General features: G+C 40.4%; 3 protein-coding genes across 8 annotated transcripts in view; 1 reads left to right on the top strand and 2 right to left on the bottom strand.

Moving 5' to 3' along the window:
* Positions 1-731: 731 nt before the first annotated feature.
* Positions 732-23,038, bottom strand: NAPEPLD (N-acyl phosphatidylethanolamine phospholipase D). 4 transcript variants are annotated; one of them, XM_063396941.1, is made up of 6 exons: positions 22,969-23,038; positions 22,565-22,886; positions 10,988-11,300; positions 4,118-4,764; positions 3,083-3,197; positions 732-1,828 (listed from the first exon to the last, which is right to left on the bottom strand). In XM_063396941.1, exons 1-6 carry the CDS (start codon positions 23,036-23,038, stop codon positions 1,700-1,702), a joined length of 1,596 nt encoding a protein of 531 aa, XP_063253011.1. In that variant the 3' UTR covers positions 732-1,699. The 4 variants fall into 4 exon arrangements, with proteins under 4 accessions (XP_063253011.1, XP_063253007.1, XP_063253010.1 ...); XM_063396937.1 differs by lacking the exon at positions 22,969-23,038 and having other exon boundaries at positions 22,565-22,910; XM_063396940.1 differs by lacking the exon at positions 22,969-23,038 and having other exon boundaries at positions 22,322-22,625.
* Positions 23,039-40,332: 17,294 nt separating this feature from the next.
* On the top strand, positions 40,333-48,544 carry PMPCB (peptidase, mitochondrial processing subunit beta). 2 transcript variants are annotated; one of them, XM_063396925.1, is made up of 13 exons: positions 40,333-40,451; positions 41,839-41,979; positions 42,252-42,338; positions 42,803-42,932; positions 43,295-43,493; positions 44,170-44,249; positions 44,816-44,928; positions 45,550-45,693; positions 46,174-46,334; positions 47,604-47,689; positions 47,765-47,853; positions 48,081-48,156; positions 48,252-48,544. In XM_063396925.1, the coding sequence occupies exons 1-13, from the start codon at positions 40,362-40,364 to the stop codon at positions 48,314-48,316; spliced, it is 1,461 nt and encodes a 486-aa protein (XP_063252995.1). In that variant the 5' UTR covers positions 40,333-40,361; the 3' UTR covers positions 48,317-48,544. The 2 variants fall into 2 exon arrangements, with proteins under 2 accessions (XP_063252995.1, XP_063252994.1); XM_063396924.1 differs by having other exon boundaries at positions 46,171-46,334.
* DNAJC2 (DnaJ heat shock protein family (Hsp40) member C2) overlaps positions 48,495-60,948 on the bottom strand; it is a 16,549-nt gene continuing 4,095 nt past the window's right edge. For both annotated transcript variants that reach the window (XM_063396922.1, XM_063396923.1), the window contains exons 5-17: positions 59,224-59,365; positions 57,990-58,070; positions 57,190-57,255; positions 55,303-55,394; positions 55,084-55,205; positions 54,113-54,262; positions 53,752-53,840; positions 53,596-53,665; positions 51,827-52,011; positions 50,545-50,645; positions 49,537-49,644; positions 49,125-49,279; positions 48,495-48,616 (exon numbers count right to left, since the gene is read on the bottom strand). In XM_063396922.1, coding sequence (XP_063252992.1) covers positions 48,542-48,616; positions 49,125-49,279; positions 49,537-49,644; positions 50,545-50,645; positions 51,827-52,011; positions 53,596-53,665; positions 53,752-53,840; positions 54,113-54,262; positions 55,084-55,205; positions 55,303-55,394; positions 57,190-57,255; positions 57,990-58,070; positions 59,224-59,365 — 1,436 coding nt within the window. In that variant the 3' untranslated portion in view covers positions 48,495-48,541. The remainder of the gene's footprint in view (positions 48,617-49,124; positions 49,280-49,536; positions 49,645-50,544; positions 50,646-51,826; positions 52,012-53,595; positions 53,666-53,751; positions 53,841-54,112; positions 54,263-55,083; positions 55,206-55,302; positions 55,395-57,189; positions 57,256-57,989; positions 58,071-59,223; positions 59,366-60,948) is intronic.

Raw genomic sequence — 60,948 nt, 5'->3', positions numbered from 1 at the left:
ATACAAAGATGTCTCATTTTTTATCACCTACTCCACACACTTGGTGGAATCTTATCAGCGTCAAGCAAAACATAAAAGTCACCATTCTAGGTACAAATGTGAATTAACAGGTCCAAAATAAGACATGCCATTACTGACATTTAGTTTCTGACCCCTGTAACTCAGTATTTCTCTGCTCTGAGGCTGCTTACCTAGGTATTCTGTATATTAGTTTCACTCTTTATGAAGTACATAATTTTGTAGAATAACCTATTGATGATTATAAAAACAGGAAAAGAGAACAACCCACAACAAAACCAACCTTAATCTTAAATTCGTCCTTCAAAGTACTCAAAACTCCTTGCAGCTTGGTGTCCTCCACAAAATTACAAACAGGTAATATACATTTTATCACCCAAATTGTGATTGAAGCTGTTGTTAAATACAAGACACTTCATCTGAAACACCCGCAACATTGAATAACAGGATAGTTTTAAACCAGTTTTGATAACTGTCTACAATTAAAAGATTACCTCAGTTATTCCTACCATGACATCTCAATGACTGGTTTTAATTAGTTGCCAGAAATTTGTCTTTAAATCTTTTTTACGTATATTTATCTTTGTGGAATATGAAAAGAAAATGTACAGCAAGAGCAAAAACACCCCCAAACCAACCCACGTATCCCACAGACCAAAAGAAATCATAAACAAAACGATTTGCCATGAAATGATGAAGGAGAATACCAACCCTTTTTATTGGCAACAATAGGCTTTAATTCTGTAAATTAGCAAGACAATTTGATACAGATATATTTGGCCAAGTTTTATAACACTGAACAATGTTGTAATCTCTCATTCAACTTTAAAATTATAGGGAAGCTATTAGAAAAAATACCACAGCCCTTGCTTAAGACTTTCTACTGAAAAAAAGAAAAAAAAAAAAAGACAAAGAGGAAAATAAAAGGTACTTAGAAAAAGGCTGAGTTAATGCAAGGACAAGCGACAATAAGAGGTTTTTCCACTTCATGTGCTGCAGTTGACACATTCAGTCCTAACTTAAAAACACAGACAAAACAATAGTAAAACAATAGTAATGTGCAGATACTCTGGCCAGCAGTTAGTTTAACACATCCATGATGCAATATTAAATTATGTCTCTCTTTAAAAGGCACATTTCTTTGATGTAAAATTCAGCTTTTGTGGTTCATTAATACATGACAATGAAGAGTGAAACAATTTTACCATGCTTGTGCTTTAACAACACAGCTGTATTGGAAGACTTCACCCCACAAAACATACAGTGAAGCTATCAAGGTACAGGGCATAACCTGAAGACTAAAAAGTGGGAGATGACAGTCTAACAATGAAAAATTCAAGTCAGCCATTAATCCCAAGGATATGTTCTGTGCTGAAGTTTATTATTGCTCTTGCAGGTAAGAAGAGGAGTTTAAAAAATTATTTTTTTATCAGTGGGGTACATCAGAGCAAGTTTGCAGACAACACTTAATATATAAGCCACTTTTAGATCACCTCTCTAAATTTATAAACAATGTAACTAGTAAAATTTGTCATGAAATTGGTATGCAAGCTTTAGTTCTGAAACTGGCAAGCCTGGCATTTAGAAATCCAGTTCAATCTGCAGAAGTCTATTGTGTACGTAGGCTATGTTAGTATTGTAACATTAATTGCTAGTTCAAATCAAACCGCAAGTGACACTGTCAGTTTTCAAACCGGTCATTTGTATTCAAATTCCGTGATTCTCCATGGCGTAAGAGAAAGAAGTCATCCTTTTTCAAGCCATATCTTTCGAGAGCTTCATTCAACTTAATCGGAGGATCCAAGTAATACTGAAAAAAAATTAGAATAATGTGAGGGAAAAGATACCACTGCCACATTTTTTGAGGGGGAAAAAAATAACTGCTTTAAAAAACGAGGGGAGGAGAAGGATATTTGTCAAATTAAAGTGTGTGGGTTCATTTTAAGTTTTTTAACGGTAAGAACGCTGATTTACAGCTGCAGAGTAACCAGCAAGGCGTAACTTGTCGGCCCGAGCTCGGTGGCCTCCAGTGCAGCAGCAGACGCCGCCGGAGGCAGCGCTGGCCGCCAGCAGCCGGCGCTTTCCGCGCTCTGTGAACCCGCGCTGCCGGCGGGCCCGGCTGAACGCTCGGCTCCGGCCCCCGAGTCACCGCGGTGTGCTGCTTACATTTCCGAAAGGCATCGCCCAGCAGTAATCGTCTGTTTGTGCTCCGAAATACACGGTAACATTTATACCGCGAGCACTAGTAACACAATTTATTGGAAACACCGGGGACGGGAAACGTTCTGTCCAAATGTCCTGCGTTCCTCCCTCCGTGCTCTGCCGCGGAGGGAGCACAGACGCGATAGAACATTTGACAGATCAGGCGATCACACTGTCAGGAATGAATTACGAGATAAAGTGGTGCAACTGATGTAAAACCAGTACCAGACAATATCAAAGCAGATGTAGCTGCTTCCTATTCACTGCATTTTCAGTTGCTGTGAAGGTATCTGAGTAACCTTCTTATTAGATCTGTGGGCTTGGGGAGGAAGGGGGGTGTAAGGGAATAAAACATTTAAAAAAATATATCAAAAACTCAGCTCAATTTTTTAATATCCTTTCTAGTTTTAAATTTGAATTAACTATTAAAATTACTGTTTATATATTTACTAGACAGACATAATTAATAAATAATGTATTGACATACAAGCATGCAGTTCTTCCTATCTCCAAGTGATGCACCACTCTGTTTGTTTTTTATTACTGCATAATGTAATGCATAACTGCATAACACTGCATGTGTCCTCATCTGTAATGTTCCTCAGCATCTGGATATCAGAAATGCTCCACATTTGCTTCAATAACTCTGTACTTTCTTAATCATGGAAATATTTAATGTAATTGATTAGGAAAAGCTAAGCATTGTTTTGAACAGCAGTATATAGAGTAACTTTTCACTCATACAAAGTTCATATTTTAAGTTTACACTTAGAGATATGTGGGTTAAACTGCACAAGCAAAGCTTCACTAATGACTGTCTAGTCCTTGGAAATCTGAACTCATGGTTAGTGTTGCAATTTACCTCATTTGCTAAAGCAAAAGTCCCCCAGTGAATTGCTACAGACTTCTTTGCTTGAACATCGATATGGATTCTTACTGCTTCTTCAGGATCCACATGCTGGTATTTCAGAAACCACCTACCAAAAAGAAAAACCACTTTTTTTATGTCACCTAATTCAGTCCAAGATTTCTCCTTTCCTTCCATTGCAAAGAAAAAAAAAAAATACATGCTCACCTAATCGAAAATTCATAAGTATGTACATCTGGGCAACATACAGAACACTCAAGATCAGGAAACTAACATATACCAACATACCCATCAAACAGCGCTTCATTTACTGTACTCTCTTTTTGAAGGATTTTTTCTTATCTCTATTTTCAATAGGTTAAGGACACATTACTGGTGCTAAGTAATTTGAGGCACTAAGGCTGAAACTTCAAATCCGTTGTTGAAAAAATTTCGTGCTAGCAGTACACACCAAGAAGTGCGTGCTTCAGAGATAGCCCAAGGGAACAGGCAAAACAGAAGAGAGAACCTGGCAATTCTTGAAAGATACCAAATTTTTACCATGCTATTTGGACTCCCATCTTTTTTTCCCAGCCCACACATGCTTCCCTTCCAGCATTATATGAGTACTATAATCTAAATGTTTTCTCCAAAAGGAGAAAAGCTTGCTCTCCTGAGCAAACAGATCTTTCACACTCTATAACCAAGTCATCTTTGTCTCCAGGTAAGTTGCAAAACCAGGGTAAACACTGAAGCTAGAGAAAAATGCAGCAAATGACATACACTGGAATGGGCTGGATTAAATGATGCTGTTTCAGGAAAAAAAGCAAAGCGTAATTCCAGATTTTTACTTAACATTTTTAAGGGAAGAAAGACTGATGATTCATGCTCTGACTGCTGTCCTTAAGTCTGAAGAAAAAGCTCCAAAAAAATCACACATACACATACTCTTTAATAAAATACACCTATAGTTCTAACTTCTGGGTGTATTTTTTTTCCATCAGTATATAATTTCATTTACATATTTTGCTCAAACTCTGAATTTCCTACCTTGGCTCATAAGCTCCAATGGGGATGGCTGCAAGATCGAAAGGTCCAAACCTTTTACCTATTTGTTCAAAAGCAAAACAATATCCAGTATCTCCTGCAAAGAAAAACCTGTTCCAAGGTCCCAAGACAGACCAGCTGCCCCAGAGAACCTTGTTATCATCTGTCACAGTCCTTTTGCACCAGTGTTGGGAAGGAGTGAAGACAAAAGTCACCGCATCATGACCAGGGACACAGTTCTCCTCCCACCAATCCAGTTCAATCACATTCTCACAGCCACATCTCTGCATCCACTGCAGGAGCCCCAGGGGCACGAACCAGCGCAGCTCGCTGCCGAAGCGCTCGTTGAGGCTCGCCACGGTGTTGTAGTCCAGGTGGTCGTAGTGCGTGTGGCTGATCAACACCGCGTCGATCCTGGGCAGCTGCGCCACCGTGCACGGGGGCCCTCGGAAGCGCTTGGGACCCAGCAGCTGGATAGGGGAGGCTCTCTGGCTGAAGATTGGGTCAGTGAGGAACACCAGTTCATCCATTTCCACCATAACTGTGGCATGTCCCAGCCACGTGACTCGCATTCCAGCTCCTGTCTTCCCAGCGTCTTCTGGCGTTTGGACAAAGTAAGGTTGTAACACTGGAAGTTCTTTGTCCAGTTCCTGGCAATAAAGAACACAATATGCATGAGAGATTTCAGAATGTACTTGGCCATCAAACAAAAACTGCATACAAGGCACAAATCAATACAGTCAAGACTCGTACTTTTTTTATGCTCTTATGCAGAGAACTGCAGCATACACTAGATGCCTTTTTAATGTCCATTTTCCCAGCTACTTCCTCCTAATTTAATTTTAGGTTTTTGCAATATTTACACTTCTCTGTCAAGAAAGAGAAGAGAGTATCCCATCAGGCCAGGAGACCTGATAAGAGTGTGGGGGCATTGCAATGAAAGCACTGCAAGGCACTAACAGCATCCCAGGAAGGGATTCCTCCACCTGAAAAGGAATATGTATACACACACACAGAGTGCTACTTAACAAATACTCAAGTTTAGTTTATGCAACTAAATGATGCATCCTCTTAAGTCCTAGCACAAGTAAGTCACAGATGAAAGAAAATGCCATGTTACCCAGCAACACTCCACAAAAGCTCTGCTAGTTTTTTCAGACCTCTGTCCTCACTACATGCAGAAGCAGCACACAAAGGTTAACCTCATTTGGCTAATGTTAACTATTACAGTTCTTCCTTCCCATCATGCCAATAATTTAATGAACATTCATAAAAACCAAAATCATTTTTAAGATAAACCTTAAGGTACTTTGATATGCTAGGTTATGAAAAGGCTCCCCCACCTCCTCTCTTATTCCAGCTTGACAAGTTTTGCAGTCCCTACTTGAGTACGACAGGTCAGAGAACTGATCTTGCTTAACATTAATCCAGAGGTAAAAAATACACAGCTCTGATTTTGATTGGCTCAAATTTGACTCTGTGTGTATCCTCAAGTTGGCACAAAGGAGGGCACAGCTGAACATTACCAACTGAAACTCACTGCCCAACCACCACTCAGTCTCTCAGTTTGAACCAGAGTTATGCTCTTCGCTGCAGTTTGGTTCGAGTGCTGATGCAGAAGTTTTATGTGTAATAAGTAAGAGCTTTCCTATGAAAAGATCCAACCAACCAACCAGTCTCCTCAGAATTCCTGGCCATCTCCATCTTGGCCACAATGCGGCTAATGCTCTCCTCCCAAACACTTATGGTGTGAACTCCTCACTTTGCTTTAGAAGAATTTTCATGTGCTAGGGCAGCCTCTAGACTCCTGACACTCCTCTCCCTCATAAACACAAATGTCCCAGCACTTCTGGTTCCAAATCAAGTTCTGTCTGCCATGGTTGCTGCTCTCATTCTCTCAGCCTAGCGGAGATTAGCACCACCAGTGAGTTTATACAGAGCTGATCTTGTGCTCCTTTAAAAGTCCAGCTGATGCTGTGACAGTTCAGGACTCCGGGAGCTGCCTTGCTAAACCAGTCCTGACAGCTTCAGGGAAGTTACTTTCTCCACAATATTTTATTGATTTGGAAGGCATATGCTGGGAAAAACAAAGCACACACATCTCCATCCCCCTGCAATTCTGCTTTAAATAATAAAATATTAATGAAATTGCTTTTTCTGAGAGCTAATGGACAAGACATGTTTACTGAAGAAGTTTCATTACTGTCTCTAGGAATGAGAAATAGATAACTCTCTATACAGCTGAATATAAGGCTAGAACCCCTTAGTTCATACAAGAAAAGTAGGAGTCTTAGACTGAGATAAAAGGCTGCTTCTCCAAGAAAGAATCATCATTTTCTTATCTCTATTTCTCTAAGTACGTGGCAACAACAATGGCCACAGAACTCTGAACCACAGAAGCATTATACTGTGACATTTAATTAAAAAAAAAAAGATACTCAAAAATGGAAATTAGGACAAACCAACAAATTACATATGGTTAAGTCAACAAATCAGATTATATCAAAGAAATGAAACTCAGACATAGAACTTAATAAATTGTCATAATGCAATTTAGGTCAGTTGGTACATTTTTTATTGAAAATGTTTCTTTTAAGTAGCTGGTTTTAGAGTTAGATTACAAATTTTCTCAGAACTAAATGAATTCACTTATTTTTGCTGACATTTGGCACAAATTAGGGGTTTTTAATTATCATTATGCAATATTAATAAACAATATTAAATGGATGAGGAACTGGCCAATTGACAGATGTGATCAATCAGTTTTTAAGTGGGACTCAGACATATTCTACCAAGTTTTACCTGGGATACAGGTAATTTTCTTCCCAGTAGCACCTACGGTGCTATGTTTTGGATTTGTGCTGGAAACAGTGCTGATGGCAGACGGATGTTTTAGCTTTTGCTGAGCAGTGCTTACACAGCAGCTCAGCCAGTTGGCCGGGGCACACAAGAAGCTGGGAGGGGACACAGCTGGGACAGCTGAGCCCAACCCATCAGAGAGATATCCCACACCATATGACATTGCACCCAGCAGTAAAATCTGGGGTAAGAAGGAGGAGGTGGGGGACATTCAGAGTGAATGGTGTTTGTCTTCCCAAGGAACTGCTACATGGGATGCAGCCCTGCTTTCCTGGGGATGGCTGAACACCTGCCTGCCCATGCAAAGATAATAAATTTCTTAGTTGGCTTGTGCATGCAGTTTTTGCTTTACCTATTGAACCGTCTTTATCTCAACTCACAAGTTATCTGAATTTTCCCCTTTCAGTTCCACTGGGGTGCAAGCAGTAGAGGGGGGGAAGTGAGCAGCTGACTGGGACCTGGCTGCCTAAAGCCACAACACAACTGCACTACTAATAAAGGCTTTACAGGGGTGTCACTGGGCTTGATGCTATCGAGTATTTACAACAGTTGATTTAAAGGTAGAACTAATCACTGTAAAAGGCATTTGTAAAAGTCACACAGACAGGAAGACTGATAGAAAAGAGCACAGCCCGAACAACTGCTATCCTGACCTATTTAAATGAAATTCCATGAACAAAAGTTCAAGACAAACCAAGAACACAAAGGCAGTGTAACTTGAAGATCTGGTACAAGGCTTGTGCTCTCTGATCCAAATCAATTATTCTTCAGAGGCTGAGACTGGAAACCAGGCATCTTGTTGAACTATCATGGTAAATCACACCAAAACATTACTTCTCAGTGTATGTGATTTGTGCTTGGGGTTGTTTGTTTGGGTTTGTTTGTTTGTTTGTTTTGGTGGGTTTTTTTTGTTTGTTTGGTTTTTGTTTTGGTTTTTTTTTTTTTTTTTTTGTATTTTACAAAAGCACACCAAAATCACCTTTTAAAGCAATGCACAATACTCAGCCCATAAGATATCAAACTAAAACACAAATTCTATTAGCAGTATACTTCACATGAAATAGTTAAAACTCACACAACAGGATAAAGCAATACAATGAATGAAATATGTATCTCATGGAAATTTTATCCTGCTACAATACATTTTGTCATGTCATACTAACTAGAAACATATTAAAACTAGAAGAATTATAACAGATTTTTGATATACAGCAATTATGTCAAATCAGCTACCAACAGAAGTAAAATGTGCTTAATACTGTCTTGTCTTCATTACTCAAGTACTACAAAAATTCCTCCTGCTCTGTCCCTTCCCCCCTCCCCGTTCTTCTTTCCTTCCTAATGCAAAGCAAGAAAAAACACATGACAGGCTTTGGTAAGACTAGCTGATTAGCTTGGGATTTTTGGTGCTTAGTGCATACTGGAATGCCACAGGATTTTACAGAAATGAGAACAATCTAAACTGCAGAGCCAACAACTAATAATTAAAGATCCTCCAACAGCACTGAACAAAGTTATTAATAAAGCCTCTAATGAAAATACAAGAAGTCCATGCATTCTGGATAATGATGTGGGCTCATTGTGAAGGCATGATTATAATGCATATAGCTTTTCCACAGTGAAGCACAAGCACATACCCTGGATGATATACTCATTTTTACATACACAAAGCACTTGGTACAGATTAACTGAACCTGCCCAGCATGGCAGGGCATCACTAGGCTCGCTCAGTGTGGAAACTGAAGCAGGAGTCTGCTCAAAGGACGTGCCATCTAGCAGTGATAAATAAGGTATGGAGCCCTTGGTCTGAATTTTAAACAAGCTCAGATGCACTTCACAGGCTGATTCAGGGGTGGAACAAAACTGGTTGAAACAAGCATCAAAATGGCTGAGGACGCCAGAAGTGCATTTCATTGATCCCTATCTAGGTTTTTCTGTTTCTGATTTACTTCACAAACTCCTGAATAATTGCCTAAGTACTTAATTAACAGATTTCCTATGCAAAAAATAAAATTAGCCCACAGTTAATCCCAGCTGGGTCAGAGAGATGGCTTTTCAACTGATGCCTTGTAAATTTCTTTGTGATTACCCTTTTTTGTAAGGACAAACTGTAAATTAAAGGGGAGTGCTGCAGTTCTGCACTCCACAGTACACTCAGCATTGCCTTCGAGGGACTTCAGTCACTGCTCAGGTTTCTGCCTGGCACTGGGAAGACAGGTAGCCTGCTCTACACATACCAAGCAGGGCAGTGGTCACAGGCAACCGAAAACATCCAGGCTTGAATTTCCTGAAAATGTGGCCAGCACACCATCTAGAAAGCTGTACACACTGACACAACCATTGTCACCACAAGGAAAACACCAAATTATAAAAAGTACCTTGCTACAAGGGATCCCAAGACCGACACAAGTTTGCTGTGCTTCTTTCTTTTCAGATTATCCCTTTTTTCTGACCCAGAGCGCTTGAGAGGCAGTTTAAAGACTTTTATTCCATTTTCAGTCTCATGTGAAGGATGAGACAGTATAGATGTTACAGTTCACGCCATCAAAATCAAAAGCCAAACTATTTCCCAATTACAATACATTATGTGTGTTTCTTGGCCTATCAGCTTTTGCCAAACAATGCTGCTAATGCCTTGTAAGCCAATCATCTAAAAATACCCCTTGTGTGTCCTACTACAATACATCTCCCATATTCTATTTCTCAAAAATATCTAGTCTATTTCCAAGGTCATAATTTGAAACTTGTTTCTAGTTCCATTTCTGTCTCAACAATGTCTGTCCTATTCCATGGCCTTTCTAAGTCAGCATATTTTATCTCAGAGTTTGCAAACAGATGCATACTACGTGAGCCTTCTGTTAGGCTTTGAGAATTCTCTACAAATCCATTTCCCACATCCCCCCCTCTCTTGAATGAAAAAACCCCTTTTTTGATGGCAAATTATTTATTACTAAATTACAGCCAAGGTTATTTGTTCCTTAAACATCCCCAAACCTCTGACCATCATGTGTTAATGCCTAATGTGGCTTTCCTGTCCATAAAACTGATAGAATTCCTTCCTTCACAGGTAATTCAGGTAAGACAAAATGGAAAGCTCTTTACTAAATACTGGCTGTGAGATTTATAGCTTGTGCATACCTTCCTGCATGCTTAAAAGCATTATTAACACCTGCTTGTTAACAAATACTGTCCTTGGTTGTGCACCTGTCAGCACAGCTTTTCTGAAGTACAGTCAACGCAGCAGAAATGCACTGAGAAGTAATTCTGTCAAAACTTGGTCATCTTCATACCTCCTGTGACCATAAAGATAACCCATGGCTTTCCAGTATCCATTACTCTTCATGGAAAAGAAGCTTCTCCTGTCTCCTTTATATACAGTGCCTGACAAAAGCATTTCACCAAGAACAAATAACAGTGTTACCCAGTAAACTGGCACTGGACTTTAAGTGTTTCAGTACAAGTACTTGCTCAGGTTAGTTTTAACATATGCAATTTTTTCTCCTGGTGTACTGAAACAAAAACCCCCACATTTGTAAGTAATTTCATAAGTAGGTGACAGAAACTATTACATTTTCATGCAAGAGATGCAACATGTGTATTAAATTGCCATCTAGAAAAAAGAGGAAATTTTAAAAACTAGATATGTCATGAATTAAGCTATTTCATGATACACAAATTAAGTTAATAGAATGCTTCATAAGGCAACACCTATTAAAAAGGAATGGCTGTAACTGGTTTATGACTGAGCTAGGGGGCCAATTTTTTAATATAAATATAAACTGAGATGTATAAATTAAAGTGTGTAGAACTAATGAGGAGACAAAAATTAAAGAGGTAGAAAGTATTAACTCACCTTTTGAAAAGAATTAAATGTCAATAAAATCAGAAAAGTAAGACTTAAAAAAGTCTCCAGAAGATGCCTGGTGAGTATTAGCTAGAAACTGTCCTATTTTATTTAGCAGAGCAGAGGTAAAAGCAGTCTTAATCACAAAAGTAAAACATGGAAGTATTCACCTGCTTTGAGCGTGGCACGTTGCTGTTATCTTTTTCCATGAAGGACCATTTCAAAAAGTTTGGGAAGGTTGGTGATTTCCATGTTGGCCACGGGTTGACAAATCTCCCATCTTTGCCTCTCTTTGATTTAGTTACATCCTCTTCTAGTCTGTAGTCCAGTCTGAAGCTTTTTCTGAAGGTCTTGGAAGAATCATTGCCCCCGGAACCTCGACCCGAATTCTGACGTTTCTTCACTGCTTCTTTAGGGTACTGGTTACAGGCAGTTGAAGGCTGCTCTTCATCTGTGTTCTTATCCATACCTTTTCCAGGAGAACTAAATCAAATTTTAGATTAATCAGTATTTTCTTGCTCTAGCATCAACATTCAGAAAAATGAATGTTCTCACAGACATTAGAAACAAGCTTGCCTTTCTTGTTTTATGAACAACTGTATTTTTTTTGTCAACAAAATATACTTTTAAAACAGTTGCTATTACACAAAAGACTTCAAAAACATGCTGAGGCAAGCAGACATGAGGACTCTGTGTAGTTCAGGCAGACTATTTCTCCCTGGAATGCATAGCTTCAGATACTAACACTATTATCTATCAACTGCAAAAGGGAGGGGGAAGGGTTCATTAATTTACATTTTGGAAGAATAGTCATTCCTCTTGAAACTTATGACATTTAGTGCCTGATGTAATATGATCCTGCAAGTCTATGCAAGAGACACTGGAACTATACTGCACCTTAGCATTTGCCTCTATAGTGACTTAGTTTTGTAGTAAAATCCAGCAGCCTTGTGTAGCATCACTAACACTTTACTGATACCAACACACATGCAGGAAACTTAGAACACAAAAGATATTTGGTACTGTTTTGTATTTTGTCTAAAACAAATGAAAAGTTTATTACAATAAAGGTAAATAACAATTTTCAAATACAATTTTGATATATTTAACTAAACTGACTGGTGAAAGGCCACAGGAAATTGAAATATTTTAAATCACAGCTGCAACAGTGATTGTTAATTCCATCGTGAAATATAGAAAAGTGAGGAAATAACTGAGAAAAACTTATTTCTGTGAAATCACCATTCTGGTACATTTGTTAGAAAACTACAAACTTAGTAGTCAGAATCTCTTATTCCAAACTGCACTTAAATGTTTCAGACTTACAAATATAATCAAATTATATCCAGAAAAACCAAAATATCCCTATTTTATTTTAGAAGTTGCCAAAGTAATTCAATTGAATCTAAATGCTTCAATTTCTGTATTTACTTTCAACTGAAATGTTGAAAGTAAAAACACTCTTCTGTTAGCTTAAAAAAAATGGTTACTGTTTTAATGAGTGTACACCTTCTGGCACCTAAAAATTCTACTTGATTAAAACTGGAAGATGACTAGTAATGAACAGGCTGTACTATTTACAGTTTAGGTGCAGGAATAATTTTTAGTTATTAATTGTGAAATTTGTCCTGTGGAAAACTCTCCACCACATGTTCTGGCCCATCTACTGTTCCACTAACTCAAATACTCAGACTTCAGCTGTACACTCCCAAGCACTGGGCTGATGCAGCCAAGCCAGACCATGCAAACAGCATTGTCAGAGAACAGAACTGAAGCTCACAGGTTTCTTAGAAATTGCATAACTCACTCTGCCCCTCTGTAAGCTCAATCACAGGGAAAATTAAAGATATTGTTCAGTGCAACATTTCAGTGAAGTTATGACACGTGTCAGCAAACTGAACCCAAACGCATTTGCTGATGATGCTCCAACTTCAAATGCAGAGTCCATTTCTGCTATTTCAGCAGTAGCTGATGACTAAACACTAAGTATGGTATCAGTTGCAAAGAATACATCAATTGATAAATATTGTGACATTTCCTTAACAAAATAACCATTATTGTGCCACACAGTAGAGATAAAATAGTAACACACCAAAATTCATTTCCCATAAAAAAGAATGAACGGCATTCAGAAAACATGGCTGATAGAATTGTTTTTTTACCTTGGTCACAATCTTATTTTATGTAATTGCTTTGTACTCCTGTTTCCCTGCAGTTTTACTGAAACCACTCCACTTATGTATTTCCTATTTAGCATTAGGATATCATATCTGCATCATAATTTAAATTTAACTGTTGATTTATGTAGGCTTTTTTCCTTGATTCCACTAAACATTTACCAGAATCAGCCTTCAATGAAACACTCAACTCGCGCTATAGCATTTTAAGCAGACATAAATGGTAACACAAGGAATTGGTACCACAAAAAGGCAGACAGAATACTCAGAAAATGGCACTGGATATTGTAACTCTAACTTAAGGATTTGGGGTTGTCTTTTGCATTCCTCAAAGAGCATTTTCAATGCCAAGTCAGTTTATTAATTTAGCAAAGCACACAGACACAGCATAAAACAGCTACTCTTTTAGAAAGCATAATGAAAACAAATCACAAAACTTTAATCAGATAGGTACTTAATTCCAGGAAATTATTTTCTTAACATCTCAGATGTCTAATTTTTTAAATATATATAACTACCATAATTATTGCTACTACAAGACATTCTGTATTAGAGACTGGGGTGCCTAAAGTTTTATTTTTAAGCTTCTGTTTATCTATTCATTCATCTCTAAAATAGGTGATTTTTACTTTTGCTTAAACCTTCATATAAACCTTTGATCTTATTCTGAAAGAATAAACCCCTAGGGGAAGCAGGGAGCAACTATACTGATTAAACAAAGACAATGCCAAAGCATTTAAGGCACTGCAAGTATCTATCTGTCTGCCAACATATTTTCCACATGATGCACATACATTACTTTCATTAGTATTCCATAAGCAACTAAAGGGATAAAAGCCCTCAGTGCTCACAGAATTCTTTAAACCTTCTACATGCATAAGAAAGGGACACATTCACAATCAGATAAAGTATTCCTGATGAACTGTAGATTCCTTTGAAGTATCAATCTTGCCGGATCATTTCTGTTCCATTTAAATTGGTTAAATATATCCTACAATATTCATGACATAGTTTTCTTATATAGAAGAGGAAGATGATAATTTCTTGAAAGCTAGAAATCATTAGCTTAAAATAAAACTCAACCAATTAGTCCAAACTCAACCAATAGTCCATGGAGATTCTTACACTTTTGCAAAAGAAAGCCTCTACAGATAAGGAGATCTGGCAGGTATACTTTAAATAATAGAAAATACCCAACTAGAAATCAGTTGATTTTTTCTGCCAGCTTTCCTAAATTTTTCCCACTCAAAAATAATAGTTTGGCACTTGAAAAACTAATTTGAGCACTTGAATGGCAGTAAAAATGATGAGCTATTATAGAGAGAGAAAAATCAAACTGGAGTAGAGTTCTGTTCACTTAGGAGGAACAGAGGGATCATATCCCTGGTGAAAATTTATTATTATGTAAAGTTCTACATGAAATCTTTTCATACTTTTAAACATAGAGAAAAACTACTATTCTACTTAAAATCCTTAAACAGCTTTCCTGGCAAATGGAAGCCATCCTTGAGGATGAGGCAACTTACCCCCAACAGAGGGCACATGCATTGTCACTGTTTGTAAGAGTGGCCCAGGAGAGACACAAGGCAACCACTCTCTCTCTGTCCTCAGAGATGCTTTGCTTTCAACTGAATTCAGAAGAGGAAATCTGAATTCAGAAGATCAATACTGAATTTAGAAGATCAATACACACAAACTCCTAAAGACGATTAGTCATGCCAAATCCACAAGGCCAGAAGGTGTTCTAGACAGAGGGGAAGAACACCAGTGGCTGATGAATAAGACAAAGTCTAACATGAATCAAAATGCAGAGCTCACATATCAGGTTTTCCAACATCAAATACTAAGGCACCCCTCATAATCCACAAAGGAAGAGCAAAGTTATAGATCTGGCAAGACATGGCATGAAAAATCCATGTCTGACATCCCACTAAACTGGTTTACACCTGTAAACCAGATACAGCCCTTAGGACAACAGGTTTTGGGTAAATGGTTTATTTTAGCATTGCTTATTTAACTGAAAATTTGGATACAAATATTTTGGCTTTGAGCCTTGTGTTTATTTAGGAAAATAACAAAAATTTAGCTAAATATTTTAATACTCTTTCAAAAGAAGGTTTGAAAAAGGATACAATAAAATTACAAGCACTCTGCCGTTAAAGCTTTTCTTTTTAAATAATCTTTTAAACACAGCAGAGCTTCAATCCAAATTACTTGAATGTAGGCATCAAATCTATTGTCTTCACCTTTTCCATACAGTCTCCTCTAACATCTGCTGCTCCATAAATGAAATGGATTTTGTTCCCCCTACTAATCAGAGCCAGGCACAACATGCTACTAAGCATCAAGTTGGCCAAAACAGACTTATCCTTCTTTTCTACACAGAAATGTGGTCCTTATTTAAAAATCCATAGGCCTGAAAGTTTAAGAATTACTATGAAGCTATGATTTCGTGGAACACAACTTCCCCAAAACTTTGCAATTGCCTGGTAAACATTCCAGAGCTTCTCAAATACCCTTAATTTCTCTGCTTTTTTGAATTAAAGGGTTTGGTTCATTTCTAATCAGTCTCTCTGTGTAAACTACATCCAGAACTAGGCTGCACTAATGATCACCTAGAGGAGACAGCACACAATTCCCAACAAACTCACACCACTGCAGCCTTACCAAAACAGGACTCTGAGCTTTTTCCATATACACCTAGACAACTCTGAAGTTTTCTTTCATTATACATATTTTTAATGACTGCAAAAAACATGCATTTTGGCTTGAAATAATTGTTTCAGTTAGAAGGAAAGGTATTTGCAAACGCTAGGGACCATGTAAGTAATTGGCTCCCACAAGCTTTACTATTAAATGACTGCCAGCTAAGTTTTGGCTCTGCTTTTATTTTTCCTTCAGGTCTGAAATTGGCTGCTTTAATTAATGAACAGTTTGAGACTGGAAAATTCTGAATGCATTTAAACTTTTATAGTGCAGTACTTCAAATTGTTCCATCTTACTATTGTAGACTTACCAGAACAAGAACCTGAGCCCTCTGTGAACTGTGTACTGCTACACATCTTGAAGTTTTCTTTCACTATACCTATTTTTTATCTCTGCACAGCAGTTGCACCAGCAATTATTCCAGACACTCTTGTTATTAGGATTTCACACAAAGATCTCAAGCTTGCATTAGCTGATCTGTGAACATTTCTATTATTTGAATCACATTAAAAATCCCTAGTAACAACAAGTGTTGCCAAATTTTTCATTCAACAGATCTGTAAGTATCCTGATTCTACACTGTCCTTGTGTACTATTCGAGAAAAATTATTAAAAGAGTTGATAACAGAAAAAGGACTAGCTGCCTCCATAAACAGCCTCATGGAATTATAAGTCCTTTATGATTCTTATCTAGCTTCGGGGATCCACAGTAAAAAAAACTAAAGTTCTTTTAGACATCATGGAAAAAACATGATTAGTTACAAATAAAAAAAAGGTGAGGCATCTACCCATGGTCATCTATTGTTAGGCTTATTCTTTAGCAGCTGTATTACTTAAGCAGCCACTACCATGAGCAAATCCATTTCTGCCCTCACTACTCACCCAGGCTTGCCAAAACAAATACTTTTCTCCACATGGTGGACCTGTTTAAGAAACTAATCTAGCTTATAGTCACTTCTTATGTTACCATCCCTAGAGAAGCACTTGATTTTCATCTGCATCACTGAGCAACCACGCAAGTGTTTATACCAACAAACTGGTTAGGACAGGGAAGGGTGAGAACAGGAATATATTGTTGTAAACAAAAACTACTTATGCCAGCACTGGCCTAAAAAAATAATGGATTGAATACCCTCCATTTAGAATTCACTGTGTAACTCAGTTACTCATACCACCAAGTTAGGTTCAACAATTCCTCCCACCATTTTATTTTCAATCTATACCCTTTCAAGGTTTCATTTACACTTAGTACTGATGATGCTGCAACTCTCTGCTTAGCTCCTTAGATAGTAATGTTTCATACTATAATATTCATTATAATATGAAACCAAGCACATTCAATAGCTCCCTACCACCCCCAAGGCAGCCCACTCCCATAACTACACATTCCACCTCTATTTTGCTGGTATTCATTAGGGGAACGAAACCAATAGAAAGTTATTCATGCCTATCAGCTACACCTTTACATGCCTCTGGATACAAATGCAAACAGGCTTTAGAGTCAAGCCCATCAGCAGTCCCTGGAGCCAATTATTTCTTAATGCTGGGTTAAATCTGACCAGCTACGAGCACTGTATCAATTGAATAAAGATCCTGGATCTGGGACAATACATAACTACTTTCCCTTTGCCTCCAGGTGCCCCAGTTGGTTGTCCCTGTCCAATATGAGCATTCTGTAGTCCCCAAACATGTCTGTGATCCATAGATGACAGAAGACTTTAGTTACATGCATATTCTGTTTAGGTTGTGATCCCCAATATGACAGCAGTTGTCCAGAGGGGACATGCAGCAGAGCAGAGATGACAGACTCAGGAGCAAATTTCTTTGGCGGTAGAGGCCTTTAAAAGAAATCCTTCTCCTCTCTACCCTCATCTTTTACTGCAGTCTTGAATAAAAGAACACAAAACTTGGCTTGTGGCCATCACATTTGAAAGAGCAGCCTAGACTATCATTATGATTAAGCTCAAGAGGAGTGTAATTCTGTGCTGTTGCTGAAGCAGTCACCAAAGGAAAGCTGGAGTCAAATCTCCCTACACCAGAAAGGAAATTGCTTTCCTTTGCTCTCCCTAAACAAGTAGTTTCATATGACTAGCTAATTTATAGGGAAGAATGTTGAAAGAACGAGAGCTGGAATCAAAGTTTTCTTACCTGCTCTGCAGGACTGAGGCAGACACACACAGAAGCATGGTTTGTGCACTACAGCTGTGTTATGGCACACAAGACAATACCCGGGTCACAAATCAAACGCAGACAGTTTTTAAATCAACAGGAAAATAAGTGCAGATAGCATATGCACACAGCTGTACAGGAAAGTCAGGGACTCCAACAGCAACTACAATCTCCATGGATGGCCCTTCACACTTAAACAGAATTTCAATAAAGCTTTTCCAAAAGAGCAAATATGAAGCTTGTACCAACCCAGCTACAGGATCCAGAGCCCAGTTTTAGCGTTCTGGCAGCAGCTGTGCTTGTGTAACTATTTATGCAAACGAGTATTTCATTATTTCAGTTGGTTACTGATGCGACTCCAGTTAATGACAGAGGCACACCTTGCCAGGATGGGGTTTACTGTTAGAAAAAAAGTGCCAAACTTTGAAGCTGAGCATTTAAAAAACACACTTTAGCCACTCCTGTGTGTTAACAACCTCTACATCTTGGAGTTTGTATTTTAAGTTATGATTCCATTAAAGCTGTTAGCATACATTTTTCTTAACTAAAAAAAAAATGTTTTAAAATATTACAAGCTCACATTCCATCCTAAGGGTAAAGGTTTTCCATCTAACATCTTAATGTCAATTAGATATGACTAAACCCAAATGCTATTACACATAATGAAATTAAGGCTCCACTTGAACATGCTGTGGGAGAAAACTGATTTCCTTTGTAGTATTTGGTTAGAGAGGCAATGTAAGAACTATTTCCATAAAAACACTCAGAAATCACGTTAAAGCTTTGATGCATAGGCTCTACATGGCAAAGTAGGATCCAAAGTTCATTTATCATAGCCTCTGGCACTTTTATGTGTGCAATTGCTATCTCCAGCTCATTTACTAAGCCTTTTAATTTTCTTTTTCCTTGTCTCCCCATGCCAGAATGGAACAAATACCTATGCAAACTTCCTCTAGACTCACACCAAGAATAATCCTTTAAAACCCTATAAAACCTCAGTTGTCCAGGAAGTGCAGCAACACCCAAGAACTCCATTTTATTTTTAAGTTAATAGACAGTCATAAAATTTTGTTTATATTCATATTTAAAGGCTTGTCTATTTTGATTCCCTCTTTTCAGTTCAAAGTCCAAGCACACTGGGTCCAATGTAATTTTTCTGCAACATTAAAATACTTCCCTAAATTCTTTCTATTCTACTTGCTTTTCAATATAAAATCAACTTTTGCTTGTCCTAACAACATTGTCTCTTTCCCTCTATGTATGTACGTGCATCCCACATATATATGGATTTTACAGAACTATTTATAACATTTGAAATCCAAGCAAATAATTTCCAGGTCAGCTAAGAGAAGGAAGTGAAAGGTTTCTTTTTGTTGAAACAGATGCTTTTCTTGAATGAATCTGTTCAAAGGTCAACCTGAACACAAGTTAAACCAAAAGGTTGTGGGAACTGAGCTAGCTGAGATGGACAATACCTTAACCCAGGTAGTTATGCAGAAAGCATAAACCTGAGACCACGGGAGGTGGGATATGGAAATTGGGATGCTAATGGCAACATTGCAAAATGGGTCATGTCTCTGGTTCTGTTCTCCATTGGTTTGGGGCCTTTGGACATATAAACTCATGTCCTGTCCCCCATTTGAGATTGAACCTTTGCCCTCAGGTAACCTTATATAGTGTTAAGTTAGCCACGCCTCGGGGTCTTTGGATGTTGCCCTTCAGACCATGTGGTCCCTGTGTTTGTTATTTTATCACCACTAAAGTTTTATTTTTGGGGTGTCCATTGTTCCTGCTCCTCTATTTTCGCTACGCTCTGCCCGGCTGGACCAGACCTGGAATGACAGCACTGACTGTGATAAAAGGTCACCAGCCTTTCCAAATAAGGAAAGCTTTGAACATCCAAACTTCACACCAGCAAGCCAGAAAAACACATCCAATACATCACCCTTATAGTTCATTAACTGAAACACACTCATTTTAAGAAGAAATTTCAAGGGACAGTACAGAGACAAAGCAAAACATCAATACTCAAGGAAATTGGAAACATCACGATATGTAAATGTCTTTCATTGCACCCCTTTTTCCTGTATATAAAGGCCTTTGGTTCCATCCCCACAACTCTAGATTACAATGTCTTCATGTACTCTAAACAAAATGCAAAGTGGTTTGGTTGTTAGTCAACAACAGAAGTGTTAATTCTAGAAGTTGTGTGGTTTGGGTTTTTCTTCTTATGGAAGAATCAAGGCATACTTCCAGCACAAACATGAGCCAACTACTAATTTTCAAGGCACCATCCTAAATACCTAGGTATTTTGAGGAGACACAGTGTTTCATGTGAATACATCTGAAAAGACACGCCTGGCTATCACCACATTCTCATCAGAAACAGTTGAGTATCACTGAAATCTTCCCTCAAAACCAGTCCAAAGCATGACAAAAATATTTCCAAATATTTCAAGCAATAAAGCCTGTTAGCCTATCATAAACCTTACCAGCAGTAGGACTTCCAGCTCCAACCACAGTAACAGGTGTTACAGAAGAAGTAACTCTTGACAGAAATTCTTTAACACTCAATTTTTCACTCACCCATCAAACTTTGTTTTTTACAGTGGGGCATGAAGGCAGCAGTTTTCAGTATCACTCAGCAATGCCCAGTTCTCTTTCCTGAACAGCTTTGCCAGGTTTATCTGCTTGGGCACAGTTGTAGGCTATTCAAATCCAAACCATCCCCTCCTTGTACAGCTGCTAAACACCAAGATGTTACGTGCAGAAAGTACACAACACATAACTTCTGTCCTAGATTTTCTAAGAATATTTAAACTAAGTGCAATACTTAGTTTATAGAAAAGTTCTTTTTACTCAAATCTTTAGGCACAAGGCAATCAAGTGATTTTCCATGGTCCTGGCTCTGAATGTATTAGAAGTAGGCCTCACACTGCAACCTATAAAGCAACAGACTGAAAAAAATTAAAGGGAGATCAAGAAAGGATTCAGAGATGTGACAGAAAGCAAAACTAATTTCACTGCAGGTGTTACATTTAAAGACACTAATTAATATAGCAGCATTTCTGTTTTTCTCATCATCGACAAAATAATCGCTTTCCTTTTTGCTGAAAAGAACTTAAAAGCTATATCTGAATGAAGAATTAACAGTTTTTGTTCAATCTCGAGCTTATAAAGGCTGAGGAAATAGCATATTTCTCCTGGTTGTTCCTCAAATCTACTTAGTTAATGCAAATGAATAAAATTACAATGGATTGCTTCCTCTTAAAAAGACTTCACATCTCTTTCAAGCAGAAGCTGAATAACTGTTATTTATATTTGAACAGTTTCACTGTCATCCCTTACTTCCTCCTCTCACCAAAACAACTCCCCATCAAGCTGAATCAAGCAGGGCTTTCCAACATCCAGGTATTAAAAATTCCCATTATTTTTTATAATAGGCACTTCAGTGTGACATAATTTGGGGTATTTTGAAAGCAACTGTCTCAATAATTCTTGAATTAATCAGAAAAAAGAATCATATTCTTGTATTCCTCAGAATGTTATCTACAAAATAACCTTCCTACTTTCTTAACTGATACAGCTGCTACTATGAATTAAAAAAAATACTCATTTCAAGGTTTTTTTTTGCCAGAAAACTGAAGTGGTTTTCCTGCCACTATCCTTAATTTTGATGCCACTTTAGTCGGAGCATTTTGAAAAATAAAGAAAAAATACTTAAGTACAAATAGAACTTTCCTTTAAAACTAAAAACTTGCTTCATGATCGCCATTTAGCAAATGGAAGAAATAATCATCACCAGAAAAAACATTTCTGCATAAGTTCATGAATTTTACTGCATGCACTCAACACTTTCCCCAAATCCTTGCTAGAGATAATTGACGATCATTGAGATTATTTGACTGCACTAATTACATTAAATGACCTCCTTAATATCCTCCACTTCGCACTATACAATGCGAACCTCCCCTCACTGCAATAAACATCTGTTCGTGACTCCTCTTCAAAAGAAAACACTTTCCAAGCCGCCGATACTCTGAAGCGGATTTTTTGTATGTGATTATATAACTTGTTTCTTTCCGAGCGCTGCTGCAGCATGTTTTACTGTCAATTGGCAGAAACGAAAGCCTTGCGCTGGGAGCGAAGGCAGGACTTTTTTCTTGCAGGGTTTCTTTCACCGGTGCGAAAGGATCCCCCCGGACGCAGCTGGTTTTGGAGCTGGCGCCCGTCGGGGTCTGTGCGCAGCCAGGGTGGCGGGCAGAGAGCGGGGCAGGGGCACACACCGAGCTCTGTGTGCAGCCGGGCTGTGCTGCTCCTCCCCGGCCGGGAGCCGGGCTCGCCGGCCCCACGCACCTCGCCCGCCCACCCGCGAACTTTTCCGAGCGGGTGCCCGCTCTGCCCCGCTCCCACCGCTCCCACCGCGGCTCAGCCCAGTCCCCCCACACTCACCGGCGGGGCCCCGGTACCGTGTGTGCGTCCGGACAGCCCCGCTGCCGCGCTCGGAGCAGGTGCTCCGCTCCTCCGGCTGCCAGCCGGGCTCTGACGGCGGCACCTCGGGTAGTGCCTCCCCTCCGGACGGGCACGGGGCTGGAGCCGCCGCTCGGCTCGGTCCGGTTCCCCCCTGCTCAGAGGAAGGCAGGGGGGCAGAGACCCCCGGCCCCAGAGCGCTGCTGCCGCTGGAGCGCCGCTCACCTCCCGGGCTGCTGCTGCCGCCCCTGAAGAGTCTCGTCCCCCTTCTCCTCCTCCATGGTGCTGCTCCACCCCTTGCACGGCGGCGGCGGCTCTGCAGGTCTCCGGTAGGAGCTATTAAACGGCTGCGGCGTTCCACCTGACCAGCCCGCCGCCGAGGGCAGCGCGGCGAGCTGCAGGGAGCAGCTCCACAGCGTCCGGCGCCCCACCATGGCGAGCAGGGGTTCCGCGGTGCCTGGCCCCGCACTGTGGCGGGCAGAGGGCTCCACACAGCCCGGCCCCTCACCGTGGCGGGCAGAAGGGATCACACAGCCCGGCCCCTCACCGTGGCGGGCAGAAGGGATCACACAGCCCGGCCCCGCACCGTGGCGGGCAGAGGGCTCCACACAGCCCGGCCCCGCACCGTGGATAGAGCGGCGGCGCTAACAAGATGGCGGCGGGGGGCCGTGTCAGGGATACGGGGAGCCCCGGAGCCATGGCGGGACAGTGTCAGGGCTGCCGGCACCTTCTGCCCCTAGAGGCCGGGCTGCCCCTCGGCTCCGGGGAAAGGGAAGCGTGCATTGTGCTCCTGGCCGGCTGCGACGGGAGGTAAACGCTGCCTGCAGTCCCGTTTGAGAGCACGAGCAGGCTCCGACCACCAGGTGCTGCGATGAAAAGTTTCCTTTTACTGGGTGCTGCCGTGAAAAGTTTCCTGGGCTCGGTTCTCTCAGCAGCCCAGGGTAGTGCCGCCATCCCCGGAGGTACCGGCACTCGCCGGAGGTGCGTTGTCCGGGCGAGGCCACGATCCCGCAGAACAGCCCACCCTGCAGGCACCTGTATCCCTACGGCCTCGGGAAGGTAAAACTCGCGTCCAGGTCCTTTCACGTGCTGGATTACAACCATCCCCTCACGTCTGACAGAAGTTTCCAGACTGTTGGCTGAGAAGTGAGGCATTTTGAGGCACCCAACCCAGAGGAATTGGGTTCTTAGAAATAAATGTCTATTTTAAAAATATTATTTTCTTAAGGACAAAGAACAAAGCTATGTAGGTGTGACATGAAAAACACCCCGTATGATCTAGCAGCAGTATGAAATCTTAGACTATTTTCTTCCCTGGAGCCAGTTGAGATCTCATACTAGTCTTGCTTCTTTGGTGGGTTTTGATTTTTCAATGTCTTATGCACACAAACACATCTGAACTGAGGAAAAGTCCCAGATATCCCAAGGGAATATCTGTATCCCTTGGGATACTACTATATCAAGTAGTTGTGTAAACCCAGAACAGGGATCTCTGACTCTTAATACTCCCCAGACATGATGTTAGGATCCTGCAGGACTTGGATGCTAGAAATTACTAACAGATAGGAAGGTTCCATCCATCTGTGCATGAGGTAAGTTTTTGCTTGGCATCTAGTCTTAAGAAATGGAGGTTTGTTAGTATTATTTCCATCAGAGGCATATACTCGTGACTACTCATGCACTTTTACTACTCAGACTGGCCTTATATATTGTTCTCTATTTATGAAAGTAGAAAAGTTATGAGAGCTTCTTTGTACTGCAGAGAGACACAAATACTGAGGTACTGGAGAGTGGGGTTGTTGAGAAGTCAGTGCATTTCTTTTTCTCTCACAATGAAATTTAACAGTTGAAACAATAATTTTTTATTGAAATTTTTGGGTTATACCATTTCATTAACTACTTAGAAGGATAAGTTCCTTAAACTAGCTTAATTTGCTTAATATGCAAGAACCTGTATCTTAATTAGAGTTGCACTGTTAGTATTTAATGAATTGTATGTATCTGCAGTGATGTCTTTCCCTTGGAGATAGTGCATTAATCATGGGCAGAACAGCTTGACTAACTTGATTATAAAATTTCTCTCGATGAAAGGTTTAACCTTCTTCACAACTGAAGTTTATCAGTATTTTTTTATATTTTTCAAGTGCAGTGTTAATGTCTTTTTCACAAAGTTTCATTTAGTTGGTTGACATAAGCTGTGTCAGAGAAAGATACTCATTGTCTGGGCCAGTAACTGAAGCACAATCTAATGCAAAAAAAAAAAAAAGAAAAATAGAAATTCTTATAGTTAAATTTTTATAGCTTTATAACTAAACTGTCTGAACTTAATTGAAAATCCTCCTAGATGACAGAGTAAAAATGTTGTGCCATCTCTCACTCCATCCTAGAATATCAAATCATAGTCTAAAATCCCTTTATGGCTGAGGTTTGCTGTATAGTAGGCGATGTTTACTGTTATAGTGCAGATGCAGTTTATTGCAGAAAAAAACCCACACTTGCTAGAACAGTTTGTGCTGGATGTCTGAGTGAAATAAGCTACCCTGGCAAAAAAAATTTCATCACTCTAATATTGGCCATACGGAATTTTTACTAGCATAGAAATTTAACACCAAAAGAAATTCTGCTAGGCTAGTAAAAGCCTCCCTGGCACAACTGGCCCATATTGGGACGTAATTAGGAAGCCTAACCTTGCCCTTCTAATTACAGTGTGCAGAAGTAGCCACCCTGACGGTATCCACCCTCTTCAGGAGGGAACTTGAGGGAGAAAATTTCTTTGGCACCTGCTGCCAGCAGAGGCAAGCAGAATTTCCAATCATGTTGGATGATAAGTTACCCAGTGAAAGAGGGTTACACCAGAGTCATGGTGGACAGGCTGGGGCTGTCCCAGGCTCTGTGCATCTGCAGGCACATCGAGACTGCCCCTAGGGGATGCCCACAGGGCGCACAGGCCTGGGTTCTCACCAGCAGTGTCCCAACAGATTGATCTCCAGGTGACTGTGGAGGTGCAGCAATGCAATGTGATAAGCTGATCATGGAAGTGGCAGGTCAGTTCAGCCATTTATTCTATATGCTTTACAGGAGCTGTTTGTAAAGCTGCAGGGTGTTAAAACTCTCTCCCTTCTCATGTATATGAACATAACCCCTTCAAAATCCAATAGACAGTGTTGGACGTTCATAGATGTTTATTTCCTGCTAAAAAGGGACCTGTTTGGAGGTCCTAGGACTTGTTTGAATTCACTGTCTGTCTCATTTTTGATTCTGAAGTTGGTATAATACCACAGATAACAATGTGGAATAAAACCTGTGATGGTCGTGGAAGAACTGGGGCTGCTGTTTACTCTTTTATATTTACTCATATACTTTCAGAGCACATGTGGAAAGACAAAGCCGCATAGAAACCTAAAATCACCTAGAAAGAATGAAAATTTAAACAGGCTTGGTGTCCTCTTAATTTCTATTTACTGCTGTGCAGTTTCACCCTCTCAGTGCACTATCCAAGCCCACTTCTTCTCATGCCTTCTATGACCTGTTTTGGCAAGAGAATGCTGTGGCTCGTCCAGGTAATCATATGGGTCAGCAACCAGTACACCTGCCCACTGCCAGCTGCCTTATGCTCAGATAACACATGCTGCTGTGTTCTGCCTCTTTCCCATATTCATGGAACTCATTTGAGTCTCCTTCCTATATCCAGATACTGGTGTTAAAGAAAATTATAGGAATTCAATTCTTTTGGGCTATATTAGACTTACTTCAGGCATATCCCATTACCCCTGCTGTTCCTATCATGAGTAAGTAAGGATTTATAGTATTTAAACAATAGCAAGGAGCTAGTACTGTTGAGATGCTCAAAGGTCTTGGTCCCTTGACTGACCAGAACAGATGCCTTTGGAGCATCTTTTAAATCCAACCAAACACAACTTTCTAATGTTTACTTTCTATGAAAACCAGGCTGCAGGAAAAAAGACAAACACACAGCCAGGTTTCTTCACCATGTGAACTGGGATGCAGCTGAGTTGTCCACATTTACTAAGAAAGATGAGAATGCTCTAAGATTTCCTAATCCATCCATTCTAATTTTTCTTTCCTTCTTTCATGAATCATTGACATTGGCCCGTAAGTTCAAGAGAAAGGCACAGAGCATGATTTCACAAGAAAAAGGGCTAAAATCAGGTAATGATGATGGTATTGTAACAGACATTATGAATAATTTCAAATAGGTTAGGATTTATAATACAATGAAACATACATTGTGAAAAGGGAAAACAAGAAAAAATAATTGTTTTTTAAATCATATGAAGTTATGTAGGGAAATAATCATAAATAAGGAAGTTGTATAACAATGAAGTAAATCAGAGCTTCCTTGTCATTGCTTGTAGATATTCAGAGTGATCATCCTTTTCCTTGTTGCCATAAAACTTTTTTTAGCTTTATCATACATACATATCATATCATGCAAATACAAGAATAGAAGGGGATTCAGTAAATTCCATTGTCCAAACCACTACATCAGTGAGGGTGTTTCATAACTGGAATATTATTGTAGCTGTCAGCATCCCATACAGGCATGCTCTGTGCTGCGTGGAGCTGCTTTCAGCTGCCAAGCTGCTGTCTGGCACTAGTGACACTGCTGGGTTCCCAGGCTGCCATCAGTACCCTGCTACTGCCCTCCTGAAATGTGTCTGAAACCTCTTCATCCACAGCTCCCAGGAGGGGGGTGAAAGGGAATCCACTTTGCTTTTAACAGCTGGCACTGAATAGAGGAGAGAGTTATAAATAAATGGAAATAAAGAATGAGGGCATGTGACTGAAGCCATGACAGTCACTTTCTGGTATGGCAATGGATAAGCAGCGCTCTGAGTGACAAAATGTCAAGTCTGAATATGTAGACACTATGATGATGTCAAAAGAGTCTCATTTGAATTGGAATTCAGAAGGATCCTCTATTTAAATCCTGTCTGAACTACTGACAGGCTGCATGACCTTTTACAATACACAGAGCTCCATGGGTCAAATTGGTCTTTGCTGCAACTAAATTGACTACAATGGAATTATTCTGTGACTGAACTTGATTTCTGAGACATCAGTCAACACAGCTGGTTCACTGAATAAATGAAAGAAAGCAATCATAAATGTCACTGGAAAACAGATGCATCTGAACTGAATCTTTTAGTTTTGGCAAAATTGGAGCAGAAATGCAAAATTGGTACTTAAAATGCATAAGTAATTGCTGATAGTGAGTTCTCGATAATGTAAACTCTCTGAAGGTAACAACGGTAAGAAAGTGCCACTGTCTTTTCTAAAGGGAATGTAAATATCACGCACGTTATTTAAAACTTGGAAAATGATGGATGCTTCTCTAAGTATTCTGGTATGTTGCAGCAGCCCTCTTGTTAGAGGGTAGAGATGAGCCCAGACACAGACTTCTTGTTTGCCACAGCAGGATGAAAAAGGTCCTGGTTTATTCCTCTTTACAGCTTAGCCAGCCTGACTCCAACTATTCACTGACTGGAGAAAGCTCCTGCTGGAGGTTTCCCTTGCAGCCCCTGACTGCTGGTTATTTCCTGCTGCACTGGGACTGCAGGGATCAGTGTGCAGACTCTGAAGGGAGGCTTTTACCCAGCTAGACTGTGAGTGCAGACACAGACTGACCTCACAGCAGTGATTCTCTCTTCCCAGGATCACTCTTCTTCATCCTTCTGGAGGTTCCTCCTCCATTCTTCCCTCACCAGCTCACCCCGTTCCTTTTATCACACTTATCTTTATTGGATATAGCTGTGGCTCAGCGAGGCTGAATTGAGTAATTAATATAGCTGTTACTTATCAGGGGCCAGCTCACCTGTATTCCCTTCTCCTACACTGGTATAGATTGCTTTTTCTTTTAAAAATTAATAATGACTCAGGTATTTATGCAGAGTCATTTACATTACAATGCTGCATACTTGTAAGCATCTTCCATAGAAAATGCTTTTGGAGTCAGATAACAAAATAATTGTGTCATTTAATAAAAGGTAGTTGTTATAAGAATGTTGGGCAGAATGGGAGCTTCAGACAAAATTTATTGGGAAGACCCTCCTCCCCTGTTGAGTCACAAGGTGCAGAAAGGACTCTAATGCTTTCTAAACTCTTCAAAAAGAAGTCTGGGTGGAGCTGGATCCAGTCCTAGTCCCAGACTTTCAATGGTTTATTTCTAAAGTATATATAAATGTAATTCAGCCTTTATACAACTTTGTCCCACAGGGATAAGGATGGCAAACCTAATATATTTATGTGAATAAAGTAGATAAGAATTTAAATTGATTATGATGATGAAAAAACTAAAATACCTTAATCACAGTATAGGTAGCTATAACTACTAGTATAGTACACTATATATTGAAGAATATTGAAACAATGATATTTAAGCTAGCAAAATAATTGTGGAAATTGAGGTTACTCACTCATACAGTGCCTGTGGGCAAATCTCTTGCTCAGCCTCGAGGAGTAACCTTGAGGGGTGTCCCCACCCAAAGGAGAAGTCTCCACACACACTTTGAGAAGGGATATTTAGATAACCCTGCCATTAAAAACGGGGACTGAGCTTTTATAGTACAAAGTGATTGACTATGAATCACATGTCTCCAGGCTACATTATCAGCACTATCACTTCTTGGCTCCTTTATCAGGAACTCTGCCACATCCTCAGAGGTGCCAATTTCTGCTGGAAAACATTGTTCTTTCTCTGAATGTTAAATTTTGGGATTGATAAGTCAGGCTGGTCTCAGCATTCTTCACTACCAGTGTGACTTGCATGAGCTGTGAACCTCATGAGGTTCAGTGAGGCCACATACAAGGTCCTGCACATGGATTGGGGAAATCCCAAGCAAACAGGCTGGGCAGGGGATGGATCAAGAGCAGCCCAGGGGCAGGAGGACTCGGAGGTGTCCATAATGACAAGCACAACATGACCTGGCTATGAGCACTCCCGGCCCAGAAAGGCAAATGTATCCTGGGCTGCATCCAAAGCAGCGTGGCCAGCAGGCCAAAGGTGAAACTGCACCTGCAGTACTGAATCCAGCTCTGGGGTCCCCAATATAAGAAGGATGTGGACCTGTTAAAGCGAGTCCAGAGAAGGGGAGCAGAGAATTGGAGCACCTCTCCTGTGAAGACAGACTCAGGGAGTTGGAGCTGTTCAGCCTGGGAAAGAGAAGACTTCCGGTATCTAGAGGGGACCTACAGGAAAGGTGGAGAGAGATTTTTTACGAGGGTTTGTAGTGTAAGGACAGCTTCAAACTGAAAGACAGTAGGTTTAAATTAGATGATTTTGAAGAAATTCATTACTTCAAGGGTGGTGAGGCACTGAAACAGTTTGCCGAGGGAAGTCATAGGTGCCCATCCCTGAAAGTGTTGAAGGCCAGACTGGATGGAGTTTTGAGCAGCCTGGACTAGTGGAAGGCATCTCTGCCTATGGAATTGGGGTTGGAACTAGATGATCTTCAAGGCCTCTTCCAACCCAGGCTATTCTGTGGTGCTGTGAAATGAATCAGATCAAGAACACGTTTTCAGTCTAGCTGAAAGGCTTCTTTGTACCTGTGTCACTAAGTGAGCTGGTTTGGGCTGGAAAAGGGTAATTTCCTTCATAGTAGCTGGTATGGGCTGAATGTTGGATTTGTGCTGGAAACAGTGTTGCTAATTCAGGGATATTTTTGATTTTGCTAAGCAACGCTTACACAAAGTCAAGGCCTTTTCTGTTTCTCACCCCACCCCACCAACAAATGGGCTGGGGGTGCACAAGAAATTGGAAAGGGGACACAACCAGGACAGCCAACCCAACTGACAAAAGGGATATTCTTTGGCATCATGCTCAGTATATGAAGCTGGGGAGAGAGAAGGAAGGAGGGGGTTAACAAGTAGAAAAAAAATACTTGGCATAATTTAAGAAAACTTGGAGAGGTGACACCAGTCCACTTTTTCATTTTTTCATGCCAATTTAGTAATGAGGACAATGAAGTTGCTTCTTTAGACATGATTTAAAAAGATATCTGAGAGGGTTTCCCAGTTCATCCTCTTGCTTTAGAGCAGAACCCACTCTTATCTAATCAGCTCCTGACAGATATTTGTTCAATCTGAACTTGAAAATTTGCAGCTATGCTGATTCTTCAGATCTCTCTACAGTCAGCAAGTGTGTAACATTTTTTACAGTTCAAAAGCTTTTTGTAAAATATAACTGAAATCTTCAAGTTGCAATTTAAGGTTATTATTTCTTGCCATATCAATGGACAGGAAGAACACTTTGTATCTCTGCAATACTTTCTACATATTTGAGAACTGCTATATCTTCCTTCAATCCTCTCATTGCTAGACTAAAGAAATGAATTCTTTCAATCTTACCTCGTGTGCCACATCTTCTATCCCTCTGAAAATTTCATGGTTCTACTGTGGTTTCTTTATTGGAGAGAAATTGTAAGGTTTCTTTATTGTTTGTTGAGGTTTTTTTTACAGAATGTTGCTTTTAATAGGTTATTTTCTGGTAAAACCACATTACTTCTTATTCAGCACCAAGGATTGCAGGATAATTTAATTTGCAAGGACTCACAAGAAGTCCCTAGTCCAATCTTCTGTTGAAAACAGGGTCAGCTATGAGTTCAGATCAGACTCGGTTCTGTTGGATTTTGAAAACCTGAAAGAGCAGAGACTTCACAAGCTCAATGGACAACCAGTTCCACAGCTTGACTGACACACAGTGAAAATGTTTTCCATTAAATCTAGCTTGAACCTTTCACATTTCAATTTATGCCTATTACTTGTCACTCTTTCACCATACAGCAATCTGAGGACTCTGGCTCCATTTTCTCGATAATTTCTTCTTGGCTATTGTATAGATGCTTAGGAATACTTATTATTGCTGTTGTTATTGTTGTTGTTATTGTTGTTATTACTATTAGGGTTGTTGTTATTAGGGTTATATACTAACAACAATAACAACTATTGTTGTTGTTATTATTGGTAGTAGAGGAGTAGTATGGTAGAAGTAGTAAAAAAGCAAATAACTACCTTTCCTGAATTCCTGAGTTTTGGATTCTCCCTTTTTTCCACTGGTACGCTTGACAATTTTATTTTTTATTTAACTTATGTTAAATAAATAAATCTCCTTATTTAGAGAGCAAATGAAGCATTTGCTTCCTTAATAGATTACTAGTAGAGAATGGTTACAGATTATAGCAGGCTGACACAATTTAGAACATTTAATTTATCTAAGTTGTCTTAATCTGTTTTTTCCCTTTTCTACCTGGAAGTCTTATTCCATTCTCTAATTTACAAATGAAAGCAAGCCATTCCACACAAGCATTTACAGAAATCAAAGCAAGGAGGTAAACAAAGAGACACTAGGAAACACTTATTTACCAAGAGGGTGGGCAAATGCTGGAACAGGCTTCCTAGAGAGGTGATCAGTCCCCAAGCCTGATGTGTTTAAGGGCATTTGGAGAATGCTCTTAACACACTTTAACTTTCAGTCAGCCCTGAATGGCTCAGGCAGTTGATTACATGGCCATTGTTGGTCCCTTCCAACTGAAATATTCCATTCCATTCCATTCCATTCCATTCCATTCCATTCCATTCCATTCCATTCCATTCCATTCCATTCCATTCCATTCCATTCCATTCCATTCCGGAAATTCCATTCCATTCCATTCCATTCCATTCCATTCCATTCCATTCCATTCCATTCCATTCCATTCCATTCCATTCCATTCCATTCCATTCCATTCCATTCCATTCCATGGTCTCGTTGTGTCAGCCACCACTATATGCAAGTCAAGTAATCTGTTTAAAGGCAAGTATTTTGAATTAAGTTGAAGGTCTCATTGACTGTGCTGAACTTTGATTTGGGACTTTACAGGCTATGGCTGTAAAGATCAGATGGGAAATCTCAACTATGCACATAGTTCCTAGTGCTTTAATGTAGACTGTGAAGATATGTTGTCTTAATTCAAATATACATGATTGGGGGTGGAATCATAGAATGGTTTGGGTTGGAAGGGAGCCTAAAGCTCATCTGTTCCAACCCTCTTGCCATGGGTGGATACATACTAAATCAAGTTGCTCAGAGCCCCATCCAGCCTGCTCTCAAACACATACAGGATGGGGACTCCACAACCTCTCTGAGATAGATTTTATGTAGACACAGAGAGGGTCAATCCATACATTTCTGAGAAATGCATGAGTACCTTATATGGATGAAATAAAAATTGGAATGCCACATATTTATTTATCCACAGGCTACTGAAAACTTTGGAAAATAGTGGAATGGAATAGTTCCAAGAAGATTTGGGTTGTGTAGAATTTCTCAATAAATCCTTTATGATCAAATTATAATTATACTAAAAATTATTCCTAATGCTTAACTTATAATTCTAAAAGAAAAGATTGAGAAGTAGATCATTTCACTGCTAGAAAGCCAAGACTGGAAAATACAGGTTTATCATAGTGGCAGAATAAAAGGTGGAAAAGACAAAAAGGATACCTGTGGAATTTGTGCACTGTGCAGCTGGAAGCAAGTTCTGGATTTATTTTTTATTGGGAAAAATGTTTCAGCAAAAAGTAACTACATTACATAATACAAAAGTAACTCTGCATTAACAGACCAGCAGGATATTGATAGGGACAGTCAGAAATATATGAGATTATGGCTAATGCTTGAATTAGTGCAACTCCTATGCATTACTATCTGCAGGAACTGCAATCAGCTAGAGAGTAACTGCCCATCCCCTAATTCTATTGGATCTACTGAGTAGTAATGACTTAGATTCCTATTCCAGACCTTATTTCGTTTGACTTACTATAGCTCATCTGCTATGAAGACCATGTTGTGTTTGAAAATGCCTCTTAGGTGGATCTCAAGCCTCCCATATAAACCCAGTTTTTACATACTTAGTTAAATGCGATTTCCAAATTTAAAAAAAAAAATCTGTTTCAGAGGCACACAGGTACTCTCATGCCTCACAGTCACATCTGAGGTTCCAAAGGCAAACGTGGAAGCAAATGTATTTAAGGTATACTAGATCTCTATGTGTTTGTGTCAATTTATTTGTCTTCTGGACATTGCAAACTTACAGCTTGTTTACAGATCAACTGATTAACACACGTGCACTGAAACTCTCGCACTGCAAACCTGGTGATTTTCTGAGCATCCAAGCCTTGAGTTGCATGGCTTTTGTGAGAGAAAAGCATCACAGTGCACATCAGCTGCAGAGAAAACCTGTGCATGCACACTGTCTGGGTTTAGTAAATGTTCGGAAGCTTTCTTGGAAATACTGCACTGCACTGGCTGCCAAACATCTGGAAGTCAGAAAAATGTAGAAAAGTGGTAGGGAAGAAAATGACTAGCAAAAGCAGCTGTCTCTCATGAAAAATGGTACTCTGCCACTCTGGGCTATAATAGGATTTGAGAAAGGCTTCAATCTGGAATATAGAATACAGTGGGTTTAAGAAGCTTCAGAAATGGTTTTCCTTCTGTAAAAAAGGCCAGTGAGTCTGAAATCAGTCTGAAAAAATGATATTTAGTGAAATGCAGAGACTAAACTCTGCCAATCAGATCATTAACCTGAAATTTAAAAGTCTGAATATCAGCCTTAACAAGTTTACCTCTTATATGAGCAAAAATATCTGAGCAATGATATTCCACATTTCCAAACTTCTGACAGCTTCTCAGGTTATAAAATCCCCAACTTTCTCTTTCCCAACTATCTGTCAACTCTCGTAGCTTTTCCCCTGATAACTTCTACATTGTGATTGTTCATCACACTACAATCAGTACAAAATCCAGTTGCTTGAACCTTGCATATGCGCATGCATAAAAAAAATAAACTTCTTGTAATATAAAATAAAAAAATTCAAGGAATACTCATGTGATTATTGTATTTATATTTAATTAATGGCAAGCACTCAGTATTTAAAACTAAGTATAAGTGCTGCAAAATTTCCAGCCTCCTGCATTAAAATGCTGTAGGCCCTTACAGAGTATAAATTCAACTTGCTGTGCCCTTGAGAAAATGCATTTATAATCTGCAGAATATACTCTAATATATTAAAATATAGGAATCAGATATTTAGATAAGGGATATTTAGATACATGCGATGAGCTCCTAGCCTGAAGTTCAGGATAAAGTTTGTTTTGCCTGAAGGTAGCCACCTAGAAGTTGAGTGTTTGAGTCTGCTGAACTAGTAATTCATTCCTCTGCAATCAGGGGGGGAGGAGGCACCATGAGGAAACATTTCTAAATAACCACCCTACAGAGGTGTCCAGAGTACAAAGGATAATCCAAAAAATCAAGATGCCTGTTTCCCTCCACTGACTATTGAAAGAGCACAGAGGACTGGTTGTGCACAGCTGAGGTGTGAAGAGTGATACAATTTCTATACATGAGCACAAGGGAGGCCCTAAAGCACAGAGAGATGATTTGGGACACAGATTTGGCCAGTCTGCAATAGTGTGATGAACCCTGAGAGTACAACATGATGGCAGTCAATCAGGCTAGGAAATCAAGTAGGAAGCTGGATAGAGCTGTAAAGCAGAATGCTCATTTATTTTGTTTCCACAGTTAGAGTGCAACAGGGAAGCCTGATAGCCAAACAAAACCTGCCCTGGATCAATGACTATTTTGGGGAAGTGTGTAATCACTGTATTATCATCAGTATAAAACTACATGGTCTGTAGTTTGTGTTGCCTAACTTAAGCATTAGTAAGATTACAGGAGTTAAAGAGTGAGAAAGCAGGTTTTAAGAGAGGAAATAGAAAACTCAGTTATCTGGATATTACAATAGCATGTAAGTGTACACTTACTGTATTAGAAACTGTGATGAGTAGCATAGCAGCATTTTTGGGTAATTATTTTCCTTCCACAGATTGTTGAAAAATGCCCCCAGGATTGCTATCTGAACAATGCTGAACAGAGGAGGAATGAATCAGAGAATCAAAGAAGGGGGCTGTCGTGGCTGCCTGAACAGGTGCCAAATTCTAATCTTCTCAGTAACTGCATGAATTTCAGCTTTCAGTGTGTTAGTTTTGGTTGAATCATACCAGGGACTCAGGTGAGTTCTTAATTATTTTCTGGAAAAAATATTCACTGAAGTGACCCTTTCTTAAAATGAGAAAAAGGTTGAAATAAATGTTGAAGTTTTGGAAACTCATCTACCACGGAATCAGAATAATGCTCTAAAACATGGAACCTGTATGTGGTTATAGTCACGGGGAAGGATGGAAGTGATACTTGTGTACAATGCAAACAAAAGCAATAAAAAAGGACTAATCCTTATTCTGCAGTGACTCTGCTAAAGGGCAAGGAGAAACCTATCTGTTTAGCTAAATCAGATTAATTTACCCACAGGAATTTCCTGTTGAGTTACTGCATCAGGCAGAATCATTTGTTTGGCATGTTGTTCCTGAAAATTTGTTGTTATGAGCTATCCAAACTCCTTCCATTTATCTTTCTGATAAAAGCCCTCAGCTGTCAGGTAGTGGGCTGTCTGGTACTTATGGATTTACTTATTTCACTGCATAAGTACTTAGGGGAAAAAAGAGAGAACTGCATGCAGGCAGAGTTCTGTAATATTCCCTGAAGAAAGCTTTTAATCAACAGCTTCAAAAGAGTGCTCTGTTAATGAGCAACTGAAATGTTATAAATTCAGCCAACAGCCTCTATGTTTAATTTAGACAGTCTTCCTTGGAGCTTGAGAGTACAAAAGACCAGTATCAGTGGCCTACAGGCCTGTAGGCCTTTGCAGTTGCTGCCCAGTGGTTAACCATGGGAAAGAAAAGCTATTGCAATTTAATTAGCTGAGGGGTAACTTCTAGGTAATACTGATTAAAATAGTCAGCTAGATGCCAGTGAACAGCTGGCATGAAAATCAGAGAACACAATGTCTGTAAAGTTTGATTTGTATTCTCAAAACAGCTTTATTCCCCAAAAGCCCTCCAGCCCTCTCCTCTACAAAATAATGTATTGTTTCTTGAGCCCATGTGTTTAGGCTCGTTTGAATTCTGCTTGCTTGGCTGAGATCAAGCCAATTCCTGGCAGCTGGATTTCATCATATTCATTAAAGGCAATACTGTATCATTGCTTTAAAAAGATAGATTGTAAATAAACAATGAACACGATGACTCTACAAAAAGCTAACACAGCATTAAGCAGTAGTTTAGCCAAAGGCAATTTCAATTGTTAATGTTTACTGTGTGATGGTTTCAAGCAATTCTGAAGGATTTTTTCCTGAGCAGTGCTGTCCTATTGCTTAGTTCCTGTGCCTCTTACTCCGGGGCTGGATCAGCCTGTAACGGGGTATGTTCTTCCCAAGTACTTCTGTAATAAGCTGATCATGATAGTGTCTTGCTGATATGAACTTTTTATTTCAGAAGAAATACTTTATATATGCAATTGAAAGAAAAACCTTTCAAAATCATGCTTTCTTTGCTCATATCAAGATTGTCATCCTAGTTCAGAGTTACAGAAATGTTGGTTTCATAGTGTTGTGGTCAGCCCCAGTGCTGAACTGTGATACATGGGATATGCATAAGCAGATTTCTCATTTATATCACTGGTACCACATGGAATTGTTTTATAAAGTAGAATGTTACTCTAGAAGCAACAAGCTAGATTTATGAGTGCTGGCATCAGCACCAGCTGAATCTTTTTTCCTATGGGGTAGTGTAGAATCTCTCCCATGTGTGAGCTGATAGTGCAGCTCCTCCTCAGCCGGTGGTTCCTGGAACGGCCTTTTCTTTGAGATGCCTGGGGCGTTTGGTTGATATTGTACAGTAATGAACATGGAAACCTTATTTCCTCAAAAAAAAAAAAAACCCCAGGAATTGGAATTATATAATTCAGGCTGTGCATTACTACTGGTTTCAATGGAGTTCTAGACAAATTTTAAGCTTAAAATCTGAAAGTGCCATTTTGTCCTTTTCCAGGCACCTCTTTAGGAGGGATGCTGATCTAAAATAGATACTTAGTGTGAAATACAAAGCTCCCATACTTAGGGTGAAATCTGGAATCAGGATTTCAAGGAACCAGATTTTCATCTTGAGACTGTCACCTATGAGTGGATCATAATCCACTCAAAGGCTCTGTGGCATCTTGAAATTAGCAGACAACTATTTATCAGTAATGCTGATGACAAGGACATAATTTATATAGAACTTCTTTCTTTTAGCCTTGGCCTTTTAATTCCATTTTTACTTGAGACTGGACACATAAGAACTACGAAGAAAGGCTTAATTTTCTCTATCTGGAAGTGGCAGATAATGCTATTTACCTAAAATAGAGGGATATTGTGAGCATTCCTTGCCCATTTCTAAATAATCTTACTGTAATAAAAAAAAATGTTAAAACCATTTAAAAAGCAATGTTTTATAAAAGTTTAGTGGTGAATATGTATGTATTCAGCTCCTACTGTAGATCACCAGGTTTTTTTTACTTTATTGCATTTTTAGCTGGTTAATAAGATTTCTTAATTTAGAGTTGCATCTCCCTAATGACTTTTGCTGGATGCTAAAATTTAGATTACATTTGCATATGAGACACTCCTATTTTGTTAAGTAGGAGACATGTTATGGGGATAATCAGTTCATCTTCAGCTGTAATTCTATGTCTAGCAAGGATTCAAATTTCTAGGATGGCTAATGGGTTAGTGAAATCTGGTAAAACATCTTTGAGATAAATCCCAGCATAATGAGATCAGTTAGATCTAGCTGTAAAATGGAACAGAAGCTTAATTTTAATTTTCAGATGCACAGATTGGCGCTTTGCTTTTTTTCTTTTACAACTTGACAGAGCTCTATCTGAAATTTTAAAAAAGGTGGAACTGGATGGATCTTTTGAATATGCATAAACTAAATGGGAGAAATGAAACAAAAAATAAAGAAGTAGCTAGTTTTATGTAAGGTTAGATTTTCTATTCCATGGAAACTAATTTGACTCCAATGTAAATTCTCTGGTGAAAGGATATGCATGCTTTGCAGCTACAAGATCCTTCTTACACAAGGTATGTGGGCACTAAAATAGTACAGACAGCAAAGTAACAATTTCAGTAAGAGATCTGCAGTTCCACATGTGGTCAAGGCATCACTGTCAAATTAGGAAGCATCTAGTTTCTTGGCATTTAGGTTTATATTTTAACCTATGTGTTAATGACAGTATCATTTTCATTTTTAATTGTATGCAATATATCATGCTTTGAGGGTTTACTATTCTTACGCAATTACAGTCCTTGTGACAGAAACTGGACAAGGCCAGCTGCAGGACTAAGCTGCTGTTTGAGCACAGAGCTTATGAACTGGCAGTGCAACCATTTCAGGGCAGTCAGTGCAATTTCATTCCGAGCTGCCAAGGGAATAAGAACTTGCCTGCATATATAAAATACCCCCCAAAAGCTATATGTTTAAAATACAGTGGATTTTTCTGAAACTGGTCCATGTTTTGGAGTCTTAAAAGCTAAATCTCTGAGCCTTCTCACACTTCAGCACCTGAGCCAGCTCAGAAACAATCCAGTGTTCTTTAGGAGTCACAAGTTTTAGTTTTTCTTACCTAAAATCTGCATGTGACTGGTAACATTTCAGGGGAAGGGAGCAACACGACAGCTCTTGAGTCACCTCTGAGTAACAGGAGCTTGGCAGCTGCAAGAGACAGATCATCCTGAGTAGAAGCATCCTCAGTTCCCACCATTTTCAACCTCTTCCTTTTGATCAGGAACATCTGCAGTTCCTACCCTTTTTAACCTCTTCCTCCTGATCATGGGCCAAGAGCCAAGCTTTCTTCCACTTCTAAAAGCGGGCAAGACAGGGAAGATTTGTGGTATCTCTGGTATCTGTACAGAGGCAGAGGGTGTCCAAAGTACTGTGCTACTGTCTGAGGCATTCAGGATTAGGAAAATGGTACCTAGAAACAGTGCTTCCCCCAGCATAAGTAGTGCAGATTTTTTTAAAGTAGTATTTTGTTTCTTTGCATTGTGTCGCTTAACAGACTGTGGGACAAATAACAGAATTTCACCCTGGTTTTCCTTCATTTTTGAGATAATGCTTGATTACTCAAATGAAAATTTCCTAAAAAATGTAAAAAAACTAACCATGAAGTCAAAACCAAGCACTGTTTCTTGCACGTCTGTACCTATTTATCTACAACCATGCATTCCAAACCTGCTCAGGAACCATCCTCGGCACTGAAGTTGCTTCCACTGCCACACTTCCAGAACTTTTCGCAGCCCAAATTTGGCTCTTGTCAAGTAGCATTCGCACAAGCCGTTCCCAGCCCCTGGCAGCTGGGAGGGAGCATTCCCAGCGGTTTGGAGTCCTGTGCCTGGAGCTGAGGTGGTTCAGCAGCGCTGGCACAGGCTCTGCGGAGCGCTGAATTTACTGCTCTGCATGAAGCCCTCCTATCCAGAACAGGTGTTTCAGCTCTGTTGCATACACTTCTGAAGAAGACTCCAGGTTATCCCAGCCTCGGGATTTCCCCAGTCAGAGCGGGTCTGTCCCGCATGGAGCGCAGCGCCCTCAGCCAGCCGTGCCCAAAGGGCCCGGAGCAGCTGAAGGAGCCGCGGCGCAGGGACGTGCCCGGGCAGCTCACGGAGCAGCGGGGAGGCAGCGCTTTGTGTGTACTGAACCTGGCCGTAATGGGATCTCGGCAGGAAAATGGCCTTCCAGCTGCGCTGCTCTGGGGCACTGAGGAGAGCGGGACCCCTAAAACCAAGCCCCAAGCCTCCAGAGCTCCAGGAGCGCTTGCACAACGCTCTCAGATACACGATGGGATCGCTGACCGTGTGCAGGGCGAGCAGTTGGACTCCATGATCCCTGCGGCTCCCTTCACCCCGGGACATTCCCATTTCTCACCTCCCCTGGGCTGTACCAATGCAGTTTGCCCTGCCCCGCTGCGCCCCCCGCCGGGGGCGGATGGAACTGCCCCTCTCCCGAGCTCTCCCGAAGGCCGCTCGGCCCGTCCCGCCCCCAGCCCCGCCCCGGCCCCGCCCCGCCCCCAGCCCCGCCTATCACGGCGTCAAGATGGCGGCGTCTGCGGCACGCTCAGCGGCTCGGCGGCTTCTCTTGCCCTGGTCCGCTCGCCTGGTGCGAGCGCCTGGCGCGGCGCAGCGGGTGAGGCGGCGGAGCGGGGAGCGGAGCGGAGTTGGGGGAGGCGCGGGGAGCGTGGGCATTGCGGGCATTGCGGTGGCTCCGAGCACTGGTGTCCGGGCTGCCGCTGAGGAGATGCGGGGAGTTGGAGGCCGGGGGGCGGTGCATGCTGGGAGTTGTAGTCCCGGTGGCGGCGCGGTGCACGGCGGGAGGTGTAGTAAGTGATCAGTTTCCGCTGGTCGGGAGGTTTGTGTGTGGCAGCTGGGCCGGGGCTCTTCAGTGTGAGGAGGATGCCAGTGAACTGGAGATGTTCAGCAGGGATGATCTGGGCTGGAACATGTGTTCTGTGAGGAGAGGCTGAGGGTCCAGACCTGTTTCAGGTTGGAGAAGCCATGGCTTCAGCTGGATCTGTGCGAAGTATCTGCCAGCACCTAGGAGAAGGTTGTCAGGAAGATAAAACCAGGCCTGTCACAGTGGGGCACGGTGGCAAGATGAGAGACAATGGGTGTAAATTGAAACAAGAGAGGAAAAACTATATGTGGCAGTCAAACAGTGGAGCAGGCTGCTCACAGAGCTGTGCAATTTCTCACCATCTTGGGAGTTTGTCAGTATCCAGGTGCAAAAAGTAGTGAACAAAGTGATCTGACCAAGTTGATCCTGATTGGAGCAGGAAGTGTGACTAGAGACCTCCAGAGGTTCCTTCAGACTTGAATTGTGCTGTGTCTGAAATAACTGAGTTTTAAGAAATCTAACTTGTTCTAGGAGGAGAGTGGGTGAGAGCTGGATTTTGTACTTTCATGTTTAGAGCAGTTATATGGGGAGAGGAATCTTTGTTTATTTGTAACATTTGAATCACAGTTTTTGAGATGGCTGTTTGCTTGAATTTGGGGTACATATTTGCATTTCTTACTGAAAAACTGCAATAAAATTCCCTTCTTTTCTGCCCTGCTCTCATTTAATGTGCTTTAACTGCCACATGCTTTTGCGCTGCTCTGATCAATGGTTGATGGATTTGCAGTCCTGGCACAGGCCCTTGTGCCGTGTCTCACTTGACTTTAGGAAGCAGGTACCCAGGAGAATTCCAGGTGGTGAAGGTCCTTCAGGCTCCTGCTGGCAGAAGTGGAAACAAGCATGGCTGGCTGATGAGAGAAACAGCTCCTGTGTCAGATGGGAGGGCAGCAGATACATCTCCTCACGTGTAGTTTATCTTCAGGGTGTGTTTCAGGTTCAGGTTACTGCGTCCCTTATGTGAAGAAGTGATGAATAGCAGTCCTGAATTCTTTCCCTTATAAATACATGCTTTAAGAAATATTCACAGACTTAATGCTGAAGTTCAGCAATACATTTTTCAGAAAAGTATCCTTAGATATAACTTAACAATCTGAGCATAACCAATGATTTTCCTTTCCAGTGTGTGCATGTTGGAACACAGAGGCTCGCAGTTTCCAAAGCAGCAACAGAAGTGATCTTAAATGTCCCTGAAACTAGGGTGAGTCCTTTGGAAAATGGCTTGCAAGTAGCTTCTGAAGACTCTGGACTCTCAACATGCACAGTAAGTAACTTAGAAAAGGAAGGGGGGTTTGTATCTATTCCTGTGTGTTCGTTTCCTCGTGGAACTAAATTGCATTTGTATTTCAATATTTATTAACAACTGTTCCTAGAACTTAAGCCAAGACATAGAAGTCTTAAAGCTTTTCTAGATTTGTAATAAAATTTTTGTGAAGATCAACATTTTCTTTTTCTTGAGAAACTGCTCTGTGTAAGGAAAAAGCCATAGCAAAGCAGTTAGCTGGTAAAATGAGGTTTTTTTTTTTCTTCACTGAGGTTGGACTTTGGATTGATGCTGGAAGCAGGTATGAAAATGAGAAGAACAATGGAACAGCTCATTTTCTTGAGCATATGGCTTTCAAGGTAAGTGTGAATATTGATGTAGATATTTACAATGGATTTTAAAGTTATTTATCTTTAAAGATCAATGATAAAAACTTGGTCAGAGTTGTATAAATAAGTTTTCCTAATTGAAGTGAGAAAAATAACGTGGACAGCTAAGATTTGGTTTCCATTAGAAAATGAAGCTGAAATTGTAGTTCTGTGTAACTGTTACACAACTATGGATTACACAGATCTAATTTTTCACTCACTTTTACCTTCTTATAATAGTCTTAGAAGACACACAGTCACCCTTTAGCCAGCTTTTTATTTTCACTTGGGAGCATAGTAAGATTTATATCTCACTTTCAAGCTTGGAGAGATTAGTATGCCAATTTTATTTCCAGAACACATTTTCTTTCTCTTGACTTTTCCAGACAAGAAGTAGTAATGATGAGTAGATGAACTTAAGGCTCTAATGTCATTTTCTTATTGTACTCTTTCAGGGAACAAAAAAGAGATCTCAGTTAGACCTTGAACTAGAGATTGAGAACATGGGGGCTCATCTGAATGCGTACACCTCCAGGGAACAAACCGTGTATTATGCAAAGGCTTTCTCAAAAGATTTACCAAGAGGTAATTGCTCTCATTCATCAGAAAAGCTGCAAAGAGCAACGTGCTTATCCAGCTTCCAGTGAGATGACAGAGAATGATGCTTTCACAGTGTTGCAGTCCCTTCCTTGCCAGGTGAAAAGTCCGTTCTTGAACCTCACAAGAATGTGAGAATACAGGTTTGGAAAGGAGCCAGCAGGAAAGCTACTATTTGAAATATTTTTCTTTTCAGAGTCCCAAGATAAGATACCTTTAGAACTTCTCTCTTACTGTCCCCTTGCTGGTCTTATTAGCACTTGCTCTTGGGGGTGGGTTTCTCTTTTGGAACCAGATTTTTCTCGTAGTCTGAAAAGACTTTTTTCATTTCCATCTCTATTTGCAATTAGCTGTGGAAATTCTTGCTGACATAATTCAGAACAGTACCCTGGGAGAGGCAGAGATTGAGCGTGAGCGAGGGGTGATACTTCGGGAGATGCAAGAGGTTGAAACCAACTTGCAAGAAGTTGTCTTTGATTACCTTCATGCCACAGCCTACCAGAATACAGCCCTAGGACGGACAATTTTAGGACCCACTGAAAATATCAAGTAAGTCCAAAAAGACGTCTGTCTTTAATTGTGTGGTAACTTTTATATATTGAGAAAGATGTGTCTAAAATGTAGAGGACAGTGTCAAGTTTCATTTTTACACTGAAGGGAAGCTGAAATTGCACTGAATATAACTGTAAATAGAACCTCTGTATTACCTCAGTTCCCCTGTAGGCAGGCATCAAAGGGTATGTGAACTTCAGATGTTCTCTGCATGACTTCAGGGTTTTTTGCCATATTTTTCTCCTGTTTCTTAAATGTGCATTGACACAAAATTGGAAATACTTCTTTTTCCTATAGATCCTATGTTAGGCATATGATTATAAGGCATATTATTGTAAGCACACAGTGTTTGCACTGATCTTTCAGCATTTGTTTGAACCAGTACAGATCAGGGGACTGCTAAATCTGCTGCATTCAAAGGAAATGAGATCATTAGTGCATCCTGTCTCCACGTGACTGAGTTGGTGTTCTCATTCCTTCTTAGGAAGCTAGAAAAGCTTTTTATCCAGTTCCTATTTGCTTTTTAGAAAGTCACCCTTACTTCAGCTTTCTGCCTCTGCTCTGAACATTGGCAGCACTTTTATTTTGATACTGTATTGTTATATACATTTATCTCTTTTTACTCTGGTAAACTTTACTGACACAGTCGTGCTGCCCCCTTTCCTGTTTTTAGATCCATAAATCGTAATGACTTGGTGGAGTACATAACAACACATTACAAAGGACCCAGAATGGTCTTGGCTGCTGCTGGAGGTCAGTATGGGATACTCACCCTGGATCATAGGAAACTATGATTGAATGCATGGCCTGAGTGTGTGGGAACATGAGGAATTACTCTTTGTTCAGTAGGTCCTGTTTGTTGTTAGCCCTGTGTACTCCTGTGTATTTTGTGCATTCATATCCTTTGAGCTTTGTTCCCTTTTGCTCTCAGTAATATTCCAGAAACCTTAAATTAGGAATGAGAGGTGAACTGGAGGCCAAAGTCATTCTTCCATGTGGGCAGAAAAAAAATGGTCCTAGAAGGTGTGAAGGGGGGAATGGCAAGGAATGCAGAGAGAAAGAAGTAAGATTGAGGCTTGAAAGAGAGCAAAGAGCTTGCTTTGATGTAGTTTTAATAGAAGGCTGGTAAAGAGAACCAAGAAGGGGGGACTCATGAGGAGTTTGCTCTGTATAAAGGGAATGTGTGAAGAATGCAGAAGTGGGGTATTAAAGCAGGGGCACAAAAAATTACTGCTTGATTGAGTCTTTAAACTGTGCAGCAATTTAAATCAACTGTTTACAGAGTACCATCACAAAGCATGTGAAATACCTTTCCTCAGGGGTCTCTCATGATGAGCTACTTGACCTGGCGAAGTGCCATTTTGGTAACCTGCCATCTGCTCCAGAAGGAGGACTGCCACCCCTGCCACCTTGTAGCTTCACAGGTAGTGAGGTAAGCTGCTGGGTGGCTTCTTGAGCTGGCCCTTACATCCCTTGATATGTGCTCTCTGGCGAGGAGACAGAGCTGCTCTGCCACAGACTCAGCACATGAAAAGGTTTCTTGCCCCCAGTGACAGCAATGGAGTAGCTGCTTTCCAAAGCAGTGCTTCCCATTCTTTCTTGGATAAGCCTCACTGCCAGCACTTCTTATGCTTCATCACTTCCTAGAGGAAAACCTTCCTTATCCCTGCTCCTTCTGTCCTATTATCCTCTTCATTATGGTATTGGAGCATTTCCAGTTGTTGAGAATCACTCATTTAAAGGATGTGGCAGAGAACTGTTCTATTCCAGTTGTATTATTCCCATCTCTTTTCAGATTCTATGAAGTCACCAGATCTCCTTGCTGCTGGTAGTCCTAAAATGACTTGTAATACTTCTCTCTGTATGGTGGCAAAGTGATCTGAAATTGCCCCAGGGGACACCAGTTAAGCTGATGTTAAATTAATCTTCATATGCTGTAATTTTAGTGCATGTTTTGTAATCCAGCCTTAATGGAGAAATCTGTTTCTGTTATTTACTTGCCCCACGCCTGAGCGTGTTCAGGCTGCGCTGGAGCTGCTGTGCTGTGTTCCAGATTCGGATAAGGGATGACAAGATGCCCCTGGCACACCTGGCCATCGCCGTGGAGGCAGCCGGCTGGGCAGACCCCGATACGATCCCGCTCATGGTAGCCAACACCCTGATAGGCAACTGGGATCGCTCCTTTGGAGGAGGAGTGGTGAGTGAACCTGCAAGCACCGTGCTGCTCTTAGTGGGCTGGGGGCATCTCCCTGACTTGGGTACTGCCAGGACAGGAAAGGGGATCCAGCTGTGAGTCTGGGAGAGTTTGTTACCCAGGATCTAGGAGAGTCTTAGGAAGCGGTTCTAAACCACCAAAATAGAGGTGACTTGAGGTTTGCCAGCCCTCATGGAAAGCAGGATGCTTTACACCTATGTTATCAGAACCTGAGGTATCGGTAATTAGTTGTCCCTTTCTTGAACCTAAGGGTCTTTATGATTTTGGCTCAAATCTGGGATAGTATTTTGAAATGTGATATTATATGCAAGAAAAGAAAGAGCCATGAAATGAAGAGCTGATAATTAACCTTGTAGCTACTACTGCATATTCTGTCATCATTGAAATAAAAATGGGAAATCATGGACTATTAAGCTTTCAGAAAACTTCATGAAGTAATATCTTTTTCTTTTGCCTCAGCAGAGTTTGTCCAGTAAACTTGCTCAGATTGCCTGCCAGGGTAACCTGTGTCACAGTTTCCAGTCCTTCAACACCTGCTACACTGACACAGGGCTGTGGGGACTCTATATGGTCTGTGAGCCATCCACTATTCAGGACATGGTGCACTGTGTTCAGAGAGAATGGTAAGGTAGCAGCTGTTTCTCTGAAAAGATTGTTGTTAGTGGAGGAATACAATTTACAAAGGAAGTATTTAATGAGAATATTACTCTCTGCTTGGTCTTGCCTGGGAATAACAAATCCATCAAATTCTAAACTTTGGCACCCAACGCCAAGTCCCAGCACCCAGTTTTTGTCACCTGTACTTGGAGTGAATAGCTTAAGATGTAGGTTTTGTTCCTTGTACAAGAAAACACAGCAGGGATATTTTTTTGACTGTCAAATGACAGAAGTCATAAAACTGCCAGACCTTTTAGAGTACTACTGAGTCAGTGTACAGCCTGTGAGCTGCAAGTGCCACCACTGAAAGAGTAAATATTTGTGGATGAGAATAATGAATGTGCAATTACCAGACAGTATTAGTAGTTACCCAGTCTTCAGTTGCTGCAGTTGATGTACCACGTGCTGGTGTTAGACAGCTTTAGGGAATACACAGGGAAATGAAGGTTGAGCTGTTACATGTGGAATTTTGAAACCTATGATTCTAGACAATATTCATTCATCTGGGGCTTAAATCTGTTTTGAAGGATGTTGATACATGTAACTGTAAAGCTTGAATTGCAGATCCTATTAAAAACACATACATGTTACTTAAGAGCACTTGATTTAAAGTGGGTGAAGTTGAAACAAGTCTTGAAAATAAGGAGTTTGTATAATCACATAAATCACCTCTTACATACCATTATTCTATGAGATCCCTGTTAAGCTGTGGAGAAAAATGTTATCACTTTGACTCTGCTGCAGCTTAGCACCAAGGAAGACAGACAATTCCTGGGACAAGAATTTAGTGTTAAGCTGTTTAATGCATCCCCCTCTCCTCACAAAATGTTCAGTAGGCAGTGTGGCAAATTATCATCTCACCAAGAGAGGAGCTTGGAAGTAATGGATTGCCTTTTGGCTAATTACCTCTGATCTACTTGTTTGGCTCCTACTTTCTTAGCAACATCCATTCTCAAGATAACAAGTACAGACTGCACTTGCCTCAAAATAGGTATTTAATAAAATGAAATACAGCTCTTGTAAGAGAAAAACTTGCTCTTGGGTGTATTGGCATGCTTCCAAAACCCCTACTCTAGGCTGCTGCTTTGTATCCGTGGCTTGGTTTCCAACCTGTCTTACCAACTTTGTCTGTAGAAAAGCAGTGCCTGGTAGGTGCAGCACCTCCTCATCACAGGCAGTCTTGTGTGCTACAGACTACCATTATTTAACACCTTTGGATTGAAACTGTTTTTCAGGATAAGACTTTGCACAAGTGTTACAGAAAATGAAGTAGCTCGAGCAAAAAATCTTCTGAAGACAAATATGCTGCTACAACTTGATGGTGAGACTTATGAGAACTTTTTATTCTTTGTGGAGCTGTAAGCTGATAACTGAAGCATTTCCCCCCCTATTTTAGGGTCCACACCAATCTGTGAAGACATTGGAAGACAAATGCTGTGTTACAAGCGCCGAATCCCAATTCCAGAACTGGAGGCAAGAATTGAAGTAAGTGGCACTCATGTTGCAACTTCTAAAAGACCATCAAGAAAATTACTTGATACAGAAAGTAACAATATAGGAGTTGTGTTTCTTGTACAGTTAAGAAAATAATTCCAACTGAGAAAACTTTCAAGTGTTTTGTTGCCTGCTCCCTTGGATTATACAAAATTTAGATCAGAAATAGTTTTAAGATGAGATTGTAACAAAGATGCCTCTTTTATTACCCCTTTTAGGCTATTGATGCCCAGACTATTAGAGAAATCTGCACAAAGTACATCTATGATAAGCATCCTGCAGTTGCTGCCGTGGGTATGTGGTAGAAGTTTCCCTATTCTCCCATAACCCCTCCAGACCAAATGCTGTGAGTTGAGCATGTGTCATGGCCAACTTTCTTTAACCTCCAGGTCCAGTTGAACAACTTCCAGAGTATAGCAAAATCTGCAGTGGCATGCGTTGGCTTCGTGAGTAGTGAATAACAAGAACTTCCAGCATATTTTAGCTTTAATAAAAAATGGAAAACCACAAAAAACACCCAACAAACCAACTACACCCCTGTTTAAAACTTTGGAGTTGCTTTTGAGAAGACTGAAATTCAAGAACCAGCCCCTCCTGTGTGTCTGTATAATGAAGAAAGGAATGGAAACATGTACAGTATTTGCATTTTTTATTATAAAACAAGGATTGTCAGTAAGAGTCATTTCTTGACTTTAGTAGCATTCATCACTTGTTCTTGAGCAGCTTTCTTTGCCTTGACCATTTCCACGAGTTCCTGAAGAGGAGAAGGTGGGGAAAAAAGAAACTTAACTAAACATGTAACTTGTGAACAATGCTGTGGTTCTGAATACTACGCATATTTACTGTGAAACACTCTAGTTCTCAACATAATGAGAAGTCTACATGGTTTAATACTGTAGAGCAATTTCTCTTAGAAACAAATCAATTGATGGAAGGTCAGTGCTCGTGTACCAGGAATTTTGCATACAGGAGGCTAGGGCTAGGACTTCACCCTCTAAAAGAGCTTGCTGTCAAAACTATAAGACAAATTTCCTGACACAGACCTTCTTTCCCAGCTTCCACAGCCATTATTTCCACTGAGGAACATTTAGTCCTTACTGCTCTTTTGGGGTTGAGTTACCAAAAATAAAAAGTTTCCCGTAAGGCTCCATCATTTTGCCTGTGTCAGGTACTGTCTCTGGGAGGCAGTGGAACAGTGAAAGCAAAGGATTCTCTGCAGACCTGGACTAGTGACAGTCCCAGGAGGAGGAGAGGGACCTCACCTTGTATCGCTTCATGCAGTCTTTTTTTGACCGGCCTGGAACAGCTGCTGCTATTTTCTCCCATCTTTCAGGAGTATTTACTGGATAAGTCTTCAATGCTTGTTCTAAAAGTTTTTGTTCTTCTGTAGTCCAAGGGGATGAATCTAGAGGTGATCCTGGTTTTAAATACAAAATGACAGCAAGAATAGATACTTTAAAAGGAGTCTAGAAACATTGTAAAACCTATAATAGTTGATTTGAAATCCATGCAGTTTTGGGATGTAATGTGTGTAGCAGAAACCCTGGCACCAGAGCCTGGATGACTTACTTGCTATGAAAGCTTGTAAGCAAGTCTTGAGTAAGTTCTGGGTTACTTTCTTTTAGAGACCCAGGGGAAACAAGTGCACAAGAAAGGCTCCCTTTTCACCTTTACCTTCAAATCGTTCTGAGGGGGCAGCACTGTCCATCTGAGGCACCACACCATGTTCTTTTTTAAATTTGTCAAATGCTTTCTTGTTTATGTCATCTTTTTGATGAGGGTCTATGAGCAACAGACATTAAAGAGAATAATTACTGCAAGAACATTAAAAACAGATGAAATAATAATAACATTCTGTAGCAGATTAGTTACAATAATCACAAAATCATAAACCCCAGTTCCTACTTACTTTAAAACAATGGTAAAGAGGTTGGTAATTAAAAAAAATCATTCAGGGTCCAATAAACTTTTCTCAGTGTCAGATTCTCCAACCCCTATATCCTGCTTTACAGTGCTCAGAGGAATACTTGTTCCATATAATCTTAGACCTGAATCTGCAACTTCACCAAAATCAAGATGGATTTTTCTCTCAGTTAACAGCTGGGGCACAAAACTCATGCATTGCCCAGGGTATGACCATGTCAGAGAGGCAGGAGCATGGAAAATCCAGGTGCTCCTTGTGCCACTGTGGTTTGTAATGCAGAAACCTCTTGAAAACTCGGTGGGGTTTTTTTTCCTTCTGTAGTGAAATGTATAATTTCCTTGCGGCCTTATTCCAGAGCTGTCTAGGCTTCATTTTTCATTTTTATATTCATTTTTGAAGAGGAGATGAGTCAAATTCATTTAGGTGTCTTACTCTGGTGTTGATTCTATTAATTTTTTATAAAGTGTCTCTAGAGCTTCAGCAGTTCCATTTATTTTAGATGCCTTCCTTTGTAGGGAGCTTTCTGAGAGGCCCATTTATCTCTCCCTGAGCCCTTGCATTTCATGTGTCCCACACATCAGAGCATCAAGCTACAGTCAGAGTTCCTTGTGAGGTGCTGACTTAAAAAAGAGCCATTAGGATGAAAATACTGAATCACATAAATGCTCCTCTAAACCCTCCATCTGAACTACATTTCTTTTGGGGCTGTACAAAAGCAGGCAGCCCATGTTATTACAAAAGTAAGGTAATATAGATACCAAGCTTTTGGAGACTCTTTGCTTTATTGATGACATCTTTTGCTGTTCGTTTTATTCCAGTAGTAGAGTGCAAGTTCATATAGTTGGCAATAACTTCCCACCTACACAAAGAACAGAAAGGATAAACCAGCATATTACATACTACCTTATCTTCATACAAGCTATGGTCAAGCTCCTGTACACATTTTTATAAACTCCTGAGTAAATTCAAACATATTTAAGTATGTGTAAAATCCCAGAGTACCTGTTCTGCAAAGCTTTCAGTCACTAACTGAAGAATTCAGTCAGCTTGGGTGAACTTAGTTCCCAGTACAGAAAAAGGATGGGGTAGGATGTAGGTAAGTGCAAACCTCTGATCCTCAAAATTCTGCTTAACTGCTGCTTTCCTGAATTCCCGAAACACCTCTGGCTGCACTGAAGGGCTGAGAAGTTACTGCCCCCAGGAAGAATGCCTAAACATCAGGTAAAGAGGCTTAAACAGGAGAAGGCTGGAACAGCCCTAGCCCCAAGAATATTCCTAGTGGATTCTTAGCAAATGGAAGGCAGTATGTACCACTGATCAGACAGGAGCCTCGAGGCCTGACTGCTGAGCTGCACAAGCAGGCACTGACACCACCTCCAAGGAGTATGGCAGCTGTTTGTTTTTTTTCAGTAAGCATCCAAATCTTGTAATAGAGATTTGAAATCTGTGTAATCCTAATGGAAGAAGGCATTTCATTCTTGTGAAAAAGTATTTAAAGTGTGGTCCTGTTTTTGATGCTTAGCAGTAAGCTGAGTGCCAGTGCTGCTTTCTGTAAATCCCAGCCTTTCCCTTTTCCCCTGAACAAAGCTGGTGAACTTAACTCAGGCTATTTTCCTCCTACCATGCAGAGGACAAACCAGCCTCACATTCACTGTGGAGCTCCTGGAAGCAGCTTACACACTTGGCTGCCTCTCCACCTGCACACCAGTCACGGGGGTGGCTTTGTTCTCCACTTAGGGACTGGAGCCTACCCTGGAGTAAGCCCTGTGCAAACAGGCACCTCAGCACCATCTTACTAATGGACTGAGGCCCAAACCTGGGGGAAACAAGGTACAGGGCCAGAGCTAACTCCAGTGACACACGGAGCACGGCACCAAGGAAAAACAAACCACTGGCTGCTTGCGAGTCAAGGAAAAGGAGGATGTTTAGGAAGTCCTTATACTGACAGAGTACTTGGGATGATCTGAAAATGTTTTATTATGCTTGTAATTTAATTAAAATTTGTTAGTAAGAGCTTGTAGCACTAAACCCGAGAAGTACCTTGAGTTAGTCCCTGCTGGAAAGAGGTTCACAGCTTTAATTAGCAACTGTAAATCATCCTCTGGCCAATTTTTGCTTCCCCCTCCACCGCCAGTGGTTGACTTTTCTGAACTCTTTGTTGCTTGGCGCATACGAGCTTCTGCCTCTTCTTTCTCTCGCCTTATTTGTTCATTTATTTCTTCTATCTAAAGATTGTAAATAAGCATTATTTATTTACTTACTGAATTATTGTTACATTTTACAGTGACACAACCCTCTCTCTGGACTTGCTCTGAGTCTTGCATTTTGCTTAGTTTCTGTTCTGTATATTATATATAAGGAAACAGAGGAGCTTATCTGTTCCAGTATTATTGCCCTTTATTCCATATGTATATTTTTAGGATTTAAAGGAGTTAATAGCAGAAATCCATCACAGGTTCACAAAGAAATTAAATGAACCCCCCCAGAATTAAAGCAAAAGCTTTCAATTTTGTGTGAATGTCTAGGCTAAACACTTGACTTAGGGGGACAGATCCACAAAAGTGTTAAGACCAATTAGGGCAATTAAACATCCATGTTGAATACACCTATTCTCAAATCTTCCAGCCTAACTGGTATCTAAACCTGATTACCTCAGCACAACCATAGTAACAGAGATCTTTAAGTTACAAATGAACTCCAGATTTTAGTCACTAAGTGTGTACTTAGGGTTAGATGGCCGTGGGTAGTTTTTTACCGAGCTAAAAATGACTAAAGTTAACCCACTGCCCATTTTTGGGACCTGTAATCACATCGTGAGACTGCGGTGTGACACATCTTCAATCACCTGCTTCTGAGTGGGCCCAGTCCAATCTTGGCAATATTAGAAGAGCTGTGGGCTTAGGGCTGTTGGCAGGATACCCAAAGGCGAGAGCAAGAAACCTTTTTCCTAAAACCTTCCTGGCAAAAGGGAACTTACCCCACAGATAATTTTTAGTGGAATAGTTTTAACAGATAGAAAGGGGACTGCCCTGCATTTGGAACACCCTTCCTGGACAATGGAATATTGAATTCAGTCCCCTGTAGAACAAGAGGCATTTCAGTCTTAAATTGTCTGGTGAGTAAACCTGACTCTGGGATGAAGGCAGATCATATTCCCCACTATGGAAAAAAGTTCAAAGCTGTGAATCCACAGTGGATGAAGGAAAGTGCCTTACTCCTTCTGCAGGAGGATGTAGGTTCAGCTTTTAGTTCAAATGGCTTTTCCCCAATGACAAACAGTTTGGCAGATCCTTGCTGAGGTTTGGTAAATTTTGATTCCATGTATCTTGCATTTCCCAGTCTTTGGTATCCAACCTACCAGCCCTTCTAGTGTCTACAGCTTGCAGCACACTAAGTTCTTTTGTGGATCTATCCTCAAGTCACAGACACTAGACTGGGATTTTTCTTGCATAACAGAGTAGGTTAAGACTACCCTCGTTCCCTCAAGGTAACTGCTACACATTGCTGGACAAAATGGAATTCCTCTGCTGTTTCTGTATACTGTACAAGAGGTTTTGTATTCTTTACAGAAGAACACAATACACAAAAAATGTGTATTTTTTTCTTGGCTGGCCTTATTAATTTGAGCAGCCATGAACTGCACAATGTAAAATGGAGCAGAGATCCCTCTGCCTGTGGACTCTGAAAATCAAGTCTTTGTGTTTTAACAAGCACAATTCCACAGCAGCTATGCTGTATCTTACTTCAGTTCAGACAGGTTGATTTCACAAATGATTTTGTTATTTGGATTCAACACTCAGCATAATTACCTGTTTTACTACAGCCGCCTTTCCTCCTTCCCTTGTTGTGGATGTAAGTGCTTCATTCAAGCATTGCAGACTAAAAATAAATTATTAAGTTACAATGGAGAGCTAGTAGAAAGATAGGTATCAAAATGAGCAGAACGCAGCAGCAGGAAGACTTACCTTGCTAGCTCAAGACGATCACAAAGCTTTTCCACCTCCTCCATCATTTTAACACAATCTGCCTCATTATCAGAAAAGTAATTCCAGTTCTGGAAGCAGAAATACACGTTCTACAAAGTTCTTGAACTTTATTGTCCTATTCCTTCAGACAAAGGCTTAACACACAGCATTCTTCAGCCACTGCTGCATTTGGACCTATTTAGTCAGCTTTACTCATAACTCATACCCATGTAAGTACGTGTTTTAGTGTTTTGGTTTTTCAGTAAACCCACTTTCCATACCCATCTCCAGCCCTAAGAACAAGCAAACACAGTAATTTGTCTGACATAACCTGTATTTCATTGTAATAATAGTTAAATACCTTGCATGTTGTTCTGAGTTTTTGCCTTTCTTTCTTGATTGCTTTCTTCTGTATCTCTTTTTCCTTTTTTGCTACTAATGCTTGCTGCCTAACTTCTTCTTCCTCCTTTTCTTTTGCTAACCGTGCTGCTTCTAATTCTGCTTGTCTTTGCTGCAATCAAAAGGAAAAAAAAATCCAAGTAAAAAATCCTCCAAGTCACATTGTTACAGGGTCATTCAGCCATCCAATATCAAAATGTGTTACTTCTGGTTTGAGTGGAGTTTCGTGTGTATGTTTGGGGGTTTTAAAATACATAAATACTTCAATGTTTGGTTTTCCAAGAATTTTGAGGGAGATGATGACATATATACCATTTGGCATTAACTCAAGTACTCACTGTGAGGGCTCTCAGTTTATAAATCCTCACTTCCTCTACAACGAAGATACAGAACTGTATATATTTCCTGCACCTGCCTCAGGAGTATAAACTTCGTAGTCCAATATTGCTCCTGCATCATTATTGACTATTTTGCAGTGTTCTAATGTCTTTTAAGTAACTTTTTTGCACCTTCCAGCTCCCTTTCATTCCTGTACTTTCAGAGCCATCTTGTCCAAACTGTTAATATTTATCAAGTATGTTCTATTACCTCAAAGTATTTCATACCAACCAACCATTCACAAACCTCATGCACAAGGCAAGCAGACATGTCCATTTTATGCACTTAATGCTTGCCTTGAAACCAGAGGAAGTGCATGCAACAAAAGAACTCAGTTTTCAAAGGTGTTTTGTTTCAGATCTGCATTCCTTGTTTCCATCTCATTGTCAAGGGCTGCCAGCCTTGCATTGCCTGCTGCACATGCATCAGAGACAACACATCTTTGAACCCCAGGGTAATTCTATCAGTAGTCTTTTGACACATCTAGAACCTGAAGCAGTACATGAGGTGTGAATGAAGCAGAATTTTTCAACCCAAGTGAAGTACTTCACTTACTTTTTCTTTTGCCTCCTGTTCTTTCCGTTTTGCTTCTACCTTGGCTTTCTTCTCTGCTTCCTTCTTTGCCTTTTCTTCCTCCTTAAATTTCTTTATCCTGGGATCACAGCTGTATGCATTGTCTGGCAGAAGAAAGGAAGCATCATGTATAGAAGAGAACCAGCAGATTTCCACAGCTAGTTAACTAATCTCTCTTTAAAGAACAGCTTGTGTGCTCACCAACAAGAGTCCTAATTCTGTTCATTTCTTCTTTTTTTCTCAACGCTCTGGCAGCTCTGTTCTGCTTTTCAATCCACCTCCTTTCATCTCGACTAAAAGGGAAAGCATAGTTCAGTGCTAATGCTTTACAGTGCCACTGTTAGAAATTCATCAACAAGCTTCTTAAATAGTTTCCCCCACACAGATGTTCTTCAGTGAATACTTCAAAAATAGACTTCAAAAAATGAAGTTCCAGGCTCTGAGCTCATGTAAAAAATGCTAAGTGTTTACACAGTTATATAAACCTGACAAGCCAAGCTGCTTATCTGTCATTGCAGGGAATGAGATCGTGGACTTCATTTCCAAAATGCAATCCACTTGCTTACCTAACATTAAACTCAAGCAAAACAACACAAATGATAGCATATGATTTAATTAAAGGACAGCAGTATAAGCAATGCCACAAATATCTTGCTTTGCAGGATATAATAATGTCAAGTAAATCCATCTTGAAACTCAGAAACAACGCTCTAGGAAGCAGCTTGATGCTCTGGGTAAAATCCTGCCAGATTCACTCCATTAAAATACAGCTCAGGATATAGATGGGCCAACTAAATAATCTGAAATATTTACCAGCACTGTCAACAAAGAGGCAAATTTTTAGTGGGGGCCTGCAGCCTCACCCACACAAACACACAGAGAGCAATAGAGGTGGCAGGGAGGTTGGAACTACGTGGTATTTAAAGCTCCTTCCAACCCAAACCACTCAATACCTCAGAACAAAGAAAACAATCCCCGTAACTAATACCAGTAGACTAATACCAGTAGACTAATACCAGTAGCTTTAAAACATGAGCAACATCACCTTTGGCAAGAAGGGGTAGCAAGAATCATGACCATCTGAACAGCATCTGTAATGTAGTTCTCTCTCCTAAGTACAACAGACTAGGTGCTATTTGTTTAAACATCTTTGAGAAAAAAACACTAATGACAGGAATGAGCAGGAAAAAAGAGCTATGCAAATAAACCAAGACCCTTCCAATGAGAAGCCTAGAGGTTCATCTGTGTGATTTACCCCAAGTACAAGTGACAGGGAATTGATTACAGTGCCTTCACAGAATCTTCACAGGAGAGAACAGTGGGTCTGGTGAGGCTCAAGAAATTCAACAGCAGAACAGGCACAAGAGAAGAGAAATGCCTAGCTACAGCCTAAATATGGCAGTTTCTAGCACAAAGACAACCACTGAATCTAAATAGAAAACTGATTTCTAGCCAAACTTGGAAGAAGAGATTCATACAACGCAAGTTATGGTCTCACAAGGATTACTAAGTGGAAGGTTGTGTCCTGTGAAATGTGTGTTAGACTAAATGATTCAGTGCTCCAAGTTCTGAACATTCTATTTATAACTGTTGGAAGGATAAAAACAGAATGTATTTTCCAATGGCAACATGGTCTGAGTAATTCAGCAACTATCACTACATCAACAAATATGTAATTTTTATTAACATCATGCCATCAGAACGCATCTCTCCAAATTTGAGGAAGTATCACTTTCTCAGTACAAGTTAAGGAGAGAAATGATACCTGCATGCTCCTCCACTCTGTCCTGGCTCCAGGTTCAGCCTGTGCTTGGGACTGGCAGGAATTGCAAGTCTGAACTTAAATAAATGCACATTTCAAAGCACCTCAGATATACCTCTGCGGGGCAAGCAGGAACGAATTCAATTACATGAAGAAGCCCACAGTAAGTTCAGTTCAAGTCCATGACTGACCCCTAGGCTGGGAGAGTGGAATTCAGACTTGGCTCAGCCACCTTTCTTCCTGTGACTTACAGTCTAACAGAAAGTTGGAAAATCTTACTGTATCAATCTCTCAGTCTCCTGTCAAAATTATTTTTACTTACATACCATTCTGCTTTTTCTTTTTCCTCTTCGTCTAAATAGGAAAACTCTCTCCAGGAATCAAAATTATACCTGAAGCACATTTAAGGAAAAAAAAGTGAATGAAAAACCAGAAAATCTGTTAAAAATCAGCTATATTTTTTACTGTTACGTGTTTGTAAGCAACTATACTGCTGTTTACAATTTATAATACATAATTTACAATTATACTGCACCTACAGTGATTCCACACTGTGTTAAGTCAAAATGCAGGATGATTTACACCTCTCTGTACTATGGGACATAGTCTGCTTCAGGATGGCATCAGTCCTGCCCACTCTAAATATCTACAGCTGTCTAAGCTCCCATCATAGGCAGTGGAAATGCAGTGCAGTCTGAAGAGTTCAGAGAGAAATTAATCTTTATGTGAGCACCCATATTTAGCAGGTAAGGCAAGCCATAAACATTACTGACATTTTTGGACTAAACACACCTCCCTTTACTAGGGGAGCTTAAACACCTAAGACATCTCCAATAAAAATAAAGGTCAGGTGAGATAAACCTGACTTTCAGTCTGTGGGTCAGCTCAGTTCTCAGTCCCTGTGGTCAGAAATTCCCACTGCAACCGTGAATTCACCAGTAGAGGGATTAGCCAGGACAAAGCCAGCTCAGTTTGTGCAAGGCACAAACAGCTGTGGGGTAATTTTGGGACATTACGAGGTTGGGTCAGCCCACAGTGAACAACCCACACACCAAAGGGTCTGCAAGCCCTTTATACTGCATGTCTTGAATACTGTAAATAGAAATGGAAGCATCAGCTAACTTACCAAAAGGAATAGAATGCATCTACCTCCTCAAATGAGGAGTTCATGTCTCCAAGTTTAGGTACATTCTTCTTATTTGACCACCTGAAAATACATGGATATATTCAAGAAATAATACATACAATCTTCATAACTAGGCATTTGTTAAGTACAGAATCAAATTCCAAAGCTCCCTCCCACCAACAGAGAGGGGGCACCAGGAAAGAAGAACAGAGCAGGAGAACTCCTCCTAAGTATCCTCCAGACTGGGCATTTTTGGGGAAGTTTCCCCAAAAAAGCAACCTTCTCCTGCCTGAGTGCCTCCTGCCTTGTGCCTCAAGAAAACCTGATAGAGCAAAAGCCATCTTTGTAGATATTCAATTCAATTCTCTGTGCACATTCTTCTGGAAGAGGAGCTTACAGGAAGTGGGCAGAAAGTGCTCTGTGAATAACTCAGCTCTGTGGTAGGGTACACGAAGTGTCCCACACATTCTAATGGAGCACAGGGGAATAATGCATACTCTGCCTCCGCTGCATTTTTTCTAGGGAAATCTTCCAGAGGGTCTAGTATTTGTGGTTCCATGACACAGCATCCATTTCCAATGCAGAGAAGAGACAAACCTCATCTGACCACAGATCCAGGTCTGAAGTCTATGGAATACTTGACAGACAATTCAGTACGACTACTTTAAATAATAATTGTTCAGAATGTTGTCAAGTGCCTCATGCAATTAAGCACTTTTATACAGGGAAAAGCTGACAGGTTTCTATTGTGACAACCTTAATACCAAGTTAATTGTCAACCATGAATCAAATGCAGAAGTCACACAATGTAAGAGAAAACCACCAAATATTGATAGTTACAATTATCTTCTCTTTTAACCAGCTAAATCATGACTATAACTACTGCATTCTGTTAATGTCTCACTCTCAGAAGAAAATAATTTTAAAAAGGAATTTTTAGTCAGCAGCACACAAACATTTGGTATTGTAAGTGGTAAGATGGAGCAATGAGTTGAACAAAAAGGGCAGTAGGTAATAGGAAGCTGAAAACTTTTCTTAAAATTGCATGGGTCAAACTCAATGCCATTAATGTGACAGTTCAGATTTTTTTAAATGACATAAAAAATAATTGCAACTCTTTCAATTGTATTACATTTTTAGCAAATTAATCCATCTCTTGTTACAAACATAATGTCAAAAGAGTTTGCAAATGCTGATTCTCCAGCAACAGCAAGGGCAGTCAGACATAGCTTACCTGGCATTTCTTTCAAAAACTGGAGAGAAAACTTCGAAGAAATTTTCTTTTGCTTCACTTTTGGAAGGTACAGAGTTATCAAAAGTTGGATCTATGCTGTTAAATGCTCGTCGTTTCACGGGATCAGATAATATTTCATAAGCTGAAAGTTAGCAGACATAAGGTTGTAAATGTTTAAAAAGATGTTCTCAGATCTGTATCTGATCTATCAGTAGCGTTCTGTAGAGCTTGATATTTAATTATTTTAGTGACACAAAAAGCATTGCTGTCTATTCCTGTTAAACTAAGTATGAGGAACATTTATGAGAAAGAACACATTTAACCATTAAAATGTAACGAAACTGATAATATTTAATTTTATAGCAGTAAATTTTGTTCAGTTTGGGCATGACATCTTCAGACTTTTATTCTACACTAGATCCTTGCAAGATAAATTGACAAGATGGTCTACTAAGGAAGAGAAAAGGCAGTCCCTGAGTTAATGTGTTGTCAAAATGGGCAAGAAAAGGAACCATTCGTTAGAATTTTTGCAGGTCACAATGAAGTTGTACTGAGTTGGACAGAATATAAAACTCCACACAAACTCTCCAAAACATGCAAACACCCCCTGTTTTCATGCTCTTAAACCCCTGTAGCTGGGGAGCCAATGCATTACTAATCTTATATTCTGGAAATCACACTAACTATAGCTTTAGTACTCTTACTTTTTTTTTCCTCAATGAAGCGTGGAGTTTTATAATGATCACTATTTTTCATTAAGAATCAAAAGTCAAAGGAATCCAATTTGTGTTATAGTCATTCATGGACTTCTGTGCCTGCCAGAGGACACTGCACCATGAAGGTTGGATGTAGGAGGTGATAACCTGGAGACCTTGGTGCTCTGCAGTTCTGTAAACGGATCTCACTGCACATGTCAGTGCAGAGAGGAAGGAATGACAGTGGCCATCAGTGAGCTGCTGTCTGCCAGTCTGCCCTCTCCCTCTGGGAAAGGACTTCCTCCACCAACACTCCAAATGACCCCAATTATCCTGCCTCAGTAACCCTCATACCATTTTCCTGATCCAGGAAATTCCGTGCACATCCATTGGTTCCTCGTCCATTTGAGAGATGTCCCTTCCACTTACAGATCCTCAGTCCTACACATTCAGTTGCCCCAGCTCTGTATCTCCCACACATTCCTTTGTCAGATCAAGTTCTGAATCCAACCTATGTTCTCCCACCTTCTTTCTGTTTCATTACTGTTTGCTCCTACTCCAGGTCCCCCTTTCCTACAATTGCATTTTAGGATTTCCTTCCTCCAAAATGCTGCCCAGGAGCATTATTCCCTTTCTTTGCTACTTTTTGCTTTCCTTTCTGTTTACCCTCAAACTTGGATTGTAAGCAGTTAAGAGAGAAGATTCTATGATATTTTGCTCCATGTGTGTAGAACACAGAGCATATTCCTGAATTCACTGGTAGGTAGTTCTCATCATAGATATCTGACAGTTTCTGAGAGGACTGCAACAGAAAAATGATTTCCTTTGGCAACCTTCCTCCTTCTGACAACTCCAAAGGAGGCAGAAAATATTCCTGTGCCTAACATATCTCACACTAACTAGTATGTGTAAGAAGAAATTCAGAGAAGGAAGTTTAGAAACACAAATTCCAAGATTTCCTCTTGCTTCAATCTTATTGAGTGAAAATAATTTGTTTAAAATAAACAAAAAAGCCAAGCTCTCAAGCATT

The sequence above is a fragment of the Prinia subflava genome, chromosome 4, assembly GCF_021018805.1.
Source record: "Prinia subflava isolate CZ2003 ecotype Zambia chromosome 4, Cam_Psub_1.2, whole genome shotgun sequence".
Lineage (NCBI taxonomy): Eukaryota > Metazoa > Chordata > Aves > Passeriformes > Cisticolidae > Prinia > Prinia subflava.
Note: the sequence above shows the minus strand (reverse complement) of the source record. Positions and strands in the feature narration are given on the sequence as shown.

Excerpts from the sequence above, each read along its gene's own strand:
- PMPCB (XM_063396924.1), top strand. The coding sequence starts at position 40,362 with ATGGCGGCGTCTGCGGCACGCTCAGCGGCTCGGCGGCTTCTCTTGCCC. Across the intron at positions 45,694-46,170 it reads GCTCCTTTGGAGGAGGAGTG|CAGAGTTTGTCCAGTAAACT; the intron begins GTGAGTGAACCT and ends CTTTTGCCTCAG. Across the intron at positions 47,854-48,080 it reads AACTGGAGGCAAGAATTGAA|GCTATTGATGCCCAGACTAT; the intron begins GTAAGTGGCACT and ends TACCCCTTTTAG.
- NAPEPLD (XM_063396941.1), bottom strand. The coding sequence starts at position 23,038 with ATGGCTCCGGGGCTCCCCGTATCCCTGACACGGCCCCCCGCCGCCATC. Across the intron at positions 11,301-22,564 it reads CGGCAGCAGCAGCCCGGGAG|TTCTCCTGGAAAAGGTATGG; the intron begins GTGAGCGGCGCT and ends AATTTGATTTAG. Across the intron at positions 3,198-4,117 it reads ATTGGAGCTTATGAGCCAAG|GTGGTTTCTGAAATACCAGC; the intron begins GTAGGAAATTCA and ends TCTTTTTGGTAG.